We start from the raw sequence: 72,089 nt of genomic DNA on the forward strand, positions 1-72,089 counted from the left end.
CTGCAGTAGATAGGGACACACAGTTCTACTTCTTGCTGAACCATGAAATAAGATTGTTTCCCAAATAGAAACATCCACCAGAAGTGCTTTTTCTGTCATCTGCACTTCCATCCCAATCAGCATCACAATATCCAACCAGCATTGAATCTGAACAATGACAGTACATAATCCCATAGTCACTGGTGCCATTTACATATTTCAGAATTCTCTTTACTTGATTCAAGTGACTTATCTTGGGATTGGCTTGATATCTTGCACAAACACCTACTGCAAAGGTGATGTCAGGTCTGCTTGCTGTTAGATATAGTAAGCTCCCAATCATGCTTGTGTACAGACTTTGATCAACACTGGTGCCAGCTTCATCCTTTGACAGCTTCAAGTGAGTAGGTGCAGGTGTTCTTTTATGGCTGGCATTTTCCATCCCAAACTTCTTGACAATGTTCTTTGCATACTTGCTTTGTGATAGGAATATGGAGTCTTCCATCTGCTTCACTTGGAGTCCCAGAAAATAAGTCAGCTCTCCAACAAGACTCATCTCAAATTCAGATTGCATCTGTTGGACAAAATGTCGAAGCATCTCATCCGACATCCCTCCAAACACAATGTCATCAACATATATCTGTGCTATCATCAAGTTTTCAGCATCTTTTTTAACAAAGAGAGTCTTGTCAATACCTCCCTTCCTATACCCTTGCTGAGTAAGGAACTTTGTTAGCCTTTCATACCAAGCTCTTGGAGCTTGCTTCAATCCATAGAGAGCCTTCTTGAGCCTGTATACATGATATGGATGAGTTGGATCTACAAATCCCTTTGGCTGCTCCACATAGACTTCTTCATTCAGGTATCCATTCAGAAATGCGCTCTTCACATCCATCTGGTACAGCTTGAATTTGAGGATGCAAGCTACACCAAGTAATAGTCTGATGGACTCAAGTCTAGCAACAGGGGCGAAAGTTTCATCAAAGTCTACACCTTCAATCTGAGTGTAGCCTTGAGCAACAAGTCTGGCCTTGTTTCTGGTTATAACACCTTCTTCATTGGTTTTGTTCTTGAAGATCCACTTGGTGCCAATCACATTAGTTCCCTCGGGTCTAGGAACTAGCTCCCAAACTTCATTCCTTTTGAATTGCTCCAATTCTTCTTGCATAGCATTGATCCAGAACTCATCAGTCAGTGCCTCTTTCACATTCTTTGGCTCAGTTTTGGAGACAAAGCATGAATTGGAGACAATCTCAAACTCCCTTGATCTTGTAGTGACTCCTCTGTTTGGATCTCCTATAATCAGCTCCTTGGGGTGCATCTTCTGGATTCTAATGGAAGGACTCTTGTCAGGTTGATTGATGTTTGGTTCATCTGTAGCAGAATCAGAGTTTTCTGCATTTTCTGCATTTTCTGCACTTTTAGCTGTATCTGCTACATTGTCTCCCGATGTTCTGACATCGTCTTCGACATCCTTCTTTCTTGCTGGAGTTAGATCATCAACAACCACATTGATGGATTCCATCACAGTTCTGGTTCTGGAATTGAATACTCTATATGCTCTGCTGTTTGTAGAGTATCCCCAGAATATTCCTGCATCACTCTTGGGATCCATCTTTCTCCTTTGCTCTCTATCTCCCAAAATGTAACATGGACTTCCAAAGATGTGGAAGTGCTTGACAGTTGGCTTCCTTCCTTTCCAGATTTCATACAGTGTGGTTGGAGTCCCTCTTCTAAGTGTGACTCTGTTGTGGATATAGCATGCTGTGTTCATGGCTTCAGCCCAGAGATTATAGGGAAGTTCTTTGGCATGAAGCATAACCCTAGCAGCTTCTTGCAAAGTCCTGTTTTTCCTTTCAACTATGCCATTTTGTTGTGGTGTGATGGCTGCAAAGAACTCATGAGTGATGCCTTCAGATGTGCAGAATTCAGTAAACTTGCTGTTTTCAAACTCTCTGCCATGGTCACTCCTAATTCTCTTGATGACACAGTCTTTTTCTCTTTGAAGTCTTAGACTCAACTCTTTGAATACTTCAAAGGTGTCTGATTTCTCTCTGATAAAGTTGACCCAGGTAAATCTGGAGAAATCATCCACAACAACATAGGCATACCTCTTTCCTCCAAGGCTTTCAACTTGCATAGGCCCCATCAAGTCCATGTGAAGTAGTTCCAGCACCCTGGAAGTGGTCTGATGTTGAAGCTTCTGGTGGGACATCTTGACTTGCTTTCCAATCTGACATTCACCACAGATTCTGCCTTCTTCTATTTTCAGATTGGGAATGCCTCTAACAGCACCTTTGTCAATGATTTTCTTCATGCCTCTTAAGTGCAGATGTCCAAATCTTTGATGCCATATTTTGACTTCATCTTCTTTGGAGGATGGACATGTGAAGGAGTAACTGGTTTCTTGAGGTGTCCATAGGTAACAGTTGTCCTTTGATCTGCTGCCCTTCATTAGAACTTCACTCTTCTCATTTGTCACCAAGCATTCTGACTTTGTGAAGTTTACATTGAATCCTTCATCACACAACTGACTGATGCTGATCAAGTTTGCAGTCAGTCCCTTCACCAGCAGTACTTTGTTCAGACTAGGAAGTCCATCATGGACTAGCTTTCCCATTCCAGTGATCTTTCCTTTAGAGCCATCTCCAAATGTCACATAGCTAGTGGAGCAAGGTTCAATGTTCACCAGGAATTCTTTAACTCCTGTCATGTGTCTGGAACAGCCGCTATCTAGGTACCAATCTTCCTTAGCTGATGCTCTAAGTGAAGTATGAACAACAAGACTAACAATCTTGTGTTTTGGAACCCACATCATCTTCCTTCCGCTGCTGCTACTTAGAGTTCCATGATGTGGATGGCCATGTAGATGATAGCAAAAGGGCTTTATGTGACCATACTTGCCACAGTAGTGACACCTCCACTTCTTTCTTTTGCTCTTTTTCTGCTGCGTTCCATGATGTCGAGATCGATGTTGTGACATCGTGGCTCCAGTGCTGTTTTTGGCAGGAACAAATTCTGTCATGGTTGTTCTGCCAGCAGATTTATGATTAAATCCAAGTCCTCTCTGGTTTCCAACATTCTTCCCAAGCTGTAGCACCTCATCAAGCATATCTGAGCCTTTATTCAGCATCTTTATTGATTTTGTCATGTTTTCCAGTTTAGAGTTCAGAAAACCAATTTCTCCTTTAAGCTCAGAGATCTCCTCTTCATGTGCCTCCTTCTCAGCCTCCAGATTTGCAATGATCTTCTTCAGTTGTGCTTCTTGCTGAAGAATCTTCTCACTTTTGATGCATAGTTCTCTATAGGATATAGCAAGCTCATCAAAAGTGATTTCAACATCAATATCACTTGAATCTTCATCAGATTCAAATATCCCAGTGAGTGCATTCACATCTCTGTCAGAATCACTTTCTTGTTCACTCTCTGTATCATCAGACCGACATACAGAAAGTCCTTTCCTCTGCTTCTTGAGATGGGTGGGACATTCAGCTTTGATGTGTCCATAGCCTTCACACCCATGGCATTGAATTCCTTTGCTGTGACTGGGCTTTTCATCTGACTTCTTCTGGTATTCACTACCTTTCCTGATGTCGAAAGGGATGTTCCGGACATGTGGTTTCTGCCTCCTGTCCATTCTTTTCAGCACTTTGTTGAACTGTTTTCCAAGGAGCACAACTGCGTTAGTCAGACCTTCATCAGTATCCAGGTCATACTCATCTTCTTCTCCTTCATCATTGGACACGAACGCCAGGTTCTTGCTCTTCTTTTCAGTCCTATCCGAGAGTCCTAGCTCAAAGGTTTGAAGGGAACCAATGAGTTCATCTACTCTCATGTTGCAAATGTCTTGGGCCTCCTCTATTGCAGTGACTTTCATGTCAAATCTCTTAGGCAAAGATCTGAGGATCTTTCTCACCAGCTTTTCATCTGTCATCCTTTCTCCCAAGGCAGTGCAAGCATTGGCAATTTCAAGAATGTTCATGTGGAAGTCATGAATGCATTCTTCCTCCTTCATCTTCAGATTTTCGAATTTTGTAGCCAATAGTTGCAATCTGGACATCTTCACTTTGGAGGTTCCTTCATGAGTGGTTTTCAGAATCTCCCATGCATCCTTGGCAACTGTGCATGTGTTGATCAATCTGAAGATATTCTTGTCAACTCCATTGAATAGGGCATTCAAGGCTTTGGAGTTTCCAAGTGCCAATTCGTCTTCTTCTTTTGTCCAGTCTTCTTCTGGCTTCAATTCATCAGTGGGCTTTCCTTCTGTGTCCAGCATCTTGGGATGTTCCCAGCCTTTGATGACAGCTTTCCAGGTTCTGCTATCCAGTGATTTGAGGAAGGCCACCATCCTTGCTTTCCAGTATTCATAGTTGGTTCCATCCAGAATTGGTGGTCTGTTCACTGGTCCTCCTTCTTTCTCCATGTTCATCAGAATTTATCTCCCTAGATCTCACTCAGTGATTTAGAGTGCCCGCTCTGATACCAATTGAAATTCTGATACTGAGGACAGATGTCATACAGGATGTCACGACATCGCGCTTCAGAACATGCAGATTGTATATGACAGTATGAACAGATTAAACAAATAAATAACACAAGAGGATTGTTAACCCAGTTCGGTGCAACGTCACCTACATCTGGGGGCTACCAAGCCAGGGAGGAAGTCCACTAAAATAGTATTAGTTCGAAGATCTAACAGCCACTGTATACAACCTTCTCACCTAACCACTACCCATGCAACTTCTACCTAAGAGCCACTCTTAGATATGAGAACCCCTCTCACTCCCTCTCAATCACTCACCCGTGTTTACAAACAAATCAGGAACACACCAGAGATTGCTCTCTGAACAATAGAGATCAACTCTACACACTCAGGTCCAACACTTGATGTTAGGGTAGCATCAAGGTGGCTCACAAAAACACTCAAGTCATAAAGCTCACAAAATAACTCTTCAATCTCGGACTTGGTGGAAAACTCGTGCAGCCTTCATGTTTATATAGCAGTGTGCGTATCTGGGCTGCAACAACTTGCGCTGGATAAGATCTATCATTCTCCTGAAAAATCTGCACTTAAAGATCTAAAAGATAAAGTTTGATCTTTTAGTTTTTATCTTTAATCTTTAATCCCTGAACGAACTATTCAAGTTTGTAATTCGAACTTTAATTATCTTTTAATTCGTTCCTAAAGATAGATCGCCTAATCTGTTGCTGACTGCACATTAATCTGTTAAAGGTATAACAGATTTATGTGTCCAGTATTTTCGGGCAGGATGTCCTGGACATTGTATCCGACATCGTGGATCCTGCAGCTTCAATTCTTCATTTGACATTTTATCTTGCCTTGTGCATTGTGCAGCCCGATCTGATTCCTTGTCATAATGTTAGACATCATGTGCAGCAACTCCAGCTTTCCTTCATTGTCTAAGTGCTTATGTTTTAACAAAATTTTAGCCAATCTTTTAAAACTCAGTAAAGCTAAGCACTAACAGTACACAACAAAACACTAACTGAATCAGTCGCTAAAAACAGTCACTAAATAGGGAACGCGACTGAAATGCAAAACAGAATGCTACACAAAACAAAACAACACACACTCACAACTTAAACGACAGAGCTACACACAAAACAACTAAACACTATTATGAACCTTTGGTCCACTGCTCCCCGACAACGGCACCAAATTTGATCGAGGCCGTACCTGAATCAAATAAACATTAAAAATGTAGTATCTAGGAAGTGATCCTAGGTTGTCTCCCAACGAGCAATGGTCAACCAACGTTCATAATAGATAGTGATAAAACAGTAACAAATTGGGGGGTGTTTGTTTTTGTAATTTAAACAACAAGCAAATTTTAATTAGAAAATAACAAAATTAAAACATGTTGTTTCCCCTTGATTCACAAGCAAGTCTCTTATCCTAGGTTATGAGGATTTATCCCTAACCAGTTCAACTACTTAATCCAACCCTAAATTAAATTACTAAGCAAAATTTAACATAAGGCTGTCATTATGTGATTAAGTAACACATACACCAATTAATCATGAACGAAACTGATCATAAAGCATGAACGTAAATTAAGTGCAGAGACAATTAATCAAGCACTAAGCATGCATGGATTAATAGCAACAAATACAGAGCAATTGGTGAAGAGGAAAAATTGATCAGAATTCAATAGTAATAACAAAACCTCAAAGAGAGCTATGCTTGCTCCTCAGAGAAAACAATGTTGGAGACTTAGCCTTCCATTAATCAGCAGAAAATGAAATTGCAATTGGAAGCAGAAAACGAAATTGTAGATTGAAGCAGAAACGAAATTGCAGAAAATAAATTTTATTGCTACGTGAACAGTGTGCATGAAAGACAATAAAAACTGGAATTGCAAAACCCTAAAATTATTCTCCTCTCCAAAAAACTCCTAAAACTAAAACCCTGGTGTTGATATATAGGTCCTCAGCCCCAAAGCTTACAAATCTATTTTAAGTCCAAGCCCATAAACGAAATAAAATAAAATATGGACAAGATAAGATAAGATTGGATGAAATAAAATCTAGACGAAATAAAATCTAGATGAAATAAAATCTGGATAAGATAAGATTTGATAAAATAAAATTGTCTGCTCTCTTCAAGTTCAAGCCCAATTCCGGATTCAAGTCTAATTGTTTATAATTCTCCTGAAATTAAATTAAAAACACAAAATTAGTCAAGTAGGCCCAAATGATAAAACTACATAATTAATTTGACAATTAAGGCTAATCAGTAATTAAAATGGTGACAAAAAGGGTTAAGAAATAGGAGAAAATAATGACACATCACCAGGTAAACATATTTAATTAATACATTCTGTTTTGCATCCATGTTGAACCTGTGAACACTAACACATCAATAAGTTATAGGTACTCATTAATAGCTCAAGTTTATGATGAATCTGAAGCTGCGTGGTTAAAATTACCAAATTTTGATGTTCAAAAGTTGGTCAATGAGGAATGGCATAAACTTATTTTGACAACTGAGGTAGTTACAAATTTGTCATGGGCATGTGATGGTTTTAATAGTATAACCAATGTTTCCTAAAGTTGCTTTGCTGACTTATAAATGCAGGATCCTGATACTAGAGTGTATTCACCTAAGGTAATGTCGCTTATCGGCAAACATCTTCTATTTTTAATAGAAAGAGAAAGTGTTGAAGGTAGATGTCTTCGAGATGTTGTTAACTATCCTAATGCATATACGGTACATCTAATCTGTCATGACAAGCAAGTGTTAAGGATGTTTCATTCCAAGGAGTTCTTAATTGTGGCACAGAAGGTATGTGAAATATTGAATGTTATTATAGTCTAGTGGTTAGAAAACTATTTTTTTAATGATAATTAAACGATTTCGTATTGCCAGTTAGGTGCAAAGATAGTTGCACATAGATCATCAATTGAAAATGCTAAGATGATTATTACATAGCCTGTTCCACCTGCAATGTTAATTGAATGGATTAAAAAGCAAAAGGAGGACCTCAAGTGTCAAGGTTATCGCGGAAGCAGGAATGATGCACCCCAGGATACACAAATTTTGAATGATGAATCAGCATCTTCTTAACTATTGCAAATTGGTTCATGACTGTAACATATAATTGTTGTGATCAAATTTTATGTTTAGAACAGTGCATTTTGGGATATTATTTTGATTTTTGTTCTCCTTTAATGTAAGCCATTGCTCATAAATAATATAAGAAGGAAATTCAAAATACATGGCAATTTCTTATGTCCAAAATATGATCATTGTCAATTGTATAACCATAATTAACTAAAACTTTTCTAAAATAGAAACAAAAATCACATTTTAGGCTCTATATGAAGTTTAGTGTTAGTAGCAGTACGCTATTATATCATTGTTTACAAATCACAACAAACTAGATCAGTGAACCAAAAATGTCATGGAAGAGGTGTTAGGTGTCCTGGGAGCCTATTATCAAAAGCAATTTTTAACTAAAGTTGTTGTAAAATACAAACAAAAATGACATTTTAACCACGCAACAAGTTTATTGTTAGTAGAAATAAACTATTAAAATCAAATGGAGGGTCATTTTGACAAAGGATTAGAAATCCAATTCAATCTAAACTTAATGCGCTTAAACCAATGACAGCAAAGCAAATCAGTGCCCAAGAAATATCACCAAGTAGGTGTTAGGTGTCATGAGAACTTATTATCAAAAGCAAATAGAGGTTTGTTTTGCATGTGTGCCGTTAGCCTATTACCAATTGAATGGGATAGCTCTATAATTTTATAGCCTGTTATTAGCCTATTTTATCATCAATAAGAAAGTAGAGTCAGTATGTGGTAAGTGTTGGCTAAAAGATGGCTATAAGTCTACTAAGTCTACCATCTAACATAAAACTGGTGTGACCAATGAAAGCTATCAAACAAGTGTACTAAGAGTTCCAATAAGTCACCTTTTGTCTTCTAACCATGTTACCATGTAAAACCATGATTAAAAGCACAAGATTATCGATATGATAGACTTGGTATATGATTTTTCAAGGCTAAAAACTCATGCAAGAACTGTGTCATAGGTGGTAGGTGAATTACGATTGATGCAACAATGTGGTTCACATCCACACAACCATATATGTTCACAAAAATAACATGAATCTTCAAAGTCTCATTAAGAAATTTGTTGAGTCATATTTTGCTAAGATGTCTTCAGTTCTTAATTATACCAAGTAACAGTTTGAGGTAATGAACCATGGAAGAAGTGGGATCTAACAAAACAATTTCTACAAGTCTGCAAGATTAAAAAGAAAACTGATATTGCAAGGAAAGTGTTTAAGAACAAGTCAACCTGATAGTACAAAAAAGACACATATATACAATGAAAATATATGTCTTGTATCTATATACTAATATTGTGAAGTTGTCTTGTTGTTAAAAGGTGTATTGCTACATATGTTGTGAATACTGAAATTCTGTTATGAAAATCATAAGAATTGTTAAAGCACCTGGAAGAAGTGGCAGCCAAAGAAGCTTTCAAATGTCATTATGATATGTCACTAATACTCAACCAAATAGCCATCACCTCCAAACTAGACAGAGGAAAACTATCAATAACATGTGTAGGCTTCATAATAATTTGTATAATGAATTTGAAGCCGTATCTTCAACTTCTACTGTACTACTAGATAGTGAAATGCATGATCATTCCTTTGTACATGAACAAGCAAATGATCCACTTCAACAGACATATGAAGGCTTTTCAGATGACAATACTGAAAATATAGGTGACAATAATTTGAAATACTATATCAAACAAATTACACCTCAAAGTAATAATCATACTTGTGTTACTGTTGGTTGTAATGCATAAACTACTAACAGTTTAATAGATGATGAGAATGAGTTATCTGATGGTGTTCATGAATCTGCTCATGACATTAGCACATGTTTAAGTCTCACATTGTAGAGGCTTTACCTTTAGCAATATGTTGTTAATGCCAAATTAAGTAACATGTATTTTCTAGGATATGTTGATCTAGGAGATCCTTCTGAAACATGTGCAAATTGCCAAGCTGTTATGTGGTATTAAGAAAGAACAAGAAAAAATAGAAACCAAGCTATTGCCAAATATAGTCTTTGTTATAGCATAGGAAGGATACAACTTCTTTTTCTCAAGAATCCTCCAATGCTTTTGCAACAACCACTATGTGATCAAGAATCACGCGAAAGTAGAAATTACCAACATAATATCAGGGCTTATAATATGATGTTTGCTTTTAGCTCTCCTGGAGACAAGATAGATAAAAGTGTGCTCAAAGGAAAAGGTCCAACAATTTATAAAATTCATGGACAATCATGTCATTTGATTGGAAGCCTATTACTAATGCCTGGGAAACCTCCAAATTTTTTTTGACTTGGTTTGCATTAAATGGCTATGTGTCTATTTTTATTCGGTTGTGATATCGTTAAATGGATGGCTATATGCATGACATTTTTAAAACTTGTGCAAGGCAAAATATATTAGATTCACTACTGGTGACCAAGTTAAAAGAAATGCTTGATGAACACAATGTGTTTGCTAAGTCCTTTAGGATGGCCAAAGATAGGTATGATTACTTTCAGATAGAGAATCTTAACCTGCTATTGATAACAGACGGAAAAAAGGATGGAATAATCTATAATTTGCCCATAGTTTTAGAGGTGGCTGCAGTTATTGTTGGTGATGCAAATCAATCTATCAATCGAGACATTATACTTGAAAGACAAAGTGGACATTTACAAAGAATCAATGAGCTTCATCCAAGTTATCTTGGATTGCAATATCCTTTCTTGTTTCCTTATGGTGAAGATGGAACTACAGTGATATCAAACATAGAGATATAGGTGATTCTCATCAGAGAAAGAGAAACAGATTAATTATCAGAGAGTTTTTGTCTTTTAAGCTGCAGTCCAGAAAAGATGAAGCACAAACTTTATTGAGGTCTAGAAGGTTATTTCAACAATTTATTGTTGATGGTTACACAATGATGGAAGCAAAACAATTATTGTTCATCAGAACTCATCAAAAGCAATTGCATTGTGTTCAACATAACACTTTAAAAAACCCACATCAGCCAATTGAAAATCAGAATGCCAGTTGTGGAAAACGTATTATTTTGCCTTCATCTTTTGTTGCTAGTTAGAGGTATATGGATCAATTGTACTTTGATGGAATGACCATATGTAGCATTGTTGGATTTCCAGATTTGTTTTTGACTTTTACTTGCAATCCATATTGGCCAGAGATTCAACGGTCTTTTTTAGGTCTTAATTTAACTGCACAAGATTGGTTAGATATTGTCACAAGAGTTTTTAAACTCAAGCTACAACAACTTATGTCTGACTTGAAAGGAAAAAAATTAGGCAATGTGCTTGCATGTAAGTTGCGCGTTCATAATGGAGTTAGTACTCAATTGACTATTGTGTGTATATTTGTCATTAAAATAACCATATTACAATTGTAGATATCTACACAATAGAATTCCAGAGAAGAGGTTTGCCGCATGCTTATATCTTGCTGTTTTTGGATGTTGGCAGCAAGTATCCATCTCTTGCAGATATTGATCGCATCATATCAGCTGAGATACCAGATTCTATTGAACAACCACAACTATATGATTGTGTCAATAAACATATGATGCATGGTTCATGTGGTCATGCAAACAGAATGTCTCCATGCATGAAAGATGAAAAATGTTCTAGATATTTTTCCTAAAAAATGGCAACCTAAAACTGTTGTTGACCAAGAGGGCTATCCCGTTTACAAAAGGCATAATGATGGTAAATATATTGACAAAAATAGGATAACACTAGATAATAGATATTTGGTACCATATAATCCAAATATGTTGTTGAAATATAAGGCACACCTCAACATAGAATGTTGCAATCAATCAACATCCATCAAATATTTATTCAAGTACATTAATAAAGGTTATGATCGCATAATCGCGACTCTCGTACCTGTCCAAAATAACGATGGAACTACTGGACATATTGTTGATGAGATTAAGCATTATCTTGATGGTAGGTATATTTCTCCTTGTGAATCTTGCTGGAGAATATTTTCATTCCAAATTCATAAGAGATCACCTGCTATTGAAAGGTTGTACTTTCATTTGCCTGGTGAAAATTTAGTAATATTTTTCCAGGAAGGAAAAAATCTAGCGTACTTGCAATTCGTTTCAAAGTTTACATACATTGCCAAGTATAGATGTTGGAGGCCACGCAAAGGTGGAAATACAATTGGCAGGTTTAACTGGGTACCTCTAAGTAAAGGAGAATAATTACCTTTGGATGATGTTGGTTGTGGTTAGAGGACCAACCACCTATGAACAAATTCGTATAATTAATGGGCAACTATATTCTTCATTTGGAGAAGCTTGCTTTGCTATTGGCTTCTTGCTTGACAACAAGGAATATATTGAGGCTTTAAGAGAAGCATACCATTAAGGTTATGACCAATTCCTAAGAAGATTGTTTATAACAATGCTCATATTGAATAGCATTGAGAGACCAAATCAAGTGTGGGATGAAACATGGGAGTGTCTAATTGATGGTATTCTTCATCAACAGAGAAGGATAAGAAACATGTCAGGTAATGTAAAGTAAACCTTGTATTCTTTTATTGAATGCAATTTTTGTTTAAAACTTAAAAATTCAATTGTTTATTTCTATCCAAAGATTTAGATATTGAAACAAGAGTTACAGAATTTGGCATTGATTAAAATTGAAGAGATATTACAATTGAACAAAAAATTGTTAAAGGATTATCCAACCATGCCTTTTCCAAGAAATATGTTCCAGTCATGTTTTGGTAATAGATATATATATATGCTTAACAGAATTATGACAAGGCTCAATTACAACATGATTTCCAAACATACTTTGCTTCTCTAGCAGGTTAGGAAAAGCTAGTGTTCTTTTTATTCTAATATCACTACAATAGCAACAATGATGACTCAATCATGTCAATCTAATTACATTTTTTGTAATAAACAAACAAATGAACAGAGACATATCTTTAATTTAATCATCAATGTTGTCAATAGACAGGCTGGTGGAATGTTTTTCCTGTATGGATATGGAGGTACGGGGAAAACCTTTATGTGAAAGACATTAACTTTTGCATTACATTGAAAAGGTGATATTGTTTTGACAGTTGTCTCAAGTGCTATAGCCTCATTGTTATTACTCAATGGCAGAACTGCACATTCAAAATTTTCTATTCCTGTGCCTACATTAGACAACTCCACATGTAATATCCACCTAGGTACAGAACAAGCTGAACTATTAAAGGCAACCAAATTGATTATATGGGATGAGGCTCGTATGACTCATAAGTATTGTTTGAAGCATTAGATAAAACATTAAATTCCATCATGTGCATGTCTAATTTCGACAGTGGTCCATTTAGTGGAAAAGTTGTTGTGTTTAGAGGTGGTTTCAGGAAAATTCTTCTCGTCATCCAAAGAAGAAGTAGATCTAACATAGTGCACTCTACTATAAATGCTTCATATATGTGGGACTACTGCACATTTTTAAAGTTGACAACAAACATGTGTTTGTACTCCAACCTAACAATCACAAATGCACAAGAAATTAAGAGCTTTTCTCAGTGGCTGATAGATGTTGGTGATGGGAAACTAGGAAAAGGTGATGATGGGCTATACGACGTAGAAATTTCATCATAATTGTTGATTACAAACTTCATCGATCCTATTGAAGCAATTGTCAGCCATACTTACCTAGACAAATCCATAGCTATTCTAGCTTCAACGAATGAGGTTGTAAACCAAATAAATGACTACATATTAAACATCATCCCAGGTGAAGAGAAAGAATATTTTAGCTATAATTCAATTGACATGAGAGATGTTGCAGCAAGTGAATGTTATGAAGTTGTTACACCTGAATTTCTACATTCATTGAAGACATCATGAATACCTATTCATAAGATAAGGCTAAAAACAGGCACACCTATTATGTTGATTTGGAATTTAGACAAGCAGAAGGTCTTTGCAACGGAACAAGGCTAATTGTCTCTAGAATGGCCAATCATGTTATTGAAACACAGATAATTTCGGGAAAAAGCATAGGAAGTTTGGTGTATATTCCATGAATGTATTTATCCCCATATCAATCTCCATGGCCTTTCAAGATGACTAGAAGACAATTTCCATTTATATTTCATATGCCATGACAATAATAAATCGCAAGGACAATCTCTTCAAAGTGTAGGATTATATCTTCCTAAACCAGTTTTCAGTCATGCCCAGCTTTATGTGGCATTCTCTAGAGTTCAGAGCAAAAGTGGATTGAAAATTGTTATTCATGATAAAGAAACAAAACCACTAAACATAACAACCAATGTGGTGTTCAAGGAAGTTCTTCAAAATCTGTAGTATGTTCTAAAACTAGCTAAATAATTACTGATGACATTGAAACCTATTGATATTGATCATGAACCTTTTCCATGCAAGGTTGTTTATTGCGGTGTATGTTGTAACACCTTCATCACATGAAGTTTTTGTAGAATTTGTTTGATCACATCAACATCTTGCTGAATTTGATACAAGCCAAATTGTTGTAACACTTTTTGAAATTGTTTAACACAACTAACATTATCTGCAAGAAAAGCACTTGAAATACACTTCTTTGTGTTTTTCAATTCTCTGAATATGAGACCTTAATTACCTATGTTCCTTCTAAGATTGTAACATGTGTTTGTAGTGAATGGTTTATTGACTTGGACTCATTTTAAGATTACATGTTTTTGTAATTCTAGGATAAGGTATTATATTGTATTTATAGTGTAATGGTTTGGTCTTACTCATTGAATAAAAACACCATTCTTGTATGGACCATCAGGTTTCAGTTCAAGGCTGAATGCATGTATACTTAATGCAATGTTTAACATTGTTGTTTGTAGCAGGTGTCATGTAAGCCAAGACTCTACATTAACAACATTTGTCATATGGTACCCTGTTGTGGATAAATTGTATCACATTGTAATGGTGCAACGTTTATTTTTGAATCATAAGTATCACTTTCTAAGAGTTTAAGTTGCAAGGTATCATGATTGGAAAAATATTTATCATAAGCAGTTCCTCCATGTTTCTCAATACACTAGAGCTAAAATTGACCTCACTTATCATCTGCATTTTGATGTAACATAATGAATTAACATTAAGACATACCTGTATTGCGTATATGATGACCATTCCTACTAATATCAATTGATTTCAAAGGAAATCAGAATTAAAGAATTTGTTAATTTATAAAGAAAGAACTAAGACAAGAACTATAATTTTCATCCTCTCATGCTACCTTGAGACATATTTTTTCGATAACCACTTCAAATAAATTGTAATTTATCTTTTTAAACATCAAATTTTTATATAAACCAATTGTTGAAATAGTCAAAAATAGATTCATGCACCTATCAAACTTGACTGTTATAATAATGTCTACAAACCCACATTTTCTTCATGCACCTATCAATAGTTACTAACAGATCTAATAGGCCTTAATTATTTGTTTGTCCATATTATACAATACCATGAAAATGATTTTTAATTAATTCAAACTTAATTTTAAATTTTCATATTAATGTAATTCATTGGTTGAAAACTTAATTTTAAATAAATTTGCAAAAATTATTTTTATACACACTCAAAATAGTAGCAATAAACAAATAATCGCTAATGACCCATACGAATAACAAATCTGTAATGACTTTATGGATTCGTAATACGTATCAGATTCACCAAAGGATAATTTTTTTAGTTATCTGAAATGGCATGGGTGTGCAAGTATATTGGTGGGTGCAAGAAGCAAAGGTGGCACTGCTAAAACGTTGTTCATTTTTAAAACCGCAAACACAGTTTCATTTCATGCTTTGCATTTCCAAAGCTTGCTTTGTCTTCTTCACTGACCAATGGAAACAACATCGAGTTTCTCCTAAAAATGAAGATGAAGTTCGTCCATCTAACCTGCAACGGTAGTGCCTTCCTGCACCAATGTCGCTGCCTACCACTATCAACTGGACACCTAACACGCGTCGAAGCACCGCGCCTGGTAAGATATTTCGAATACACTCTGTTTAGGGTTTTCTATTGTCTCTCATGCAGCCAACATCATATTAGCCTTTCTGAAATTGAGTTAATCCATAAATGAATTGTTTTATACAATGTGGAATACGAAAAGATAGACTTGAGCATTTAGTTCTAATTTATCAAACTGCATTATGAGTGGCCAACAATAGATTATGTTAGGCATGTTAATTGAATGGGCTTAACAATTATTACATTATACGTTAAGATGTTCAAGAATCAACAAATTTCATGAACTTTCTTAATAACTGATCATTTTGGGCCAAACTGTTAGAAAATATTTCTATTTTACCAATTTCATTTATATGAACACTGTATTCATAGCTTTGGCAATTGTCAACATAGAATTATACATTAAAAAAAATCATATGCATCATGTAGTGTTACGACATTGGTTTGTTTTTGTACTTCTTTGAGTATCATTGATATACCATGTAGTCTATTATGAAAGAGTAATTTTGAATTTGTTATTTCAGCTTTGTTCTATTGCATTTCGAAATTAGCTCTCTAGCAATTTATGAGTGATGCAGTTTTATCAATGTCATTACACTTATGTATTGGTTGGTTGTTCTGTTTCAATTCATAATATGCATAATCTGAATGTACATGATATGTAATTTATTAGTGCTACAGTTTTATCAATTCATAATATGTGTGAGATGTACATCTTTATGTGAAGCATTGTACAAACTGGCTTTCATCGTGACACAAGATTAGTGTCAATTTTGTTATAGGATTGTATAATAATCCGCTTAAATGGTTATTTATGTGTCAACATTTAATCATTCCAACTTTTTAACTCTATATGACCTTCAAAATTGATGAACAAAGACCATAGAAAGTGCTATGAAATGGCCAACATCATGTTGCAGATCACAAGAACATTAGAAGAGATTTTAAACACCGTTCATGCCAAAGAGCAAGTCAACCATTTATTATGATGTTGTTGTCATTTTCATTTTTATTTAACATATCATTTTTTCAATTATTTTGTACAATTGACCAATGAATTATTCTTATTCTAATGTTACATCCATTTCAAATGTAGACTTACGATGAAGTTAGTAGGTTGTTTGCCATGAGATGGAAGGACGTGCTTGAACGTTACTGACATTTGATTAACAAAAACGGGAATATGCATACTGTTGTGTACAATCAAGATTTGCACAACCCAACCATTGTCTCATGGTGGACAGCACTAAGGGATTTCTATCAGCTGATCGGAGATCATCAAGTGATGTTAACCCATTATCGCCAGAGTGTATTCTTGCTGACCATATTCAAAACCAACAATCATCCAAAATCATTCCCAAAATGACACTCATTATACCATTAAGTGACGAATTCGGTGACTTTCATGGTGCTTCTGAATCAATACAAAATTACTTGCAACAACTTGGTAAGTTATTTAACACGAAACTCAATCACTCAGTTAACCTTTATCTGCCAAATTTTTAATTTCTTCCATTTCTCACATAAAGTTGTTGTTAATATCAGGATGTTCTGAGCAGTATGTATTATTTCATTAAAGCAAAGGATTCAATTATTTGAATTTGGAAGACATTGTGGAATGCCGCATTATTTACAATGACCGGAGAAAGACAGCTAAAATTGGAGCAAAATGGAAAGTATTTTGTCAAACATAGTCTTTCGAACTTGGCATGCAAATTGTCTTTGAATTTCCCGATCCAACCGTTAACTATGTTTTATTTTGGCCATGTTTATAAATTAAGTACAATGTTATTATGAATTTTATAAATCCTTGTAAATCGACAATGTCATTCTCTTAACATTATGACTTTGTTATTTCCATTTTCGTATATAATATCAGTTTTCCTTTTGCTTCATATTCAAATTAGTTTTATACGTAGTCATGATTCATTTTTAACTTATATTAATTTTTTCCTCATTAATTTGATTTCAAATTTAATAAATAACAATATTGTACAATATTATAATTGTATAATCGACACCTGTATTGTAATTTTTATTTTTCTGCTTACGCGTGCAGACACACAATAAGAACTACACAATTGAATGATTTATAAAGAAAATAAGAAAGACAATTACTATAACTTTCATCCTTTCATGCTACCATGAGCCATATTGTTTTCTATAACCACTTCAAATAATTTTTAATTTATCTTTTTAAATACCAGACTCTTTTATTAACCAGTTATTGAAATAGTCAAAAATTGATTAATTACATTTTCAAAAAATGAATTTGACTATTTTTAATTTAACAAATCTATGTCTAATGTCTACAAACCTTCATTTTCAGCCTTAATTATCACATTTTCCATAATATATGATCCAATGCCAGTGCTTTTTAATTAATTCAAAACTTAATTTTCAAGTGTCATATTAATGTCGTGCATTGGCTGAAAATTAATTTTATATACTACAGTAGCACAAATTATTTTTATACACTCAAATTAGTAGCAATAAACAAAAAATTGTTATTAACGCATACAAATTACAAATCTGCAATAGTTTTATGGATTCATAATACGTAACAGATTCACCAAAGGAAAATTTTTCAATTGTTCGAAATGGTCTGGGTGTGCAAGTATATTGGTGGGTGCAGGAAGAAAAAGTGGCAGAAACGTTGTTCTTTTTTAAAACCACAAACATGATTTCATTTCATGTTTTGCATTTCCAAACCTTGTTGTGCCTTCTTCACTGACCAGTGGAAAAAGCATCGATATTCTGCCAAAAATGAAGAAATAGCCTAGCTTGGAAGATGAAGCTAGTCTAACTCACGCACAATGACAGTGCCATCCTCCACCAGCGTCGCTGCTTACCACTGTCAACCAGACACCTAACACGTGTCGAAGCACCGTGCCTGGTAAGATTATTGGTACAAATACACTATATTCAGACTTTTCTATTGTCTCTCACAGAGCTAACATCATCTTACCCTTACGATTCTTTGCATTTCCTTTCTTTCGTTAACAGAGTATATTCATTTTTGGATAATCATAACACTGTGGAACACAAAACACAGACCTAGACATTTAGTTTTAATTAATCAAAGTGTATTACGAGTGGAAAAAAAGAAAATGATAGTGTTATGCATGTCATAGAACACAGAGTATTGTGTGTTAAACCTCATTTTCTCTACTTCATTTTTGTTCTTCAAAATACATGAGTATTAAGTCATTCTATAATTTGGTATCAAAATTTATATTACAACTGTCAGAAAATCATTTCTATTTTACCAATTTCATTTATATCAATAGTCTAAATATAGCTCTGCCTCTTGTCAACACTAAATGATTTATTAAAAGAAAACCATATCAATCATGTGGTGTTACAACATTGGTTTGTTCATGTACTTCATTCCGTCTCATTTATATACATGTACTCTATTATGAAAGAGTACCTGTCAATTTAATATGTCAGTTTTGTTCTATTACCTCTTGAAATTGGCTTTCCTACAAATTATGTGTGTTGTAGTTTTATTATTGTGATTACACTTGTGTATTCATTAGTTCTTCTATTTCAATTCTTAATATACATAATGGTGGGCACATTGCACATGGAAAATAGATGTGTCATCTGCATTTTTATGTTAGGCTAAGAAGGAACTACTCATTTATGTATAGAATTATATAATAGTATTAGTTACAACATTAATGTCAATTCTGTTATAGCATTGTATGATAGTATTAGCTACATATTAATCTGCTTAAATGGTTATTTTTGTATTAAGATTTAATGATGCCAAGTTTTTAACTACATAAGGAGTTCAGAATTGATGATCAATATAATTTCACTATAAGAATTATTATTCATTCCTTATTTTTTCCAACCTGTCAACATTATTTCTTGCGTTTTCCAATTGATGCCCAATGCTTTTCCAAGATTTCTTATGCCAGTCCACACTTCTCCTAGACCTTTCCTTGTGTCAAAGGTCATTCTCAACTTCTCTAACATATCAGAATTATTAAACAAGTTTTTTAGCTTTTCTAGCCTGTCTATGCTCTTCCTTGGCTTTCCTCTATGATCAGTGCTTTTTGTACTTCGAAAATATTTGTACTCTTTTAAGACTGCTCAAACTAGTATGTGCTTTGTCGGAAGCTATATCGTTGCCATGGAGACTTCTCAATTGTTGTTATGAACTTCTTGAAATGCCTGATGTACTCAGGAAATAGTTCCAAATAGTGGTTACCTCCTTTGAGCTACAGTGGTTCATACTTCTCTTTATACAGTTGTTAGTCGTCATTTACAACTAACTTTAGTAATGAAAAGCATTATGAAACTTATGCCTTTTCCCCAATTTATAGTTCTTTTTGTAGGTTTGTACATATTTTTTGGTTTAGTTTAATTTTGCTCAGTAGAAATACCCATTATTGTGATTTAATGTGCTTTCAACTTCAGTTTCAGGTGAAAAGATGAAGAATAAGAAGGTTGCAGCAATTGGTGTCTCGCTAAGTGTAACAACCCACCTCGTCGCTACGATATCACCATTCTAAATCGCGATTATTTCAATTTTTAAATGAGAACTCCGTTAATTTGCTTATGAAAAATGAAAGTAATTTTTGTCTCGACATACATTCACCAAATAACACACCATTACTTAAGTGAATACATATAAATATAGGAATAGTAACTCAGTACACGTCATACACATAATGGAAAGTACATTTGTTCATACATATAATTAAATTTATGATTTACATCTTTAGTTCAACAAAAGAATCATGAACCGGCTATGGAGGAGTTGATTAACAAAACATAACTCTCTCCCAAAATAATCCCAATGTCATCACATCGGCTCGATGGCTCCTCAACAGAATCTCACTTCCTGCACCCTACTGCTATCATTTTGCTCCCACGAACAAGATTCGCGATCATCACAGGTATCAACTACACGATTCAAAATCGCAAGGGTGAGTTCATTATAAAAAGAATTAACACAAAAACCAAACAATCACAATTAGAAGAAACACATTATCAAATTATCATAAGAATACACAAACATTCATTGATCCACACACACTCAAGAATCAGTCATTATCCATCCCATTAATCAGTATGATGCATGCACCTGACCTTAACTCTCAGATGTAATGTGGTACCGTACCATCCCCAAGGAAATAGCCTAAGCGTGTCCCCACGACTACACAAACATTCATTGATCCACACACACTCAAGAATCAGTCATTATCCATCCCATTAATCAGTATGATGCATGCACCTGACCTTAACTCTCAGATGCAATGTGGTACCGTACCATCCCCAAGGAAATAGGCTAAGCGTGTCCCCACGACACCTCACTTAGGGAAACTATGCAGTAAGTGTCGAGGCCACCCTGTCGTGCACCGTAACTCCCCCCCCCCCCCCCCATGGTGATCAGCCTGAGCCACAAGGGAGTTCCCCCTAGTACAAGTAGTCCTCCTCACAAGGAACTACAAGTACATACTGCCATAGTTTATACTATTTCCCATGTCATATAAGGCATGAAACATGGGAACCATCAACTGCATAGACCATGGATGAATTAAAGATCCTAAACATCCCCTCAAAGATGTTTAAACTCTTTAACCACTCTATTTTCCCCCACCAGGGACATCCGACAAGGTCAATGCACCCTCCTTCTTTCTCCATGTTCATCAGAATTTATCTCCCTAGATCTCACTCAGTGATTTCGAGTGCCTGCTCTGATACCAATTGAAATTCTGATACTGGGGACAGATGTCGTACAGGATGTCACGACATCACGCTTCAGAACATGCAGATTATATTTGACAGTGTGTACAGTTTAAACAAGTAAATAACACAAGAGAATTGTTAACCCAGTTCGGTGCAACCTCACCTACATCTGGGGGCTACCAAGCCAGGGAGGAAATCCACTAAAATAGTGTTAGTTCAAGGTCTAACAGCCACTGTTTACAACCTTCTCACCTAACCACTACCCGTGCAATCTCTACCTAAGAGCCACTCTTAGATATGAGAACCCCGCTCACTCCCTCTCAATCACACTCCCGTGTTTACAATCAAATCAAAAACACACCAGAGATTACTCTCTGAACAAAAGAGATCAACTCTACACACTAGAGATCAACTCTACACACTAGAGATCAACTCTACACACTCAGGTCTAACACTTGATGTTAGGGTACCATCAAGGTGGCTCACAAAACACTCAAGTCTCAAAACTCACAAAATAACTCTTCAATCCCGGACTTGGTACAGAACTCGTGCAGCCTTCGTGTTTATATAGCAGTGAGCGTTTCTGGGCTGCAACAGCTTGTGCTGGATGAGATCTATCATTCTTCCTGAAAATCTGCACTTAAAGATCTAAAAGATACAGTTTGATCTTTTAGTTTTTATCTTTAATCTTTAATCCCTGAACGAACTCTTCTAGTTTGTAATTCGAACTTTAATTATCTTTTAATTCGTTCCTAAAGATAGATCTTCTTATCTCTTGCTAACTGCACAATAATCTGTTAAAGATATAACAGATTCATATGTCCAGTATTATCGGGCCGGATGTCAGGACATCGTATCCGACATCGTGGATCCTGCAGTTTCACTTCTTCACTTGACTTTTATCTTGCATTGTACATTGTACAGCACCTCCAGTGTTTTCGGGCAGGATGTCCTGGACATTGTATCCGACATCGTGGATCCTGCAGCTTCAATGCTTTTAGCAATTCCAGTATTTTCGAGCAGGATGTCCTGGACATTGTATCCGACATCGTGAATCCTGCAGCTTCAATTCTTCATTTGACATTTCATCTTGCCTTGTGCATTGTGTAGCCCGATCTTATTCTTTGACATAACGTTGGACATCATGTGCAGCAACTCCAGCTTTCCTTCATTGTCTAAGTGCTTATGTTTTAACAAAATCTTAGCCAATCTTTTAAAACTCAGTAGAACTAAGCACTAACAATCTCCCCCTTTGGCAAATTTTGTCTAAAACATACTTAGACACTTCCTGAGCAGGTACGAGCAGTTATGCAAGTGGGATCAGCAACTTTCATTATCAGAGTAATCAAGCACAGCGGAATTTGTAAGCAAGTTGCAAATCTACAAGTCTTCTCCAGGATGTCAAGACATCTCACGTGACATCAGCTTTCTGCTCCCCCTGTCTCAATGCTCTTTCACTGCAGCATCTTCTATCAGCTACTAGTCTTTTCAGGATGTCAAGACATCTCATGTGACATCACCATTCTGCTCCCCCTGTCTTCATGCTCTTACTGCAGCATCTTCTATCAGCTACCATCTTCTATCAGCTACTAGTTTACACCAATCATCATCAGCAGCAGCAGTCTCTCCCTCAAAATCATATTCATACAGCTCCCCCTCAAAATCATGAATCATGCATACATCGTATCCTACTGCCATACATCGTATCATAACACTATCGTATCCTACTGCCATACATCGTATCAATCATGCATAATACATAACACTACTCCCCCTTTTTAGACAGAATTTGACAAAAGTAGAATGCATGAGCTTAAGGTGCAAATATTACAGACCAATAGTAATCAATTGTTCAAAGGGACATGTCCCTTTAGCTAATAAAAGTAAAAAGCAAAAGTAAAGGTCTGATGGTCATGGGGTGGCTTCAGAATCATCATCTGATTCAGTATCCTCTGCTGCATCTTCCTCTTCCTCAGCAGCTTCTTCTTCTTCCTCGGCTGCTTCTACCTCTTCCTCAGCTGCTTCATCTTCTTGCTCAGCTGCTTCTCCATCATCAATGCCGCTTTCTGAGAGCCTTTTGATCAGCCGTTCCAGCTCCATCTTCTTCTCTGTGGTGGCTTTGATGGTTGCTTCCAGCACCTTGCATGTGTCCTTGAGTTCAGCAATCAGAGCATCCTTGGACACAGCACCTGAAGCAGCAGCTTTCCCTGATGTCGAGACAATGTCTGGGACATGTGTCCCCTCAAACAATTTGTAATGCAGGGATAGAGGAGATTCTCTCTTCATTACAGAGTCAGTGTAGTTTAAAATATTGGGATGTTGACTCAACATAATGCCACACAATACAGTTGGGAAGGCAATGGGTAATTTGACAGCAAATGATTCTGAATGCTTAACAGTTTGATCAAAAATATAGTTTCCAAAATTAAATTTGGACTTGGTTCCAACAGCATACAGAAATTTACCCAAACCTGTGGCAACAGTGGAAGTATGATTGGTGGGTACCCAGTTTGCAGCTCCAATCCTGTGCAGGATTGCATATTTCACACTTAGCTTCCCTGCAGACAGCTTCCCTTTCTTTGGCCAATGCTGGACCTGTTTGGCAGTGATTTCCTTGGCAATTTGATGCTCAGAAACAGTAATATCCACCACTCCATCTGTTGGTCTGCCCAGGTATTTGTTGATTACAGCAGGGGAGAATCTAACACATTTTCCTCTGACAAATACTTTTTGATACTCATCTCTCTTTCTGTTTGTTATGTCAGAGGGAATGTTGACAATAAATTCCCTGACTAGACTTTCATAGCAATCTCCCAACTTGGTGACAGTCTTCAGCAGTCCAGCAGCCGTGATGAGGTCCATGATCTCCTTGCAATCCAAGGCATCTCTACCCAGTTCTCTTTCAACCGCAAGTCTGCGTTGATACACATATTTCCACTTTTCAACATTGCCAATGGAGTGGAAAGAGATGTTGTCCAATGGTGCATCAGGAACATTTCCAGGCACCTTTCTCCCAGATTTCTTGGCCCTCTTTGATGTCGAGACATCTAGTTCGACATCATCATCAGAATCAGATGAGGAAATTTCTTTCCTCTTCTTGGAAGGGATTGCAACTTTGCTCCGTCTGGATGTGGTAGGAGTGATTGGTGTGCTCTTCTTCTGTGCCATAGTCTTGATTCGTCCAGACCTCTTAATGGGGGTTTTCCCTTTTCTGCTTTGTAACCTTTCTGCAATGCCAGGTGCCATCCTGTTGGCAATGGGTTCCTCATCAGATTCTACTTCTTCAAGGTCAATGAGGTCACCTGGAGCAGGTTCTGGTGCCCGTGGTGCAGGGGTCTCTTCTGAGGCTTGATCCTCTTCTTCTGTTGATTCCTCTTCACTGGGTGAAGGGAGGACTTCAGTATTTGGGGTGGAAGATGTTGGAACATCTTTCTCAGCATCAGGAACAGAGGCGTCTTTCAAAATGCTACTCACAATACTGCGGATCTTCTTATCCATCTCCGGGTCTACTTCCCTAGGACTTGTTGCAATGCTAGGGTTTTCAGAAATCTTCACTCCCTGTTGTCGTTTGGGAACCAGTTCTTCAGGAACAGGGGCTTGACCAGGAATCATCTGTATGGGCTGGATATTGAATTCAGGTCGTTCCTGGTGCGGAGATGATGGTACAGAGGGTGAACCAGGAGCTGCAGTATCTTTTGGTGAGGTAGCCATGGAGAAGCAGAGCGTTTGGAATGATTTCGTAAATCTCAGAGAGCTGTTAGGGAATGCTGAAAACGAGATTACCACGAAAATATAAGTTTGAATGAGGAATGTAGAGGGGCGTGTGAAGCAACGGTCGAATTTGTTTTGGCTTAGTAGTGAACGTGCTATTAATGTTACGTGAGACGTTTGAGCACGTTCAGATAGCAGTAGCTGCTATAATTCCTCTAGCAGACAAATGCCCAGCTTGCCCCTCAGTTTTTCAAACTGATTTGCATCCAATGCCTTTGTGAAAATATCTGCTATTTGTTCCTCAGTGTCAACATGCTCCAGTGTGATAACTTTATCATCAACAAGCTCTCTGATATAGTGATGTCTAATGTCAATGTGCTTGGTTCTGCTGTGTTGAACAGGATTTTTAGAAATATTAATAGCACTCAAGTTGTCACAGTATAATGTCATGACATCTTGTTCGACATTGTACTCCTTGAGCATCTGCTTCATCCAAACTAGTTGTGAACAGCTGCTTCCTGCTGCAATATACTCGGCTTCTGCAGTAGATAGGGACACACAGTTCTGCTTCTTGCTGAACCATGAAATAAGATTGTTGCCCAGATAGAAGCATCCACCAGAAGTGCTTTTTCTGTCATCCGCACTACCAGCCCAATCAGCATCACAATACCCAACCAGCATTGAATCTGAACAATGACAGTACATCATCCCATAGTCACTGGTGCCATTTACATATTTCAGAATTCTCTTTACTTGAGTCAAGTGACTTATCTTAGGATTGGCTTGATATCTTGCACAAACACCTACTGCATAGGTGATGTCGGGTCTGCTGGCTGTTAAATATAGTAAGCTCCCAATCATGCTTCTGTACAGACTTTGATCAACACTGGTCCCAGCTTCATCTTTTGACAGCTTCAAGTGGGTAGGTGCAGGTGTTCTTTTATGGCTGGCATTCTCCATCCCAAACTTCTTGACAATGTTCTTTGCATACTTGCTTTGTGAGAGGAATATGGAGTCTTCCATCTGCTTCACTTGGAGTCCCAGAAAATAAGTCAGCTCTCCAACAAGACTCATCTCAAATTCAGATTGCATCTGTTGAACAAAATGTCGAAGCATCTCATTCGACATCTCTCCAAACACAATGTCATCAACATATATCTGTGCTATCATCAAGTTTTCAGCATCTTGCTTGACAAAGAGAGTCTTGTCAATTCCTCCCTTCCTATACCCTTGCTGAGTAAGGAACTCTGTTAGCCTTTCATACCAAGCTCTTGGAGCTTGCTTCAATCCATAGAGAGCCTTCTTGAGCCTGTATACATGATCTGGATGAGTTGGATCTACAAATCCCTTTGGCTGCTCCACATAGACTTCTTCATTCAGGTATCCATTCAGAAACGCGCTCTTCACATCCATCTGGTATAGCTTGAATTTGAGGATGCAAGCTACACCAAGTAACAATCTAATGGATTCAAGTCTAGCAACAGGAGCGAACGTTTCATCAAAGTCTACACCTTCAATCTGAGTGTAGCCTTGAGCAACAAGTCTGGCCTTGTTCCTGGTTATAACACCTTCTTCATTGGTTTTGTTCTTGAAGATCCACTTGGTGCCAATCACATTAGTTCCCTCGGGTCTCGGAACTAGCTCCCAGACTTTATTCCTTTTGAATTGCTCCAATTCTTCTTGCATAGCATTGATCCAGAACTCATCACCAGTGCCTCTTTCACATTCTTGGGCTCAATTTTGGAGACAAAACATGAGTTGGAGACAATCTCAATCTCCCTTGATCTTGTAGTGACTCCTCTGCTTGGATCTCCTATAATCAGCTCCTTGGGGTGCATCTTCTGGATTCTAATGGAGGGTCTCTTGTCAGGTTGGTTGATGTTTGATTCATCTGTAGCAGAATCAGAGTTTTCTGCATTTTCTACACTTTTAGCTGTATCTGCTACATTGTCTCCCGATGTTCTGACATCTTCTTCGACATCCTTCTTTCTTGCTGGAGTTAGATCATCAACAACCACATTGATGGATTCCATCACAGTTCTGGTTCTGGAATTGAATACTCTATATGCTCTGCTATTTGTAGAGTATCCCAGGAATATTCCTGCATCACTCTTGGGATCCATCTTTCTCCTTTGCTCTCTATCTGCCAAAATGTAACATGGGCTTCCAAAGATGTGAAAGTGCTTGACCGTTGGCTTCCTCCCTTTCCAGATTTCATACAGTGTGGTTGGAGTCCCTCTTCTAAGTGTGACTCTGTTGTGGATGTAGCATGCTGTGTTCATGGCTTCAGCCCAGAGATTATAGGGAAGTTCTTTGGCATGAAGCATGACCCTAGCAGCCTCTTGCAAAGTCCTGTTTTTCCTTTCAACTATGCCATTCTGTTGTGGTGTAATGGCTGCAGAGAACTCATGAGTGATGCCTTCAGATGTGCAGAATTCAGTGAACCTGCTGTTTTCAAACTCTCTACCATGGTCACTCCTGATTCTCTTGATGACACAGTCCTTTTCTCTTTGAAGTCTTAGACTCAACTCCTTGAATACTTCAAAGGTGTCTGATTTCTCTCTGATAAAGTTGATCCAGGTAAATCTGGAGAAATCATCCACAACAACATAGGCATACCTCTTTCCTCCAAGGCTTTCAACTTGCATAGGCCCCATCAAGTCCATGTGAAGTAATTCCAGCACCCTGGAAGTGGTCTGATGTTGAAGCTTCTGGTGGGACATCTTGACTTGCTTTCCAATCTGACATTCACCACAGATTCTGCCTTCTTCTATTTTCAGATTGGGAATGCCTCTAACAGCACCTTTGTCAATGATTTTCTTCATACCTCTTAAGTGCAGATGTCCAAATCTTTGATGCCATATTTTGACTTCATCTTCTTTGGAGAATAGACATGTGGAGGAGTAACTGGTTTCTTGAGGTGTCCATAGGTAACAGTTGTCCTTTGATCTGCTGCCCTTCATTAGAACTTCACTCTTCTCATTTGTCACCAAGCATTCTGACTTTGTGAAGTTTACATTGAATCCTTCATCACACAACTGACTGATGCTGATCAGGTTTGCAGTCAGTCCCTTCACCAGCAGTACTTTGTTCAGACTAGGAAGTCCATCATGAACTAGCTTTCCCATTCCAATGATCTTTCCTTTAGAGCCATCTCCAAATGTCACATAGCTAGTGGAGCAGGGCTCAATGTTCAGCAGGAATTCTTTGACTCCTGTCATGTGTCTGGAACAGCCGCTATCTAGGTACCAATCTTCCTTAGCTGATGCTCTAAGTGAAGTATGAACAACAAGACTGACAATCTTGTGTTTTGGAACCCACATCATCTTCTTTCTGCTGTTGCTACTTTGAGTTCCATGATGTGGATGGCCATGTAGATGATAGCAAAAGGGCTTTATGTGACCATACTTGCCACAGTAGTGACACCTCCACTTCTTTCTTTTACTTCTTTTACTCCTTTTCTGCTGCGTTCCATGATGTCGAGACCGATGTTGTGACATCGTGGCTCCAGTGCTGTTTTTGGCAGGAACAAATTCTGTCATGGTTATTCTGCCAGCAGATTTAAACCCAAGTCCTCTCTGGTTTCCAACATTCTTCCCAAGCTGTAGCACTTCATCAAGCATATCTGAGCCTTTATTCAGCATCTTTATTGATTTTGTCATGTTTTCCAGTTTAGAGTTCAGAAAACCAACTTCTCCTTTAAGCTCAGAGATCTCCTCTTCATGTGCCTCCTTCTCAGCCTCCAGATCTGCAATGACCTTCTTCAGTTGTGCTTCTTGCTGAAGGATCTTCTCACTTTTGATGCATAGTTTTCTATAGGATATAGCAAGCTCATCAAAAGTGATTTCACTATCTGTATCACTTGAATCTTCAGCAGATTCAAATCTCCCAGTGAGTGCATTTACATCTCTGTCAGAATTGCTTTCTTGTTCACTCTCTGTATCATCAGACCGACATACAGAAAGTCCTTTCCTCTGCTTCTTGAGATGAGTGGGACATTCAGCTATGATGTGTCCATAGCCTTCACACCCATGGCATCGAATTCCTTTGCTGTGACTGGGCTTTTCATCTGACCTTTTCTGGTATTTACTACCTTTCCTGATGTCGAAAGGGATGTTCTGGACATGTGGTTTCTGCCTCATGTCCATTCTGTTCAGCACTTTGTTGAACTGCTTTCCAAGGAGCACAACTGCCTTAGTCAGACCTTCATCAGTATCCAGGTCATACTCATCTTCTTCTCCTTCATCATTGGACACGAACGCCAAGTTCTTGCTCTTCTTTTCAGCCCTATCCGAGAGTCCTAGCTCAAAGGTTTGAAGGGAACCAATGAGTTCGTCTACTCTCATGTTGCAGATGTCTTGGGCCTCCTCTATAGCAGTGACTTTCATGTCAAATCTCTTAGGCAAGGATCTGAGGATCTTTCTCACCAGCTTTTCATCTGTCATTCTTTCTCCCAAGGCAGTGCAAGCATTGGCAATTTCAAGAATGTTCATGTGGAAGTCATGAATACACTCTTCCTCCTTCATCTTCAGATTTTCGAATTTTGTAGCCAATAGTTGCAATCTGGACATCTTCACTTTGGAGGTTCCTTCATGAGTGGTTTTCAGGATCTCCCATGCATCCTTGGCCACTGTGCATGTGTTAATCAGTCTGAAGATATTCTTGTCAACTCCATTGAATAGAGCATTCAAGGCTTTGGAGTTTCCAAGTGCCAATTCGTCTTCTTCTTTTGTCCAGTCTTCTTCTGGCTTCAATTCATCAGTGGGCTTTCCTTCTGTGTCCAGCATCTTGGGATGTTCCCAGCCTTTGATGACAGCTTTCTAGGTTCTGCTATCCAGTGATTTGAGGAAGGCCACCATTCTTGCTTTCCAGTATTCATAGTTGGTTCCATCAAGAATTGGTGGTCTGTTCACTGGTCCTCCTTCTTTCTCCATGTTCATCAGAATTTATCTCCCTAGATCTCACTCAGTGATTTCGAGTGCCTGCTCTGATACCAATTGAAATTCTGATACTGGGGACAGATGTCGTACAGGATGTCACGACATCACGCTTCAGAACATGCAGATTATATTTGACAGTGTGTACAGTTTAAACAAGTAAATAACACAAGAGAATTGTTAACCCAGTTCGGTGCAACCTCACCTACATCTGGGGGCTACCAAGCCAGGGAGGAAATCCACTAAAATAGTGTTAGTTCAAGGTCTAACAGCCACTGTTTACAACCTTCTCACCTAACCACTACCCGTGCAATCTCTACCTAAGAGCCACTCTTAGATATGAGAACCCCGCTCACTCCCTCTCAATCACACTCCCGTGTTTACAATCAAATCAAAAACACACCAGAGATTACTCTCTGAACAAAAGAGATCAACTCTACACACTAGAGATCAACTCTACACACTAGAGATCAACTCTACACACTCAGGTCCAACACTTGATGTTAGGGTACCATCAAGGTGGCTCACAAAACACTCAAGTCCCAAAACTCACAAAATAACTCTTCAATCCCGGACTTGGTACAGAACTCGTGCAGCCTTCGTGTTTATATAGCAGTGAGCGTTTCTGGGCTGCAACAGCTTGTGCTGGATGAGATCTATCATTCTTCCTGAAAATCTGCACTTAAAGATCTAAAAGATACAGTTTGATCTTTTAGTTTTTATCTTTAATCTTTAATCCCTGAACGAACTCTTCTAGTTTGTAATTCGAACTTTAATTATCTTTTAATTCGTTCCTAAAGATAGATCTTCTTATCTCTTGCTAACTGCACAATAATCTGTTAAAGATATAACAGATTCATATGTCCAGTATTATCGGGCCGGATGTCAGGACATCGTATCCGACATCGTGGATCCTGCAGTTTCACTTCTTCACTTGACTTTTATCTTGCATTGTACATTGTACAGCACCTCCAGTGTTTTCGGGCAGGATGTCCTGGACATTGTATCCGACATCGTGGATCCTGCAGCTTCAATGCTTTTAGCAATTCCAGTATTTTCGAGCAGGATGTCCTGGACATTGTATCCGACATCGTGAATCCTGCAGCTTCAATTCTTCATTTGACATTTCATCTTGCCTTGTGCATTGTGCAGCCCGATCTTATTCTTTGACATAACGTTGGACATCATGTGCAGCAACTCCAGCTTTCCTTCATTGTCTAAGTGCTTATGTTTTAACAAAATCTTAGCCAATCTTTTAAAACTCAGTAGAACTAAGCACTAACATTCTTTACTATTTATTTGAAAGTTGTTTTGATGTGTTTATCGCTTCTATCTGCATTTAATTTTTGCAAGCTTTTGGTCTGATCACCCATTTGTGTGTAAAGTTAGGATTTTTAGCATTGAGAAATGTTTTGAATCCTTAGAACTGGATAGAGCAGGGCTAGATAACTGTATTGTCTGGACACGGAGTGCAGGGACTTTAGTTTTCAATATGTTGTGATCTTAATGTTGTTCAGTTAGGCTAAGTTCGACGAGGGATCCGAGAACGAAGTTTAATCAGAATTAGCCCATTCATGCGAGACATCGGTGTTTGGGATAATTGTCCTCAGCATAGAACACAGAAACAACATTAAATAGAGAAAAACCCTTAATTGCATCAAGTTACTTAGTAGAAGGACCCAACATTTTAATCATTTGTTTATTTCTCGCATTTACATAGTTAATTTTGTAGTTATCTTCAGAATTGCAACTATATCCTATGCTTATTTCCATTTCATGATTTTATACAAATGTCTACTTATTGAATGAACGTTTTTCCGAATGAAACAAACTCCCTGTGATTTGATACTCAGTTCTTACCGCTTTATATTACTTGTGACTCAGTGCACTTGCTGATAAATTTCGGAGTTGTAATAGAGGCGAAACAATAGTCCCCATAGTTAATTGCCATGAGAGCAATCTATAAGTCGTTGTCGGGGAGTTTCTTTCCATTTAGGAAAGTTTAGTTCAGTTTATAGGCATCGATTCTTTATTCTTTTATTAATTTTTGTCTGAATAGTTAGTTAGTTTGGAATTTATTTTTCTCTTGGATTGGTTAACCACTGCTCTTGCTAGTGCTTTGTATGCGAGGTAAATCTTCTACAGGTGATTTAATTCCATTGGATTTGGAAATTGGAGCCACTTGTAGAAGGAACAACGTTGAATGAAGAAGAAAAATACTGCAGGACAGGACAACATCACCAATTCTTGAGGAACCTCTATCATCTGAGTTGTCTTCTATCTTTCCACAAACAAGGGAATCTGAAATAGGGGCACTTGAGGCTAACATAATGGTTGAAGGTCAACCTAGGAGAGTGACCCTTGAAGACTACTTTAGTTCTGTTGTGCCGCAATTCTTCACCAATATAGCGTGGCCTGAGGTTCAAGCACATAATATTACTTATCCTCATTCTTTGATTCAGCTAATACAGGGAAATTTATTTCATGGCCTACTGAATGAAGACCTGTATGCACACCTAGCGACTTACATTGAAATCTGCAATATAGTCAATATTGCAGGTGTGCCGGAAGATGCTGTAAGACTGAGTTTGTTCTCATTTTCACTGTCTGGAGAAGCGAAAAGATGGTTACATTCGTTTAAAGGGAATAGTCTTAAGACTTAGGATGAAGTGGTTGAAAAATTTCTGAAGAAGTATTTCCCCGAGTCTAAGACTGCAGAAGGAAAGGCATCCATCTCCTCATTTCACAAATTCCCAAATGAATCCTTGAGTGAAGCTCTAGAAAGATTTTGTGGCTTGCTACAGAAAACTCCGACTCATGGATTTTCAGAGCCAATTCAGCTGAACATATTTATTGATGGGTTAAGGCTACAATCCAAGCAGCTACTTGATGCTTCTGCAGGGGGAAAGATTAAATTGAAGACCCCAGAAGAAGCCATGGAACTAATTGAAAATAAGGTTGCAAGTAATCATGCAATCTTGCGTGATTGGACACACATTCCCACCAAAAGAAGCCTGTTGGAGCTCTCATCTCAGGATGCATTATTGGCACAAAACAAGTTGCTATCCAAGCAACTTGAAACATTGACCAAAACATTGAGTAAGTTGCCAAATCAATTTCATGTTAGTCAACAATCACATTCAACTATTTTGCAGGTTGGAGGTTGCAGCATATATGGGGGAGCCCATGAGTCCGGATGCTGTATTCCCATAGATGACACAACCAAGAGGTAAATTACATGAGGAATCAGCCTAGACCCAATTTTCATGCAGGAGGATATTCAGGTTTTTAGCATGGTTCGAATTATAATCAGCAACAAGGGCCTAGCCTATACGACAGAACCACTAAGCTGGAGGAGACCCTTGCTCAGTTTATGCAGGTCACAATGTCTAACCACAAGAGCACGGAGTCTGCAATCAAAAACCTAGAAATCCAAGTGGGGCAGCTGGCCAAACAGTTAGCAGAAAACTCTTCTAGCACTTTTGGAGCAAACACCGAGAAGAATCCTAAAGAAGAGTACAAAGCAGTTATGACCAGAGGTAGAAAGGTCATCTTGATTGAGGATGAGGAGAGGACAATTAAGAACAACCAAGAACTAGTTGTTGAAGAGGAAGAAGAAAAGAAGGAAACAGAAGAAAACTATATGAGGGAGAAGTCAATAACTGAGAATGAGAAAGAAATAAATGGAGAAGGAAAAGAAAAAGAAAAAGAAAAAATGAGAAAAATGAGAGAAAAGAAGGAGTCAAGAAGACTAAGAGTAAGCTTGCTCGTGAAAAGAAGAAGGAGACAGTTCCATATATAGGGAAAGAGGTTCCATATCCTTTGGTACCCTCAAAGAAAGACAAGGAGTGGCACTTAGCTCGATTCCTTGATATTTTCAAGAAATTGGAGATAACAATTCCCTTTCGGGAAACTCTACAGTAGATGCCACTCTATTCAAAAATTTTGAAAGATCTGTTAACCAAGAAGAGCAAGTACATTCATAGTGACAATATAGTTATGGAAGGAAATTGCAGTGCAGTGATTCAAAGAATCCTTTCACCGAAGCACAAAGATCCTGGGAGTGTCACAATTCCCTGCTCTATTGGTTTTGTGTCTGTTGGAAAAGCTCTCATTGATTTGGGAGCCAGTATAAACTTGATGTCACTCTCCATGTGTAGGAGGATAAAAGAATTGGAAATTATCCCAACGAGGATGACACTACAGTTAGCAGATAGTTTTATTACCAGACCCTATGGCATAATTGAAGATGCTCTGGTTCGAGTGAAGCATTTTACTTTCCCCGCTAATTTTTTAGTGATGGATATTGAAGAGGACACTGAAATTCCCTTGATCTTGGGACGTCCCTTCATGTTAACTACCAGTTGCGTGGTAGGTATGGGAAAAAAATGGAAATGGGCATCGCTGATCAGAAGATCAGTTTTGATTTGTTTGATGAAGGAAAGCATTTGCTCGACCAGAATGTTTGTTCAAAGGTAGATGAAGGATGGAAGGAGATGGTTTTGAATGTTGGAACCAAATTTGATCCAGATCCATGAAGTATGATGTGTCAAGCTAATGATGTTAAACGAGCGCTTACTGGGAGGCAACCCAACTCTTTTTAATTTTTATTCATCACTGCATATAGTTAGGATTACTTGTTTGTGATTGCTTGAATGATCAGCATGTTTTGCACTTCATTTGGGGTTGATTAAGCTTCTTTGAAGCTGTGGATGGAGAAAGAACTTAGAAAATTTTTCAGTCATCCACTCATTCAGCGCACCTCATGAACTAAGAGAATCATTGTTCATGCACTGAGTGAGTCATCTCTCACGCTAAGCCCATTAACCCTTATTTATTGGCTGAAAGGGCCTCGCTGAGCGAGCCCTGTGTGCTAAGCCCAAAAACTTCTCTGGAATTTCATCTTTTGGAATTGGGCTAAGCAAGTCATCTCGCTAAGCGCACAGCTTCAACTCACTAAGCGCCCCAGTGCGCTAAGCGCAATTTCCCCTCTGTCTGGACCTTAATGTGAATTGGGCCCAACGAGTCAGTTCGTTAAGCCCAAATCTCTCTCAGGTTTGCAATTGCGCTAAGCGAGCCCCACTATTGCATCGGGAAGCATTTTATTCGCTAAGCCGGCCCCTGGCCCACTAAGCGAGAGTTGCAGACCAATCAGAGCTGCAAAACTCGCTCAGCGTGTACCCTTTGCGTTAAGCCCAAATCATTCTTGAGTTTTCTAATTTTTGAATTGGGTTGAGCGACTTTGCCCGCTAAGCGTGTGAGTTTGAATTTTGAAAACTCAAACCTCATTGAGTGCTCGCTTAGCAAGTGACCCGCGCTAAGCGAGGCAATCGAAACTGCCAAAAAGAAGGCTTAACTGCCTTAGGCAGTTACTGTTGCGCATTTTATACGCTTTACTCTCAGCATCTCTGTGCACTTTTCTACATTGTGCTTTCACTTGTGCCAGTCTGCTTCTCTGCTTTCCTATTTGCTTCTCCACTCTGCAATCCAAGTAAGTTTCTCTAACTTGGCATTTTAACTTTTGTTTTGAAACTTAGGTTAGAAGACTTACTGCAGCTATTTTAAAGTTTCGATTTTGTGATTTGTAATGTTGCTGTTAGGTTAGTTATTAGATGCTACGTTGTTAGGGGTTTAATTCCGCATTCAATGTATGTTCTTTTGTGTGGATTTGATTAGGTTTTGAGGCCTAATAGGGGCCTGTGGTAGGGGGCTGAAAAGCCCCAAGTTTTCAGGAAAATTCAATGTGCTTGCTAAGCGCGCCTGTGTGCTAAGCGAGTTCATCAATTTTTTGTTGAATTTTTGGGTTCTCAGATGAACTCGCTAAGCTGACCTTGTCCTGCTAAGCGTGTTCATCATTTTTGTTTGAATATATGAGTTTCTGTATGAGCTCGCTAAGCTACTGCACTTTGGCTTAGCGAGAGTTTAAATTTCCAATTTTGTTTAAATGTTCATATGAACTCGCTTAGCTGGCATGCCACGCTTAGCGAGTTGTGTTTCTTGGGTCAGAATCTAAGAGACTTTTGGTCTTCTATTAGTGGCTAAGCGAGTCAGACTCGCTAAGCCACCCAGCCTCTTTTAGTGAATAAGCCTGGGCTAAGCGAGTCAGTCTCGCTAAGCCCAAAGCAATTTAGTTTTCTGAGTTTTTGTTCTTGCGCTAAGCGAGTCAGTCTCACTAAGCGCAATTTCTTCTCTATTTTGTTTTATTTTGGGCTAGTCAGTCTCCCCATAGTTACTTGCCATGGGAGCAATCTACAACTTCATCTGAAGTACCATACACAATAACATAAGGAACTAAATGACATGCATTGGGTCATTATTATAGTAAAATTTTAAAAGGATTTGTCATTATGTATTCATTTGGACTAATTTTGAATTTTAAATGCTCTAACCACCCTAACTCACATCAATAAATTCCAAAATCTTACACTTGAATTAGTGAATTGACCTCATCAAATCCATTAAGGGTGAGAGTCTAAAGGTATTTCATCTAAAAAACTTATGAAATGTGGTAATAAAGGAAAGGTGAAGAGTCTCAAGGTATTTCATTCACACAAGGAATTATGAAATGGTCTGAAATATATCCAATATTCTAATCATGAGAATTGAGAAATCATATATACAAGAAGATATCCTGAAAGGATGACACTGCCTGTATGACAATCATAGAGACAATCTCACTAATATCTAATGGAGCACCCTTATAAATCATAGAGAAGTAAATATGTATATCAAGGTCCAAAGAAGAGTGCAAAATCATGGCATTTTGACTACAATCTTGGTTTTAAAATTCAAAGTCATGTTTTAATAAATAAAAAAAACAAAATAATGGCTCAATGCATGAGGCAACCACTACAAGTTTTTTTTTTTTGGCACAACCTATGATTTGCTAATTGTGACTTGTGATGTTGTATTAGCGACAAGAACCTGAGACCAGTAGGTTGCAAGGTAGTAGTCTTACATGATATAGATTGGATTGTCAGTTTATTTTCACTAAAAAGGAGTTTATTTATAGGTTCCAAGACAGTTTATTTATCAGGGGAGTAACCTGCCAAGAGAAACACTCTTAGATAGTTCCATGTCATTGTCCTTGTTACATAGCTTACCCTCTCGGATTAAACTCTTGGCTTGAATAAATTTATCTATCTAGAGGAGTTTGGTGACATGTTGATCATGAAGTTCATGGCCTGGAGAGCTAATCATAGGAGAAGACTTACAAAATATCAATCATTCAATAATTAAGTGCATTCTCCGTATAGAAGTAAATTATAACCGCATTATCCTTCTTTCACATTTCTCAACAAGATAAAAAAAGGTGATTGAGATACACATTATTTTTCTAAACATTAAAATGAAAAATGTTTTAAATATCCAAAGTCTAGAACTATTAAAAAAATCAATATAAGGAAAAATAGACTAAAAGTGTAAAGAAAAAATAAAAACAGATAAAAGAAAGATTCCACTGAGGTATCCTAGATAAAAAATAATGAAAAATATATCAGAAGAATGCAACTAATCTTGAAGCTAAGCCTATACAACTAAATTAAATATACCTCTACATCTTGTCAACACTGAAGGGTACATTAAAAAAAATCATATCCATCTGTAGAAGCAAAGCTTCATGGTGAATCAAGAATGATTCAAAGATGTTTTGATGATAACAAAGATGATAACAAAAGATGATGACAAAGGTGATGACAAAAAGCTCAAAGGTCAATCAAAGGATGAGTTCAAGATGTTCAAGAAGGAATCAAGAACAATTCAAGACTCAAGAGGAAAAGTTGAAGAACACTTCAAGATTCAAGAAGAAGGATGAATTCAAGAATCAAGATTCAAGGATCAAGCTTCAAGAATCAAGATCAAGATTCAAGATTGAAGACTCAAGAATCAAGAGAAGACTTAATCAAGATAAGTATGAAAAGGATTTTTCAAAAACTGAGTAGCACATGAATTTTTCACAAAACATGTTTACCAAAGAGTTTTTACTCTCTGGTAATCGATTACCAGATTGTTGTAATCGATTACCAGTAGCAAAATTGTTTTGAAAAAGTTTTCAAATTGAATTTACAACGTTCCAATTAATTTCAAAAAGTTGTAATCAATTACAATGTTTTGTTAATTGATTGTCAGTGTCTTTGAACGTTGAAATTCAAATTCAAATGTGAAGAGTCACATCCTTTCACATAAAAGCCTTGTGTAATCTATTACACTGATTTGGTAATCGATTACCAGTGATTGTTTCTGAATAAATCAAAACATGTAACTCTTCAAAAGGTTTTTGACTTTTTTCAAATTGGTTTTAAGTTTTTCTAAAAATTATAACTCTTCTAAATGGTCCTCTTGGCCAGACATGAAGAGTCTATAAAAGCAAGGCTTTGATTTGCTTTTCGATATACTTTTTCAATCAATCTATTACAATTCTTTACAAGCCTTGAATCTCTTTGAACTTCTTCTTCTTCCTCTTCTTTGTGCCAAAAGCTTTCCAAAGTTTTTCTGGTTTTCTAAACCTTGAAAACTTGTGCTATTCATCTTTTCATTCCCTTCTCCCTTTGCCAAAAAGAATTCGCCAATGACTAACCGCCTGAATTCTTTTTGTGTCTCTCTTCTCCCTTTTCCAAAAGAACAAAGGACTAACCACCTGAATTCTTTTGTGTCTCCCTTCTCCCTTGTCAAAGAATTCAAAACGATACAGTCTGAGAATTCTTTTAATTCTTCCCTTTCCCTAATACAAAAGTGTTCAAAGGACTAACCGCCTGAGAACTCTTTTGTATCCCCATTCACAAAGTATCAAAGGTTTAACCGCCTGAGATCTTTGTCTTAACACATTGGAGGGTACATCCTTTGTGGTACAAGTAGAGGGTACATCTACTTGGGTTTGACTGAGAACAAGAGAGGGTACATCTCTTGTGGATCAGTTCTAGTGGAGGGTACATCCACTAGGTTCAAAGAGAACAAGGGAGGGTACATCCCTTGTGGATCTTTGCTTGTAAAAGGATTTTTACAAGGTTGAAAGAAATCTCAAGGACCGCAGGTCGCTTGGGGATTGGATGTAGGCACGGGTTATTGCCGAACCAGTATAAAAACTCTTGTGTGTTTGTCTCATTCTTCCCTACTCTTTTAAATTCCGCTGTACATTTAATTTCTGCTTTTACTTTCTGTTAAGTTTCTTTTCTACTCCTCATTCTCTTAACAATTTAGTAAAAACATTAGAAGAGTAATTTTTAATTAGTAAAGGTTTAAAAATAATTAATTCAACCCCTCCTTCTTAATTATTTTGAGGCCACTCGATCCAACACCATCATGCAGTGTTACAACATTGATTTGTTTATGTACTTCATTTAGTATCATTTATATATATGTAGTCTATTTTGAAAGACTAGTTCTCAATTTAATATGTTAGCTTTGTTTTGTTACCTCTTGAAATTGGCTTTTCTGGAAATTATGTGTGCTGCAGTTTTATTAATGTGATTACACTTGTGTATTGATTAGTTCTTCTGTTTCAATTCTTAATATACATAATGGTGGGCATATTGCACATGAAAAATAGTTGTGTCATCTGAATTTTTATGTGAGGCTAAGAAGGAACTGCTGATTTATGTATAGCATTGTATAATAGTATTAGGTACAACATTAATATCAAATTTGTTATAGCATTATATACTAGTATTAGATACATATTAGTCTGCTTAAAAGGTTATTTTTGTAACAAGATTTAATGATGCCAACTTTTTAACTCCATATGGAGTTCATAATTGATGAATGATATGCAGGCAAAGTATTATGAATTGGCAAAAATAATGATGCAGATCACAAGAACTGAAGAGATGTTCAACACCATTATTGCAAAGGATCAGGTCAACCATTTATTATGATATGACTATCATCTCTAGTTACCATATCATTTTTTGAATCATTTTGCTACACCTAACCAACCAATTAGTCTTATTCTAATGATACACCTATTTCAAATGTAGACTTACGGTGAAGTCAGTAGGCCGTTTGTTGTTAGATGGAAGGACCAGCTAGAACGTCACTAGCATTTGGTAGACAAACATGGCAATATGCATGATGTTGTCTACAACAAAGATTTGGTCAGCCCAACCATTTTCCATGGATGGATAACACTAAGGACTTTCTATGGACTCAAGAAAGATCACCAAGTGACATTAACCCATTATGGTCAATGTTTCTTCTTGTTGACCATATTCAAAACTAGTAGTGATGCAAAAAAATTTCCAAAATGACACTCATTATACCATCAAGTGCCGAATTCAGTCACTTTCAAGGTGCTTCTGAATGAATTCAAGGTCACGTGCAGTAGCTTGGTAAGTTACTTAGCTATATACTTAATTAATTCAAAAGCACTTTCATCTGTCAATTTTTTTTATTACCTGATTTCTCACATTAAGTTATTGTTTATGTCAGGATGTTCCAAGTAGTATGTATTACTTTATGAAAGACAAAAGGTTCACCCATTTGATTATAGAAGACTGTGTTGAATGCCGCATTGTTTACAATGATTGACGAAAGACAACAAAAATTAGATTCGGGTGGAGAGCTTTTTTCAAAGCTCAAAGCTTCAAGCCTGACATGGAAATAGTCTTTGAATTTCCTGATGCAAATGTGAACTATGATTCATTTTTTAGCTTATATTAATTTTTACCTCATTTACTTGCTTTTAAATTTAATAAATAACAATATTGTATAGTATTATAACTGTATAGTCCACATGTATTGTAATTTTTATTTTTCAATTTACTCATGCGAACGCTCAGGTACTGAACTAGTTAGTCTCTAAATTTGGGGTATGTTTTTTTTAGTCCCTGAAATTTAAAAATATTTTTTTTAGTTCCTGAATTTTGGTAAATTACATTTTTAGTTCATGACATAATAAATTGGTATTTTATGGCAGAATTTTTTTAACACTTTGTGACATTTTTAAAATACAAGTTCAAGAGACTAAAAGTGTCAATTTATTAAGTCAAAAACTAAAATGAATAATTTGTCAAAATTCAAAGATAAAAATAATTTTAAATTTTAGAGACTAAAGAAAGCACTCATCTCAAATTCAAGGACTAAAAGAGTAGTTAATTCATTAGATAATTATTGTTTTTAAAGAACTAACATCTATCTAGTTCTTAAAAAATAAATTGTTTCAAAATCACATTTTTAGTTTAAACAAATTGGTCCATAATATATAAATTTTAATTATGCTGGATAAAACTGATAATAATCTTTGTCTGGTTATGCTTGGATTTTTTTTCTTTTTGAGTTGAAAATAGAAAAAAAAATCTGAAAGAAAATGAAATTAAATTTAAAAGAGATAATTTATTTGATATTTGTCAAATACTTTTTTGCATTCAATATTTTAAATAATTTAACTCTTTTAATTTCTCCCCTCAACACAAATAAATTTTTTTAACCTAATTTGTTAACCTAATTTTTTTAACCTAACTCTTTTTTGCATTCAATATTTTAAATAATTTAACTCTTTTATCCTCTGTTTTGAAGGGTGAGCTTGTATGATGAATGTCTTTTATCTCTCTGGATAATAATTATGGTAGTGCAAAAAGAAAATCAAAGATTTAATAAAGGTTTACCAAAACGAAAATTAAAGTTTTACCAGGTGTGCCAGGTGCTCACTTCATTCACCTTGACTTATTTATCTTGGTGGGACCAGGATCGTTTACAATAGCTAATGGATAAAAAAAGAAAAGCAAATTTATTTTTTTAACAGGCTGGATCATTGGAGAGTTGACAGGTGTCCTTCAAAAGGTTTTTAAGTTTATAGAGTGAAGTGTTCGCATTATCGCACAAGTGACAAAATTCCAAAAATAAAAGAGCGAACGAGAGAGTATTTGGCAACGTGGTTAACTTCATCTTTCTAGCTCACTCTTGTAATCACGACATCCCGGGTCAAATTTGATTTGTATTAAAATATGAAAAATGCATCCGAATTTGTTCCTTTCACACTTTGAGTGTGGTTCCAGCAAGGCACTATGTATGCTGTAATTCCACAAAAGAAAGGATTAAATATTGCAAAATTATTATTTATTAGATAACGATATCCCTGAAATCAAAAATCAAAAAGACTAAGTTGAACGACCAAGAAGCATAACAAAGATAGATCTCAAATCCAACATGAGCATTGACACCATCTTTGGTAAACCTTCCACGTTTCATTTCTTGGCAAACAAGTAATGCACAAGTATAAATACCACAAACCCACAAAGATCTAAACCATATATCTCAACAATCTCATTCTCAAATTAAAATTAATTTAAGCAAGCCAAACACTATATCAAGGGGAAAATGGCAGAGGCTAATGTAGTGCTGTTGGATTTCTGGCCAAGCTCTTATGGAATGAGAGTGAAAATCGCTTTGGCAGAGAAGGGAATCTCATATGAGTGCAAGCAAGAAGACTTGGAAGCTAGAAGCTCTCTGCTTTTAGAGATGAACCCGGTTCACAAAATGATACCAGTTTTGATTCATAATGGAAAACCCATCTGCGAATCACTCAACATTGTTCAGTACATTGATGAGACATGGAACCACAAACCTTCTTCTCTCCTTCCATCTGATCCTTACAAACGATCCCAAGCCAGGTTTTGGGGCGATTACATTGACAAAAATGTAAGTTATATACATTACTTTTACATTACAGCAATTCAATTTGACCACATACAACTATATAACTTAGTTTATTCAGTTTCACTATGGTGAAAGTTGTTTCCACTAATATAAGGTTGTTTCCACTTAATTACATTGTTTTGATCATATCACTAGTAAATATGAAATTTACATTAATACCCTCTGAGGTTGAAGATTGAATATTTGTAGGTGGTCCAATAATGTCCCAATAACAGCAACCTAATGAGTTGAACAACAATCATTATAATAAACTTTGATGTTATATTAGAATTTGGGTTTTGGAAAACTCCACTCTCAAACTTTAAGATGATATCATAGTATAAATTATCTATATACAGCTGCTTGGTTAGTTATTTTTATGAAAATAGTGTTATTTAGTATGGTTGCATACACATTAACTACTGATAATATTAAGGACATGATAAGGGGATAGATGTTTAATGCCTAGTTGATTGTAGTTCTGCTTCTTAATTTGTTTTTCAAATTGTCATAAAGTTGATTTTAAGAAGAGTAAAAAAATTTAAGTGATTGTGTTTGATGTAGGTATACAATGCTGTGAAGAGGGTATGGACAGGGAAGGGTAAAGAACAAGAAGAGTTCAAGAAACAATTTATACAATGCTTGAAGACCTTGGAATATGAACTTGGAGACAAGCCATATTTTGGTGGTGAGGACTTTGGGTATGTGGATGTGGCTCTTGTTCCCTTCACTAGCTGGTTTTACACGGTTGAGACTTGTGGGAAACTAAGCATTGAGAAAGAGTGTCCCAAACTCATGGCTTGGGCCAAGAGGTGCATGGAAAAAGAGAGTGTGGCCACGTCACTCCCTCACCCTCACCAGATCTATGCCTTTGCAATGCAATATAAACAGAGACATGGACTTGAGTAGATATAGATGTTGCTGCTGAATGCATGAGAACTCGTGTGGGGAAACAAATTCTGTCTTTAGGGAATAATAATGCATGAAATTAAAGTAATAAGTAATAATATAAGTGTTTGTGTGTATATTTTTTTTTTCCAAGATGTAACATCGTGAATAAACATGCTTCGAAATCAAATAATAAATCTTTCTTGTTCTTTGTTGATTCAACTGCAAAAAGATAAGACTCAACTACCACCCCATTTTGGACTGAATTTTGGGTGATAGGAACACATAAATACGAAGAAATAAAAATAAAAGAGAGAAAATAATAGATGTAATAAATAATGTAATAAAAAGAATTAAAAAATGAAATAGAAAGTAAAATACGTGTATATTTAAAATAACCCTTAAAACATCCTCTCTTGTTACTCCAGATTGAATGTGGATTTTTTAATTTAAGATTTACTTCTTCTGTTTTTTACTTTTTTAAGATTTACTATGGTACGTATGTAATGTTATAATATGAAACTAAACTATTTTTAATGTTTTCATTACTCACATAGCAATCTTTAAAATTATAAAATGTGTATCACACCTATAATATAATTTAATTTGATTAGATTTCAGTCATCAATGTTGATTTTATTCTTCATAAGTTTTAAAAAAATTTAAAATACTTTTTAGGCTTAAATGTAATTTTGGTCCATCTATTTTTTAAAATTCGTAATTTTGATCTCAAATAAAAACATTTAATCCCCTATTTTTTAAAATCCGTAATTTTAGTCTCTTTTTTAAAATAAAGACATTTAGTCTCATACTTTTGTAAAATCTACAATATTGATCTTTCCTTCACTAAAATAAAGCATAGAATGTTATATTAAGAGATTAACATTGACTAGATTAAACAAATTATCTTATGTCACATCATTAAATTTGGGTCACATCAAATTAATTTATTATCAATCAACATTTTTTGAATTTGATGGAAGAAGCAAAATGGTGGATTTTACAAAACTGAAGGACTAAATATCTCTATTTTAAAATTTAGGGACTAAAATTATGGAATTTAAAAAATGGAAGGATGAAATGTCTATATTTTAAAATAGAGAACTAAAATTGTATATTTTTTAAAATAGAGGACCAAAATTGTATGTTTTAAAAAATAGGGGACCAAAATTACATTTATGCCTAATTTTTTATTACAATATCACATCATACATAACCTTCAAATGATTACTAACATGATACGATTAAAATCACAATATATTCTTTTTTTATTTGTAAGAATTGAATACGGTATAAGAAGATTTACAACACTCACATAAACTGCTTAACGAACCTAGTTAGACTCCATTTGTAAAAGCATGATATATTACTACCGAATAGTAATATAAATTATTTTTTAAAATTATAAAAAGTAAAATTAACAAAAAACATTTTAAATAATTAAAATTAATTGAAATTATATTAATAAAAAATATCTCTTAAAAAACTAAAATTTAAGATAATAAAATACACTTAAATCAGCTTAATTACTTTTTGTGTTTTTTTTTTCAAAAATATGTTTTTTAATTTATTAATATATTAAATTTTTTAATAGTAAATATTTTTTATTTATAAAAAGTATACAAATTAAATAATTTGTATGAGTTATATCAAAATTAATTGTCATAAAATTTATTATTTAAATTTACATGTGCATTAAATATACATTAGAAAGTTTAGTGTTATGTATAACAACATTATTTATTTTATAACATAAGACTATTAGCTTAGTTGGTTAGAGTGTTGTGCTGATAACATGAAAGTCATAGGTGTAATTCTTGCTTGAGCCTATTAGCTCATACGGATCAGCTGATCCGTGGACTTCATACAGATCAGCTGATCCGTTTCCGTATGAGGTTTATGGATCAATTGATCCGTATGTTTATACAAAAGGGCAAAATGGGAAATTTGCAAAATTTCTGGGTGTACCATTAATTTTGCTGGGTGTGCATAGCAGTGTCCAAACACGCATTACACAGAATAAGCCCATGAGATACGGTGCAAGTAAAAAACCCTAAAAAGCTCCCTCCTTTTATAAATAGCGTCTCAATCTAGTCATAAACCTCGTCGCTCGGGTTAGCATCATAGTAGCCTCAGGGTTAGGATCGTTTCATCTACGATGTTTGTTCTCCTAGGGTTATCGTGTTTGTTTCCCATAGCAGCTCCAATTTCTTAGTTTTGTGAATTAGCGTCTTTCTCTTTTCCGTGGTTAATTCATCAATGTTATTTGTCATGTATTCAATTGAATCCGTGCACAATAAGCCGATGCTCTGGATAACATAATGAAGGCAGCATGGTTGTGTGCTCGGAAATTGAAATATTAGGTCAATATGTCTGCTCTCTTTGATGAACTTAATGATAAGAGGGCCTGGTTGCGACCTACATTTTTTCCTTGTTTCCTTTCAAATTTTCTTTAATCCCTGTTTTTTCAAAGTGATGGAGATCTGGTTTCATCGGTGTCTGAAATTTCTGTTCAATTTGTTTCGATATTTTTTTGCCATTCACGAGACATTGAAATGGGAAGCAGATGCAAAATCGCTGACTTGTTTATCCACATTCATATATAATAATATCTGAGGAAATAATTTTGTATCTATGTTAAATTTCAGTTTTGTTTTAATTAATCTCTAAATTACCTTTGTAAATAAATACGCTTAACTGTACTTTTAATTTCTTGAGTGTAGAAATTGTGCAATTTTGGTTTCCTGATTCAAATTTGTAAGTAGGATGTTTAATTATTATAATTGTGTAATTTTGGTCGCTTCCCAAGTCTATTTTAAATATTTAAAAACGTTTTTTAATTATGACATTGAACTAGAGATGATGATGTTGCTGCTAATGCTGACATTCAAAAAAAATTTTAAGTCTATTATCATGTCATTATTTAGTTCACACAAACAAATTTTGTTAACAGAAGACTGACGGAATGGTGAAAGTCATTTGTGCAAAAGAAATATGGGACCAAAATCATCAAAACTAAAAGTAATTAAGCCAAACAATTATTTTAAACATTATTTTTATAGTTATTTGTAAGGGTGTTAAAATGAGTCACTTTGGTCCGCAATGATTCAAATATTAATCCTATTTCAATAATTATATAATTGAAAATAAAAAAGTCAATGGATTTTTAATTTTATCAATCATGATAAATTTTTTTTATCAACTATCAACAAATGTTAATCTTATATAGATTGTCTTGATAATTTGGTATTTTATAAAAAAAATGTTATTATTAATATAATACATGAATGTAATATACAATATTTTATTTAAATTGCAAACGAACTTTGTTGGTCAAGAGAAATAAGCATGACACTGAAAAAATATAATATTTTTTACACATGTCACTTCCTCAACCATCTAACACAAAAACACCAATTACAATCCATACTGGTTCTGGGGAAATCGTTGTGGTAACCAAAGGAGACCAAAAAACCGGTTCATTTGCAATTGGGGAAACCAAAAGAGAAAATAGCAGAACATAACCTGTAGGAACACAAGATTTCTCATTTCTCTGTTTTCAGATGAATCTGTTCACTATTCCTGAGTCCCTGGGTGGCGTTTTGAAAATACAAGTCGATTAACATGTTTTTGCTTACAATCTTCTTTATGATTAACATGTTTTTGCTTACAATCTTCTTTATGTTTCCCATGTTTGACAAGTGTTTATTGTCAGTTGCTATGAGGGAGTTTCACATGCGAGCAAATAATGGTAATCTTGTATGTAATATGTTTCAGATTTCTATGTTACTTTGTCTAGGAGTGGGATTTTTTTTTTTGAATGCTTCTCCTTCTTATTATTTATCTTTCCCCTAAACAAGCTCTAACCCTAAACTTCCTAGAATGAATTCGTCCATTGTTCCCAAGTCCTTGAGTGGCATTTTGAAAATAAAAATTGATTAACATGTTTTTGCTTACGATCCTTTTTATGTTTCCTTCAAAACACACAATGAAATAAAAATGATCTATTTTACATTTAAAATATATAAAATGATAAATGAAGAAAAATAGATTTATGTATCCGAATGCATGTTATTGAAACATAAAAAATTTCTTTGATAATGTGAAGATTACACATGTATCCACACTAATATCTATTTGACAACGTTGATAGGTGGAACAATAATCAATAATTGATGTTACGAGAGAATGAGGAGAGAATAAATGTGTAATAATATCTTCATAGAGGGAGAAAATCAAAAGGATATATAATATTACATATTATTAATTTTTATCATAACAATCAAAATTTTGGTACAATCCTATAAATTATATGCTACAATATATCTCTATATATTGTAATTATATAATATAATAATAATCATGAAAATAAATCATCAATCAAAATTGAAACATATCAATACCAACAATGAACTATAAATCAATTTAAATATCTCCCTAAATATTTAATAAATATTCACGAAAAAGAAACGTGGGATATTAATTTTAGAATTTCTGAACATTTAAACAAATATATCACAATGTATAAACATATACTTTGTGAACAACTTCACAATATGTTACATTTAATAAAGATTACTTTAACATCTTATAATTCACATATTTAATCTATGTTTGTATAACCTTGAATATGTGAAAAAAAATGAGTCTACTATTATATATCCATTATATAATAAAGAAATATATATCTCAATACATCACATGTACACCAAATTCAATATCACATGGTGATCAAGTTATATTATTTTTACTTTCATTGCAATCACCATATATTATACAAGATATAATATGATAATGATAATCTAAAGTATATATTAGAATCTTGATTCACATGTTAAATATACAAAATTCATTAAGCATAATCCAACAATTGAATATAGGTTTTAAACTTAATAAATCAAGTTAAAGATATTTCAGCAAACTTATATCACAATATATGCATTTATGATTTCAATTTCAGAAAACAATTCTGCAACAATTGTTGTACAATTTAATAAAACACATTTTTGATTATTCACAATGAAGTCAATGAAAGGTTTTGTAACAAAGAAAGAGCAGACAAGACACACAGTGCTTTATTTTTGGATCAAATTGTCTCCCTAAAAACAAGAGATATCACATATCTATTAATCTAATATGGTGATTATGTATCTCAGCATGTTTAGATTCAATAAAACACATATTTTTCACAACTATTGCAATATGTTTGATGACACCGATCAAAAACATGTTTACTTTTAAAAGAAAAACACATTTCATAATATAATTTTAAACACAAAGGAACATGGCTCTAATACCAATTGAAAGAAAAAAAAAGTGTTTAAAACACATGATGGAATAAAAAGGATCTATTTTGCAGCCTAGGGTTGTGTTTATAGCATGCCGAACAAACTAGATTTGTGATAAAATAGAATCCACTATCTTATCTTTTAAGTCATTTAAAATATTGTTTCTTGTTATTTTCTTGTTGTTAACCATTTAACAACTTGAAATTAGAAATAATAATTGACCAAGTCCGACTTTTTGTAACAACTTTTCAAACCAAATTCCAAACATAATCCTCTAATTTTCTTTCACCAAATATTTCAAATTATTTATATTATTTATATTTTCAGTGCTAGCAAAAAATATAATAATATTCCACTTAGGAAATTAATTAATCATTTGGTCATATTAAATTCTCTAATTTAATTGAACATCAAATATTAAAATAATTTCCTTAACAGAGATTAGAACACTCGTGTGTGACCCTGTAGGTTCAATACTAAATCGGTAATATATTAATCAAATTAATATATTAATCAAGATAGACATCTAACAACACTCCTTAACATTCATATAGCACGAAATAGTGTTTTACTTTCAAGAATCGTCAAAAGAATAGTATAATAATTTACTTCATCTGTACAAGTGTTCTAAAGCATTAGATGTCCGAAAAACATAACAAATAACCTGTTAATTACTATGATAATCTCATGTTAAAGAAAACTATTAAACCTCTTGAAAATTTTCTATTGACAGTTTATGATAAATTTAACCATTAGAAAATTTCAATTGAGTTAGTTCAATGATCACATTCACATGTGACTCATCTATATATATAAAATTAATAAATGATATCTACTAATATTTATCCAATAAATACTATCACATATATATTAATCTATCCAAATTATTGATGTCCTATTTACAAGAATTCTATGATCAAGAACAATTTAGATTAAAATTATAAATGACTTGTTTCTCATTATCGTAATCTCTATAATGATAACAAATCTCTAATTTTAATTGAGGACTTGTCAAATTAACAATTTAATAAAATAAAGAACAATTATTTACTAAAATTAATAACATGATAGATTGGATTTTGAACATACATATTTATCCTCAACAGTTGTTGCATACGAGAAAGTTTCACATGCGAGAAAATAATGATAATCTTTTATATAATATGTTTCAAATTTCTCTTACTTTATCTTGGAGTAAGAAACAATGTATTTATTTTTTGTTTTGAATAGTTTTGATTTTTCATCTCCATAGTTGGATTTTACTAACTTAAAAGTTTTGGCTGAGTTATCGAACAGGTTTTTTGGCTGTTGCATTTTCCTGTTTTTGTTAATCTTCAACTAGGTATATCTTTCTGGAATTTTTTATCTCTGTACTATAGACTTCTTTATTATATATGTGATTTTTATCTCTGTTAATGATTTTTTGTTGTTGTTGTGGTTTGGTAGGGTAAGGAATTGCATGAGGAGGTTTCATGGCCAAGCAAAGTTAAGTTAGTCTTCGTCAAAATCTATTGAGTTGCTTCATGCTATTTTCTAGCTATCATATTCTGTTGTTATATTTTCCAAGTAAAGTTAAGTTAGTCTTCCTCAAAATCTATTGAGTTGCTTCATGCTATTTTCCGGATATCATATTCTGATGTTATATTTAAAAAACTCATTGATAGGCAAACTTTTGGCTTGCTTCATCATTTCCCCCCATCATATTCTGATGATATTTTCAATTCATCATTCATAATTTGTATATAAATACTCATTGTGAAAATGTCATTGATGCAGGACCTACCATCTAAACTTGCCAAGTTTGTCAGAAGATTTAGAAGAACAACCTTGACTGTTCCTGCCTTATTAAGGGTTAAATGTAAACTGTTGTTTTGGAATGAGACTAAAAGAACCACGAAGAAATGCCAAAGGATGGAAGCAATTTTGTCAATAACATGGCTTTGAGGAGGGTGATGAAATTGCATGTCTTCGAGTTTGAAGATCCTAACAGGAACTATTGTCATGTTTACAACGCACGGAATTAGAGCACTTGAACAACTGCTACAACGTGCAAGTTAGAATCAGTTTGGTTAATTACTTATCCATATATTTCCTAATTTGGTCATTTATGTATACAACATTGATAGAATTTCTTTTGCTGCTACAACGTGCAGGTTAGTAGTCAAACAATATTTTGGATAAAACTTGCAGGAACTTCAGTGCACCTACAAAAGCCCAACAATAGTCACAGGATAAGTTTGTTGCTGTTGTTAAAAAAGGAAAAACCACAAGATTTGGAAATGCTTGAAATAAAGGAGCAAATTCAAATGTCCCCTAAATATTGTTATGAATTCTTTTTATCAAAAGCTATTTGTTTTCGATGGAGTATATGAGCTGCAGCAAGTTCAATTTGAGACTAATTGTAAATACTTAATTATGTTGGAAGAAATGCAAAGTAGTTATTTTCCTATTATTACTATTAAATTGTATGTAGGTATGATTTATCCTCTCTTCATGGGTGACAATTTGTGTACTTAAGCAACAATGAACACTAAATTTAAAATAAAAGTCATGATATTTATTTTACCTGAGATTATTTGTATCTTAAAGTCATAATAGGCTTTGATTAATCTAAGGACACTAAAACCATTTCATGAATCAACCAACTCAGAGTATCTATATTTTTAATATATAAAATTCAAGCTAAAACATAAATTTTAAAGATATTAAATGGTAAGATTACATATTACTTAGATAATTTATACTCTTTTCCATTATATGTGTTAAAACAGAAGAAGCCCAATACCTTCTTGGCTCAATTTGTACCTCATTCTTTAGCATATTCCTGATTCATTTTCCTCTGTTATGTTTGTTGTATATATTAGTAGGTTCTAGAATACATTAGCTGTAATTTTTTGTTGTCCTTGCTGGTGCTTATCCAAAAAGGATTTTATCTTGTATATATTACCCTCGTTAAGATATTCAACACAACAGATAATATTTCATCATATTTTTGTCCTGCATATTTATCTTTTTCTCTTTTATGGTATCAGAGCTCCCACCTGGAGCTCTGCTGATATTCCTTTCTTGCAACCATGACAGACAACCCTGAATCACAGCCCCCTCGCAGTGACCACTGTTCGGTCGCGGCAAGTGCACCAAATCGCACAAGTAGTATAAAACGGTAAGAACCGAGTATCGAACTCTCGGGGAACTTGTGTTACTTGATAAAACTACTTCAGTGAATAGGTGTCTGGTATGAAAAGAGATGTGTTGACTATGAACAGTTATGTAAATTAACTACTAAAAGGAAAATCACGTGAGAAATTATGTGTAAAGACAAGCATACAACACGTTGGTCTTCCTAATAGGTGCCTAATGTTAAAAGGATATTCTCTACCTAACAATGCTCATGTGTTCTATGATATCTCCTGAAATGCTAAACCCCGATTCCTCATGATAGTCTAGCCTAATCCTGATCAAGCATCGTCCGCAAATTCCTCTTGTTGGACTAAACTCGGTCAGGACCGCATTAAGACAAATATATAACAACTAGGTTATCGTACCCCAATCCCTCGTGATAATACGATAAACTTGCCTCGTCCTATCAAGTTCTAAGAATCAAACCAGTTTCCACTGTTGAATGATCCTAACAACACATGCATCTACGTGATCAAGGCAAAAGCATGGTAGAATGAAGTTCTGATAGCACAATGAACACACAAAACATCATTAAATAGATATACAGGTATTTACATCAAGTACCTACAAGGAAGAACCAACAGAGGATTTAGCTTTCCATAACTGGGAAGCTTCCTTTACAACAAAGAGAAGAGAAAGATGAAGGATTAAAGAAATACAAGTAGTGGGGATGTCTCCTCCACCTCTAGGACCTCACAATCACTCACAATCTCATCTCAAGCTCTTAGGACGACTTCCTCTTCAAGCTCCGGTCTCTGCGGATCTTCACACAACAAAATCTCTCAAACTCTCTGGAACTTGGACCTTTCTCTCTAGAAATCTCTAGACATGCAGAAGCTTCAAGAAAAGGCCAAACTCCCTTCCAGAATTTGATTTCAGGCTTAAATGGGTGGCTTTGTTCGTGCTTGCGCGCTTAGCGCAACTCTGAATCACTTAGCGCGCATTAGTGAATTTCGGCTTAGCGCATGCTTTTCTCGCTCAACAGATGGACTGAAGCGGTGCCTTAGTGGGATGACCCTTTGCTCAGCGAGCATGCACATCTCATCCTTCTTTCAGATTCTTCCTCGCGCTTAGCCGAGGAATGTTGCGCTCAGCGGATGGCTCGCTAAGCCAGCAGATTGGCTTAGCGAGAGGGTGAAAATCAACAGTTCACAAACTTGCCTAATTAACCTGAAATTGAGAGAAAATGATTATTAAACACACAAAATGGAAGTACTAAGTATTTATTACCTATCTTTAACAAAAAGTAATTACAACACTACAAAATAACCATAAATTGGAGGAGTTTGATACAATTTACACAAGTTTTATACATAAAAGTTAGTTGTATTCATCGACTAATAACCACGTCTTAAACCCACCTCCTTTTAATCCTTTTAATGATCCTAGCCAAAATCCCTCTAGCCCTCTCTACATACATCCTAATGAGAACCCTTCGTCTATTTTAGTCTCATCTGTCCTTTTTGGTGGTAACTACCACTCTTGGTCTCGTTCATTCCGCATGGCACTCACCTCCAAAAACAAAATCGGGTTCCTCACTGGTGCTATCCCTATTCCTACTCCTAACGATCCCACTTATTCTTCATGGGAGCGTTGCAACACCTTATTAATGTCCTGGCTCATAAATTTCGTTTCACCTTCGATTGCACAAAGTATTATTTATTTGGACTGAGCTATTGATGTTTGGAATGATTTGCGAGAACGCTTTTCTCAAAGCGATCTTCTGTGTATTGCAGAGCTACAGGAGGAGATTTATGTGTTGAAGCAAGGTTCGCTTACCATCATCGATTTCTTCACCAATTTGAAAGTCATCTGGGAAGAGCTCGACAATTTTCGTCCCCGCACACCTTGTAATTGTCAAGCTCGTCTCTACCATCAACAGGATTTTATCATCCATTTTTTGAAGGGCCTCGATGACAGATTTCATGTTGTTCGATCTCAAATCTTGCTAATGGATCCTTTGCCCTCTGAATAGGGTTTTCTCTATGGTCATTCAGATTGAACAACAACATGTTGTTGCTGCTTCACCTCTTGATGCACCAAATGAATTTGCAAATAATATTGATTCCAAGGTTTCTTCTTCAGTTAACGCCATTGGTAAAACTCACGGTGGTGGCCGAGTTCAGCAACCCAAATCTACGAAGGTATGTGTGTATTGTAGAAGAACAGGACATTCTATTGACGTTTGCTATAGCAAGCATGGCTATCCTGTTGGGCACCCACTATACCCAGGCCGCCCGCGTTTTCATAATCCTAATAATGGTTCTTCTTCTGGTTATTCCTCTGTTAACTACACCATCACCACTGATGATCATATTCCTCTGTTATCTGAATTTTACTCAAGCCCAATATCAGCATTTATTGTCTCTACTACAACAAGCATCGGGTACTACCAACAGTAATGATTCTCAACCTCCCACTCGGGCTAACCTCATCCAGCAAGGTCCAAGCAATTTTTCTAGGCCTAATGGTAATATGTCTTTTATTTTTCCTAATGTCACATCACAAACTTCTCATGTCTTCTCTTTAAATTCATTAAATAATTCTTCCTCCTGGATTGTAGATTCAGGAGCCACTGATCATATTAGTTGCTCTCTTAAAAATTTTCAAGTCTTTTCTAAAATAAAACCCATCAGTATTCATTTACCAAATGGAGCTATAGTCACTTCACATTATTCTGGCACTGTCCATTTTGCTCCAGATTTCATTATTTACAATGTGCTTTATGCCCCAGATTTTAGATTCAACCTTTTTTCCATTTCAAAATTTCTTTCAAGTCATAATCATAAATTAACCTTCTCAGGATCTTTATGCCAAATACAGGAGGTGATCACAATGTAGATGGTTGGTTTGGCTAAGTTACAACAAGGTCTCTATCACCTAGTCACTCAAGACAATTCTAGCCCCATTCCCCATCTCTCTTCTATCAACCACATTTCACTTTCTACCATCAATAACAACAACCTTTGGCATTTTTGTTTGGGACACTTGTCAGACAAAAGACTCAATGTTTTACATGAGCAATTCCCTTTTATTTCAAAGTATACTAATGAATCATGTGATGTTTGTCACTTAGCTAAAACAAAGCATTTGTCCTATTCTATTAGTGATAGTAGAGCTTCAAAAATATTTGATCTCATTCACATAGATATTTGGGGCCCATTCTCTAAAGTTTCCATTCATGGCCACAAGTATTTTCTTACAATTGTTGACAGTTTTAGTCGATTTACTTGGGTTGTTTTATTAAAAACAAAAGTGGAAGTTCAAGTTAATGTTCAAAATTTCATTGCCTTAGTTGAAACACAATTTGATTCCAAAGTAAAAATTCTTCGTTCTGATAATGGTCCCGAATTTTCTTTAAAGAATTTTTATGCCTCCAAAGGTATTATTCACCAAACATGTTGTCCTTACACACCTCAACAAAATGGTAGAGTTGAACGTAAACACCAATATATTCTTAATGTTGCTCGTGCCCTTATGATCCAATATGAAGTTCCAAATAATTTTAGGTCCTACGCCATTAAACATGTTGTCTTTCTCATAAACCGAGTACCTTCACCCATTATAAAAAAATAAAACACCATTTGAATTACTATTCAATCAAAAACCTGATTTTTCCATTATTAAGGTTTTTGGATCCCTCTGTTATGCCTCCACCCATCATCCCCGCCAAAAATTTGACCCACGATCCAGATGTGGTATTTTCCTGGGCTTTCAGAATGGAACAAAAAGGTATATTATCTTGGATATAGACTCTAGAGAAGTTTTCTTGTCAAGAAATGTCATCTTTCATGAAACCATCTTGCCTTTCAAGAAGCCCAATTCCTTCTCTCCTAACATCACCTCACATGTTCCTGCAACACCATCCACACCTTTTTCTCAAATAGTTTACCTTCATACAGACCCAATTTCACCTAATCCGTCCACTTCACAGTTCAATCCTCTAGCACCAACCACGCCATCCTCACCTAACACATCAACACCCAATACACATTCCCCCTCGCCCAGTTCGTCCACGACCAGCAATCATAGCCCAATTTGTTCCTCCACTCCATCCGTTCCTCCACCACGACGTTCAACTCAAATTCCTCAACCATCCACTCATCTTCGTGACTTCGTTTGCAGCACCATCAATACTTTGTCAGAACAACCATCTTCCAAGTGTGCTCATCCCATTCAATAGGTAATCTCTTATTCTCACTTACCTCTTTCTGATCATAAATTTGTCATGTCCCTTTTTTTCTGAGATTAAACCTTCCACATACAAAGAGGCTGTTCAAAATCCTTGTTGGATTGAGGCAATGAAAGCTGAAATTGGTGCTCCAATTTAAATCAGACTTGGGACATTGTTGTGACTCCTTCTAATGTTAAACCCATCGGATGCAAATGGGTTTACAAGATCAAGCGTAGAGCTGATGGTAGTATTGAACGCTACAAGCCATGACTTGTTGCAAAAGGGTTTTCTCAAATTGAGGGTATTGATTACATGGAGACCTTCTCCCCTGTGGCTAAGATGACTACAATTCATGTTGTATTGCCTTTAGCTTCAATCAATCAATGGCATTTAGAGTAGCTGGATATTAACAATGCTTTCTTACATGGGGATTTAACAGAAGATGTTTACATGAATATCCCTCTTGGTATTCATGACTATCCCTCTTGGTATTCATGGGCTAAAGCAGGCTAGTCGTTGTTGGTATGAGAAACTCTCTCTTCTTCTTCTGCAGTGTGGATATCAGCAAGCCTAGGCTGATCACAACCTTTTTACCAAAAGCAATGGAACTGAGTTTACAGCCCTGATAGTGTATGTTGATGATACAGTATAGGCTGGTAATTGTTTGCATGAAATTCATACTATTAAGCAGGCTTTGAACTCTAATTTTCACAATAAGGATTTAGGGCCTCTTAAGTATTTCTTGGGTCTGGAAGTCAGCATATCAGATGTTGGGATTTCTATTTGCCAACAGAAGTATTGCTTAGATTTGTTATCCGAATCTGGTATGTTGGGGTGCAAGCCGTCTACTACTCCAATGGATTCCTCACTTCATCTTCATCAAGATTCAAGTGTTGTAATGCCTGATCCTCTTCCCTATAGACGTCTAATTGGTCGTTTATTATACCTCACAAGCACTCGCCAGACATTTCTTTTCCAGTCCAACAATTGAGTCAATTTATGGCCAACCCAACCCAAATTCACTTCCAGGCTGTGATTCATGTTCTTAAATATCTTAAAGGTTGTCCCAGCAAAGGCCTCATTTTTAGGCGTGATTCTCTAGTTCATATTCTAGGTTTTAGTGATGCAGATTGGGCTACCTGCACCAATTCTCATCGATCTGTTATGGGATATTGCCTTTTCATTGGCAGTTATTTGGTCTCTTGGAAAACCAAGAAACAAGATACAGTATCCAGATCTTCTTCTAAAGCTGAATACAGGGCCCTTGCTTCCACTACTTTTGAGTTACAATGGCTCATTTATTTACTCTCTGATCTTCAGATTTCCTGTTCGCAGCAACCTATCCTCTATTGTGATAATCAAAGCGCGCTTCATATTGCTGCTAATCCGGTTTTTCATGAGCATACCAAACATTTGGAAATTGATTGTCATCTTGTCTGAGAGAAAGCCCAAACAGGTCTCATGAGATTGCTACCTGTTTCTTCCTCCAACTAACTTGCTGACATGTTTACAAAAGCTCTCCCTCCTTGCCTATTTACTGTTAATTTATCCAAGCTGAAGTTGCATGACATTCATACACCTTTAGCTTGTGAGGGGGTAAAATAGAAGAAGCCCAATACCTTCTTGGCCCAATTTGTACCTCATTCTTTAGCACATTCCTGATTCATTTTCCTTTGTTATGTTTGTTGTATATATTAGTAGGTTCTAGAATACATTAGCTGTAATTTTCTGTTGTCCTTGCTGGTGCTTATCCAAAAAGGATTTTATCTTGTATATATATTACCCTTGTTGAGATATTCAACACAACAGATAATATTTCATCATATTTTTGTCCTGCATATTTATCTTTTGCTCTTTCATGTGTATCTGCATGTAACTTGGAAAATTATAAAATCTAATTTAAATGTATGAAAATTGTTGTAAAATAATTGGATAGGAGGTACCGCATTGGAGAAACATGTTGAACTTTTGGCCAACGGTAGAAAGATAAAGAATAACAGAGAATGAATGAGAATGAAAATGAGGCACAATGTTATAGCCAAAGACATAGAACACCAACATGCAGAACAAGAATCAAGCAAGAAGCACCAAGAGGCAGAAACAAAGCCAGAATCAGAAGCAATCCAGGTAGAGAAATCAAAGCCAACCACAGGAACAAATGAAGAAGAAACAAGAAGGTCAAAAAGGGAAATCACCAAACCCCACTACTTGAAGGATTTCATGGAATAAGCTGGCAGGTGTGGCATGGAATGCTCAGCACTGCAGCAAGTGGCAATGCAGCAAATGATCCTAAATTCCTTTTGTCAGCTAAGGTGGCACCTTTCTATTAGGAGCAATTTTCGCTTTTCTTTCATAGTTTGTCTTTTCCTCCAAGGCCATATGTCAGAGACCATTAGAGCTTGTTAGTGTTAGAAAACTCTATATATACAAAGGAGCAATGTATCTAATGGCAAGCAATAATACAAGTTCTTTTCTTCTTACCTTGTTCTGGAGACACCTAGGTCTCGAAAGCTAGGATTTTCTATTCTGGTTTATAACAATTCTGGTGCTTTCATTGCCATCCTCCCATGGCAGACCACGACAAGTCCAGTTTGGACCGCATTGGGGATGTCATCAGTAAGCTTGCAGCTGCCCAAATCCATATTACTGAGAAGCTTGAGGATGTCCTCCTTCGTGTAGCTAACCTCGAACACACTAGCAGCCATAACCACTCACCTTCATCTTCCTCAGCTAACCCTACATCCATAAATAATAGTCTCAACCCACACAAAATGAAACTTGACGTTCCACGTTTTAATGGTTCTGATCCATCAGGGTGGATCTTCAAAATCCAACAGTTTTTCGCCTACCACTCTACCCCAAAATCAGAACGCCTCACCATAGCCTCCTTCTACATGGAGGGGCCAACACTGGCCTGGTTCTAGTGGCTTCCGCAAAACCACCAACTGACCACCTGGGCAAGTTTTTTGGAGGCCATTGAAGCTTGCTTTGCTCACTCTCCCTACAAGGACCCCACCGGGATCCTCTTCAAACTCACTCAAAAAGGAACAGTGATGGAATACCTTACCCAGTTTGAAGCTCTAGCCAACCGCATCGTCGGCCTCTCGCCTTCCGTTCTCCTGAGCTGCTTCATTTCAGGTTTGGAGCCCGACATCCGCCGCGAGGTGCAGGCGCTGCAACCCCTCACCATGGTCCATGCCGCGGGTCTCGCCCGCTTCCAAGAAGAAAAGCTCGCCGAAACACGCCCCCCATTTCGTGGCTGCGTCACCCCAAACCCCAACGCAACCCTTCCCCTATCACCACCTTCACCCTTCCTCCCCCCCCCTCCCCCGTCCTCACCCTCTTCACCATCCCCACCCTTGCTACCCTACCCACCTAAACCACCGTTGCCTTTGAAACGCCTCCCCCCGGCCGAGATAGCTAGCCGCCGTGAATGGGGCCTCTATTTCAACTGCGATGAAAAGTTCACGCGGGGGCATCGTTGCACCTCTGTTTCAACTGCCTTTGAAGACCTTCATGTTCTGCCAATTTTTGATGCCGACGTCGTCCTCGGCGTGCACTAGCTGAAATCATTAGGCCCCATCCTTACCGACTATTCCTCCTTAACAATGAAGTTTTTCCATGACGGCAAACTTATTGAGCTTCATGGTGACACCATCCGCGACCTTCATGTCGTCTCCCTACCACAGCTCCACCGTATGCTGCAGACTGATGCTGTTAGCGAATTCTTCCATATTCACGTTGAACCTCCACCACCAACAATCCCCAACCCATCCCTTGAAATTCATTCTCTACTCTCCACAAATTTGCTCCCATCTTCCAACCACCAACTACTCTACCTCCATCCCGCCCAACAGATCACTACATTCACCTTCACCCCATAGTTAGCCCAGTTAACGTCGGGCCCTATAGATACCCATTCTACCAAAAACAGGAAATTGAGGCCTAGGTCACCACCATGCTTCAAAGCGGCATCATTCGGCCGAGCACAAGCCCGTTCTCGTCGTCGGTGCTCTTGGTTAAAAAGCGAGACGACTCTTAGTGTTTTTGCGTAGGCTGTTGGGCCTTAAACGCTCTAACCATTAAAGATTGATTTTCGATACCCACCATAGACTAGCTTTTGGATGAGTTGGGTGGTGCAAGTTGGTTTTCAAAGCTTGACTTAATGTAAGGTTACCACAAGATTCTCATGGTGGATTCTGATATAAGCAAAACAACGTTCAGAACACATCACGGACACTACGAGTTCCTCGTAATGTCCTTCGGGCTATGCAACGCCCCATCCACCTTCCAAGCTACAATGAATGCGATCATTGGCCCATACCTGCGTAAATTCGTCATCATCTTCTTCGATGACATACTGATTTATAGCAAATTTTTCGCGGAGCACCTCCAACATCTGCAAATTGCCTTCAAAGTCTTACACGCCAACCAGCTCTTCGTTAAATCCTCCAAATGCTCATTTGCTACCCCACAGATAGAGTATCTGGGCCACATTGTTTCACATCAGGGAGTTGCGCTGGTGTCGGCCAAGATTGAAGCCGTTCAACACTGGCCCACCCCGCAATCAGCCAGAGCCTTGTGGGGCTTTCTCGGCCTCTCTAGTTTCTACCAGAGATTCATCAAGGGGTACTCCTCCATTGCGGTACCCCTCACTCTCCTTTTGGCAAAGGACTCCTTTCATTGGAATGATGCAACCGACAAAGCTTTTAACCATCTCAAGGACGCACTGTGCCATATGCCGGTTCTCAGCTTGCCGGACTTCTCTCTACTATTCTTCGTGGAAACGGATGCTTCCAGCACCGGGATGGGCGTCATTCTCTCTCAGAAGAATCATCCAATTGCCTTCTTCAGTAAGTTGTTCTGCCCCACTCTTCTTTGCGCATCCACATATGTCAGGGAGTTAGCCGCTATTACCACCGCCGTTAAGAAATGGTGCCAATACCTTCTCGGGCACCCCTTCACAATCCTGATAGACCATCGCTGCCTCAAGGAACTCATGGCCCAAGTCATTTAGACACCGGAGCAGCATAGATACCTGGCACGCCTCCTAGGCTACAATTACACCATTCAATACAGGGCTGGCAGGACAAACACAGCCGCAGACGCTCTGTCCCGGCGGTCAGAAATTCAGGCCACCACACTCTTACTTCTAACAGTCCCCGATTTCCTTTTTTTGTAGGAACTTCAGAAGGAGCTCAATGCTAATCCTTTATTCTTGGAATATCGCTGACGCATTCAAGACAACCCTAGTGAGCATCCAGACTGCACTATTACTCAGAATTTCATCTTGCAGAAGTGTCTCCTATGGCTACCCAAAGACTCACCAATTATCTCCACAATCTTGACCAAATTTCATAGCACTCCCACTGGGGGTCACATGGGCCTAGCCAAAACCCTGGCTCGAGTTGGAGAGAATTTCATTTGGACATCAATGATGAAGGACATCAAGCTCTTCATCGCCACATGTCTCGTGTTCCAACAGACCAAAAATGATCACTGCAAGAGTGTCGGCTTACTCTGCCCATTGCCTGTACGGACAAGACCCTGGGAGGACCTCTCCCTCGATTTCATAGTGGGCCTTCCCCCATACCAGGGCCATTCAACCATCCTGGTAATCTTTGATCGGTTTTCTAAAGGCATGCATCTCGGATTACTGCCAGCCCATTACACTACCTTCGAAGTTGCCAAAGTGTTCATGGAAATCTCCGGTAAGCTCCACAGCACACCGCGGAGCCTCGTCTCTAATAGGGACCCGCTATTCATCAGTCATTTTTGGCAGGAATTATTTAAGCTCAATGGCACGACTCTCAGGATGAGTACCATTCACCATCCACAAATGGATAGGCAGACGGAGGTAATGAATCGAGTGATCGAGCAATACCTCAGAGCTTTCGTTCACGACAAATTGACGATGTGGGACCATTTCCTCATGTGGGTTGAATGGTCTTACAACACTTCCACACACTTAGCCACAGGAATGTCACCTTACGAGATCACATTCGGAAAGAAACCACCAACCCTCCCTCAATACTTGGCGGGGGATTCAAATGTGGACGTAGTGGATACCTGGTTAACCAGTCGCGACACCATGTTCTGAAGCCTAACAAACAAATTGCTGAAAGCCCAACAACGAATGAAGTAGATTATGGACACAAAATGGCGAGAAGTTCAATTCAGTGAAGGGGACTGGGTTCTGGTCAAACTCAGACCACACCAACAATCCACAGCCTCAGGGGGCCAGTACACTAAACTAGCTAAGAGATTCTATGGCCCATTTCAAGTCATTAAGAGGATTGGTCCCGTAGCTTACAAGCTTGCCTTGCCACCCACATCCCGCATCCATCCAGTTTTTCACTATTCGATCCTCCGACCATATCGCCCACCATTGTCATCCACAGAAACCCCCATCTTGCTCCTTAGTTCAGCCGAAGACAATCAACCAATTATTACCCCCCTCACCATACTGGCCACAAAATGGCAAGGCTCTGGAAGTCTTCGACAATTACTGGTGTTAGTCCAATGGTCTGGCCTCCTCCCAGAAGACACTTCGTGGGAGCCATGGTTGACCCTCAAGGAAACTTACATCCTTGAGGACAAGGTTGTTTTCGATGCACACGGGAATGTTATAGCCAAAGACATAGAACACCAACATCCAGAACAAGAATCAAGCAAGAAGCACCAAGAGGCAGAAACAGAGCCAGAATCAGAAGCAATCCAGGTAGAGAAATCAAAGCCAACCACAAGAACAAATGAAGAAGAAACAAGAAGGTCAAAAAGGGAAATCACCAAACCCCACTACTTGAAGGATTTCGTGGAATAAGCTGGCAGGTGTGGCATGGAATGCTCAGCACTGCAGCAAGTGGCAATGCAGCAAATGATCCTGAATTCCTTTTGTCGGCTAAGGTGGCACCTTTCTGTTAGAAGCAACTTTTGCTTTTCTTTCATAGTTTGTCTTTTCCTCCAAGGCCATATGCCAGAGACCATTAGAGCTTGTTAGTGTTAGAAAACTCTATATATACAAAGGAGCAATGTATCTAATGGCAAGCAATAATACAAGTTCTTTTCTTCTTACCTTGTTCTAGAGACACCTAGGTCTCGAAAGCTAGGATTTTCTATTCTGGTTTATAACATACAGAGAACTGAGAAAACGTGATTTACATTTCAAATGTGAAAACCAAAGCCACACACCCGTCATCTCCTGTGATTCCTTCAATGCTGTTGCCATAAAGCTTGAGATGCTGGCATGTGGGAAAACTTTCCCCAATAGTGAGCTCAATTATAATAATTATATATTATAGATTTATAGATTATACATTGCTTTATATTCATGTAAATGATAGAAACAACAACTCAATTCACAATGTTGTTTCAATTTTTCACTTGGGAGTAATTTTTTAATTTCATAAAAGCAAGTAGAAAAATTTTCACTACTTAATACATGGGAATAAATAATTTACTTGAATATTAATATCTAATTATTGAAGTGAAAATATATTTTTAATTTATTGTTATAATAATTTTAATTTGAATAAATTCTTTTATCTCTTTCTCTTTTATGATTAAATAATTTATAACAGGTTTTCCATGCCCTGGAAAAATGTGTTTTATTTTTACGTGGATTAAATTAATATGAAAAATTTTATGAAGATAAAATTAATACATTTCATATTTTAAATGATCCAAAAATATTTTATCCTTTAATAATTAATAAAAAATTTTAATATAATTTATCTATAAAATAACATTGACAAAAGGCTTTATATAACAATCTTTGGCCTAAAGCACACATAGCTTTAACAAATCTCATCGCCTATAAAAATGACTTCTGGTAGGAAACAAAAAGTTGTTTTACATGGGTAAACTAAAAGGGGGTTGCGCATAAGTCATCATTTTACACAAAAGTCTCTCTGAAACCATCTTCTCTAACAATGGAAAACGTGAAGGAAATTCTTCGTCGACCAACCCAATGGACATGGGTAATGCTTCATCAAAAAGATGAGATATTTTTTCAGTGCATTTATAATTTTCGGTTTAATGAATAAAAAATTAACATTTTTCTTGATGACAGGATGGTTTGGTGGATGTTGAATTCGCCATGGAATTTGACGTTGAACTTGGAAGCACATGGAGACTTATTGACGCAAAAGAAAACAAACACCAAGTGTCATACAACAAAAATATTGAAGATCCTAGAATGAACGTCGGTTGGAATGGCTTGAGGAGTTTCTATGGACTTACTGGTGATCATTCTCTGTATCTCAGGTATTTGGGTGAATCCATTTTTGAAGTAACTATTTGGACATGTCCTTGTAGTCGACTCTCTACATCAGGATATGGTAGATCATGAATTCAGTTGAGTTTTAACCATAGTAAAGGAATTTTTACACCAACTTGGATGGCAAAAAGAAATGGCGTAGAAGATTTTGTTGGAAGGTCAACAAAAAGTGTAGGAGATGTTGGGAATTTTCAATAAACCCTATAAAATACAAAATGAGCACCAAAACACATTATGTCAGATTATCAAGAGGTTTTAAGGAATACCTGGATCCATAGAGCTTGATTAACACGCAGCGGAATCTTACAGCGGTCACGAACAATTGGTTTAATGACCTTCCTCAACCAAATCACTTTCTTCCTTATGGGACCTTCGTTTTCTCTTCAGATGGGGAGAGGAGAAACTGTTTATTGATTTGGTGTATTGGGGACCATAACCATGCCTTATGTTTTAAACCTATTAGGGTTTCCATTATCCCCTAATGGGCCAAACTGGTTTCCGCTCATTAAGCCCATATCAATTTTCTGGTAGTCTAATGGGCTCATTTAAATAGATCACTTTATATTGAACTCATTTAAATGTAAATAACTAATATAAATGTTATAATATAATATGCAACCCATATTAATTAATTAGGAATTATAAAATTCCTAACAATCTCCCACTTGGGCTTCATATTAACCTTAGACATTTATATCACAAAATTCTTTAGGCGCACAACCGTATGTTATTTACTTTTAGACTCCTTTTATACAATCTGGTGCATCTCATATAGCAATAGGAAACCACTACAGTTTTCATCACAATTTAGCTTGACTAAGCCACAATGATCACCACTGTTACTCATACTCGATGACATAGATCAAATATGGATAAGCGACATGGAAATTACATACAATGTGATCTTAATCATGTCTATTTCCAACTAGTCCAAACTTTATTCTTTATTGAGATCAATCCAAAATGCAATACAAATATTGCACACAAACAAACTTATAATGAAATGATAAACTTCAACTTTATTTCTGCAGAAAATCTAAATAACAAAATGTTTGCAAACCGTAAGATATAGAACATGAGTAAGACTCCCACTAAACTAAGGTACTATCAGGAATTACACCCATATGAGCAGTGTGCTCGTGAAAAAAAAACATTAGTGTCATACCTTTAGTAAGTGGATCAGCTAGCATGGAATGAGTTCCTATATGTTCTATACAAATCTATATTTTCTGGATTCTTTATTTAAGAACCAAATATTTTATGCCAACAAACTTTTATTTGGTTGAATCCTTAATAAGACTGCTAAGATATTGTCTTAATAAATACCTGATGGCTACTTAATGTTGGCGACAACAGGCAAACCGGTTACAATAATTTAGCAATCATAAATTCTAGTATGATGTCTCATAGCAAAATATTAACTCCACCAACATGGTTAAATGTGGATCCTTATGTAGAGTGTTTGCTATTAAGACATTCTGAAAAATCGAAGTCAGAATACCCAATGATCTCTAAACTTCTAAACTTTCGATATGAAAACATGTAGTTTCTTGTTCTCTTCAATTAACGCATAATGCACTTTACTACTTCTAGTGTTACATACCAAGATTACTCATATATCACCTTAGGACTCCCTTTTCAAACTCTAAATTTTACACATGCAAATTTGGGATTCACATAATATGAGTAATTTAAACCATAGTAGTAACAACAACAACAATTAAAGAAGAGAACAACAAACACGCAATGCACAAATAATCTTTATGGAAAATTTCAAGACCCAAACAAGATACTTAGTGCACCATTAATCCTCAATCTTTGGATTGAAAAAGACTAACTGCAAGTGGTACTCTCAATGCATTGATCAAACATTGGTGATAAGTCCGGTCAAACAAAGGTTGTCTTTGGACACTCCATTGCTCACATGGAAAACTTATATGATGATTATTCCGGTCAAATAGTGATTGTCTTTAAACATTTCATTATTCACATGGAAAATCACACTATTTATAATCACCACATGTTTACCATTGCAAGCATGTAATTATTCTGTCAAATTGTGTCTTCCTTTGGGCCGAGCACAATTCACATGAATAATTTCATGCAACATCCATGTAAATTCAATCAAATAAATTTATGCAACAAAGGTTACTTTGGCAACATGTTGTTTCAATCAATTTAACAAAAAATACAAGACAATTTAATACAATAAATGGGAGGTCTTAAAATTACACAAATTTTCTTAAAATTACACAATTTAACCAAAAGAATCCTTTAAAGATACTAGAGAAAAGGTTTCTTTATAGTCAATGCCTTCCTTCTGAGTAAAGCCTTTAGCAACTAGACGAGCCTTATATCTCTCGATATTACCCTTTGAATCCTTCTTGATTTTAAATATCCATTTACAACCAATAGGTTTCACACCTTCAGGCAATTCGACTAGATTCCAAAATTCATTGTCATTCATAGACTTCATCTCATCCTTCATGGCATCAATCCAATTTTGAGAGTTAGAACTGTGCATAGCTTGACAGAAGTTGATTGGATCATCCTCTGTTAAACCAACACCATCTTTATGTTCTTGGAGAAATATAATATAATCATTTGAGATTGCACTTCTCCTCTCTCTAATGGATCTCCTTAATGACACTTCTTGAGGTTGTTGAGGTTGCTCTAAAGATATTTGAGGGAGAACCTCATTGTTGTCTTATTCTGGAACAATGTAAATAGTTTGAACATTGTCTTCTATTACTGGAGTTGTGTCTTGAACAATAATAGGTATGATGACTTGATCACTATAAATAATAGGTTCTTCCTCAAAGACAACATTCCTTATGTTCTCTTCCTTCCCAAACTCAACTTCCTCAAGAAATCTTGCATTTCCCGTCTCAAAAAAAGATCTTAAGGTGGGATCGTAAAATTTATAGCCCCGAGAGCGTTCAGCATAGCCAACAAAATAACAGCTAATTATTCTTGAGTATAACTTTCTTTCATATGGCCAATAAGGTCGTGCCTCAGCTGGATGACCCCAAATGTGCAAATGTTTAATGCTTGGCCTTTCCAAGAAGTTGTAGGAAAAGGATCACAAATGAAATATTGTTGTCCATTCCAAGAAGTTGTAGGAAAAGGACCACAAATGCCTGTATGCACTAGTTCCAAGACGTCTTTATCTCTTTCGGCACCTAATTTCCTTATGTTTGTTCGTTTTCCCTTTATGCATTCAATACAAACCTCAAAGTCTGATAAATCCAAAGGGTCAAGAATTTCATCCAACACAAGTCTCTCAATTCTTTGTTTAGAGATATGGCCCAAACGCTTATGCCATAAGGTGGCTGAATTCTCATTCAATTTTTCATTTTGTACCATGTGAACTTATTTGCAGTATTTCATTATAGGAACTAACAACATTAAGCATGTAAAGATTATCAATTAAAGAACCAGAACCAACCGTATTTGAATTTTTGTAGAGACTAACTTTATTATTTCCAAATGAACAAGAAAATCCAAATTTGTCCTAACTAGAAATAGAAATCAAATTCCATCTAAAAGACGGTACAACAAAAGTCCCAAACAAATCCAAATAAAATCCAGTTTTTAAATGTAATCTAAAAGTTCCAATAGCTTCCACTGCAACCTTCTTGCCATCACCCACAAAGATGAATCTTTCATCATCACTTGGTGGTCGGCTCCACATGCAACCCTGCATAGTCATACTTATGTGAGCAGTAGCACCAAAATCTACCCACCAAGTATCTTTAGGTACAAAAGCCAAATTAACTTCTGAACAAACTAGAGTAAGAAATTTACCTTTCTTCACACGCCATGCGGCATACTTGGGACACTCTTTCTTCATGTGTTCCGACTTCTTGCAGAAGTAACAGGCAAATTCCTCATCCTTATTTTGTTTCTTTTGCTGAGAAATCCCTTCCACAACACCATTAGTCTTCTTCCTTTTCTTATTCTGAAAGGTCAAAGTCAAGTGAGCAATTTTAGTTCTATCTCTCTGCAGCCTCTCCTCCTTTTGCACACAGTAAGATATAAGCTCATTGAGGGACCATTTGTCCTTCTGAGTGTTATAACTCACTTTGAATTGCCCAAAGTGTGCAGGAAGCAAGATCAAAACCAAGTGCACGAGCAGGTCTTCACCAAGCTCTAACTTAAGTGACTTGAATTTTGATGCGAGATTGGACATCTCCATAATGTACTCCCTTATGTTCCATTTGCCTTTATACTTCATGGAGATGAGTTTAGCCAAAAGGTTACTCATCTCCGCCTTTTCATTTTTGGAAAAGTATTGCTCAATTTCCTCAAGGAATTTCTTTGCACTTTGACCCTCAGAAATAGAGCCCCGAAACGCCTCTGGAATATAGCGCTTCATGATCATAAGGCACATTCGGTTGGACCGATCCCACTTCTCAATTTTTACCTCATTAGAGGTTTCCGGAGTGGAAATGGGTCGTTCTGTCCTCAATGCCAAGTCCAAATCCATACAGCTAAGAACATTTTCTACGGCTTCCTTCCAGACCTTAAAATTTGTCTCATTCAGCATTAGGATAGAATTCACTTAGGCAGTAACATTTGCAGCACTGGTAATATTAACTAAACAGAGAACAAAATTTACATGTTCACAAATAATCAAGCAAGTCATATAAAGTATATATAACAAGACATGCAAATATTTCCCATAATAGATCCATCACAAGATACCTAGCACAACATTAATTCTAGTCTTTGGGCAGAAAAATTAATTTGTAATCAGTACTCTCAACGCAATGATCAAATATTGACAATTAATTCTGACAAATAATAGTCTTTCTTTGGACCGACTATTATTCTCATGAAAAAAAAACTTAATAATTGTCACATATTTATCATCACAGGTATGTTATTATTTGGCCAAATTGTGTCTTTCTTTGGGCCGAGCACAATTCGCATAAATAATTTCATACTAACATCCATGCAATTTAATTAAATCAATTTACACAATAGAGGTTACTTTGGCAACATAATGGTTCAACCAATTTAATTAAAGTTACTGGACACACAATCAAATGGAAAGGATCTGTAATGGTTAAATTTGCACCTAATTGTGATAGCAGTAAATGTTTGAAAAACTACATCATGGTAAACTAATTACGCACCCGAAACAAACATATCATGGCACTATCACAAATTTATACCAACCACATAAATAACATAAATTATCAGCTTATCACGGTTTCATGAAAAAAAAACAGTTGGCCAAAAAAAAATATTCATATAAGACAAAAGACCATTGTCTTATTAGTGATTCATATAAACAAAAAAAAATATATTTATGAAATTGTGTCATGTACTAAATGTCAACACTAGATATGTAGAACCTTTATCCCAAATAGAATAATATGCCAGCAAATGCAACACCAAAAAAAAAATTATACAACCCCGTAAATCAAATGCAGGGGCCTTTTACTAATTCTAAAGAGGAGAAAAACTTTATGGCCATAACACATAAATTTAGGGGTTTTACAATTTTATTGATCAAAATAGTTTCTCCCCAAAATAAAATTAGGGTTCATATAACTAAAAGGATCCAGATATAATACATATCAAACAGAGTTTTAAATCCTAATAATCTAAAAGTAATGGTGGCTCTGATACCACTTGTTGGGAATTTTCAATAAACCTTATAAAATACCAAATGAGCATCAAAACACATTACGTCAGATTATCAAGAGATTTTAAGGAATACCTAGATCCATAGAGCTTGATTAACACGCAGCGAAATCTTGCAGCGGTCACAAACAATTGGTTTAATGGCCTTCCTCAACCAAATCACCTTCTTCCTTATGGGACCTTTGTTTTCTCTTCAGATGGGGAGAGGAGAAACTGTTTATTGATTTGGTGTATTGGAGACCATAATCATGCCTTATGTTTTAAACCTATTAGGGTTCTCATTATCCTCTAATAGGCCAAACTAATTTTCACTCATTAAGCTCATATCAATTTTCTGGCAGTCTAATGAACTCACTTAAATAGATCACTTTATATTGAATCCATTTAAATATAAATAACTAATATAAATATTATAATATAATATAATATGCAATCCATATTAATTAATTAAGAATTATAAAATTCCTAACAGAAGAGGGAGTAGGATTGTCTAAGAAGCTGAGAAAAATAAAAGTAGAATCTGACATCATGCATGAAGCATCTGGTAATCAATTGGTGGACAACAACCATAATAATACATATGGGGGACCACAAGTGAGGATATTCAGAGAGCAATTAACAAAGTACAAAGCATCTGGAAGTCAATTGGTATGTTTCCAATTCTTTTTTTTTTTTCATAAATTGATACATATTGATATCAATTTTGGTTTCATTCACTTTGTAACTATTAAATTATAAAAATGATGTAAGTGATATCAGTTTTGCATGGTTTGTAACTATTTGTTTAAAACAATGAGATAGCCGATATCATGTTTAGATTCATATAGAGTTGGTAACTATAAGATTATAAAAATCATAAAATTGATATAAATTTTGGATTCTCTAAAATATTGTATAAATTGGTAATACTGATATCATATTTTTTTTTCACTCAGTTTGTAATTATTAGATTATAGTGAAAAAATGATATAAGTGATATTAATTGGTATGCTTATAATTCTTCTAATTTTCCCGTCGAATATCGTATAAATTGATAGATACTGATATCAATTTTGGATTCATATAGAGTTGGTAACTATTAGATTATAAAAATGACATAACTGATATCAATGTACGATTTACTGAGAGATTCTAACTATTAGATTAAAAAAAATGACATAAGTGATATCACTTTTGGACTCACACAGAGTTTGTATCTGTTAGATTAGATAAAAAAAAAATGACATAACTGATATCATTTTGGGATTAACAGAGTTTGCCTCCAGGATTTGCTAAATTTTTATGGGAATCTAAATTCCAAACTTTGAGTTTAATAAATGCTGAAGGACTCGAAGAGATTTGTCATCAGCGGATTCACACTAAAGAGACGAAATCAATAAAAACTGGACGATGCTGGAAGAAATTCTGTTCTAAAAGCAGATTCAAACAGGGAGACACAATCAAGTTTGAGTTTGGAGACAAAAATGAAAATGTAGCAAAGGTGACAAAGGAAATAGTTTAACAGTGTATATATATTTGGTCGTGCAACACAATGTTTCAGTGGTAGATAAAAAATATAACTCAATGACTCTCAGTTTATGCAAACTATCTTTTTGGTGTGTAATTAGTTATGTTAATCTTTTTGAACACTAGATAGTACTTAAGGTTTATTTTCTCAACATTTACATATTTGTATCTAATGTTAGTATTATTGCAAAACTCTCTGTTGTCGACCCTTCACTATGGCAGATAATATATGTGAATGTTCTAACTAAAGAATTATCTATTTGTATCTAATGTTAGCGTTATTAGGATTTGTAAGTTAAATTTTGAGTCCCTATAACGAAACAATAATAAATTGTATTCAACGATTGAACATGAGTAATCTGGGAAGAATTATTGGGATTCATTGATCATGCAAGGTTAAATATATTGTATTTTTTATAATCAAAATAAATTCTATTTCAATTGAATGGTAAGATTTTCTTTCATGTCTCTTATTCAAGTAAACAAAAAAAAAACTATTGTTATTGTTAGTCAAAATAAAATCTATTTCAATTGAATGGTTTTTTTTTATTATTAATAGGTAGGAATGTTTT

At 36.1% G+C, this 72,089-nt stretch overlaps 1 protein-coding gene, 1 non-coding gene and 1 pseudogene across 2 annotated transcripts; 2 read left to right on the plus strand and 1 right to left on the minus strand.

The window, feature by feature from the left end:
- Positions 1 to 19,405: 19,405 nt before the first annotated feature.
- LOC114373185 lies at positions 19,406 to 37,003 on the minus strand (annotated as a pseudogene).
- Positions 37,004 to 42,142: 5,139 nt separating this feature from the next.
- Positions 42,143 to 43,653, plus strand: LOC114374838 (probable glutathione S-transferase parA). The gene is made up of 2 exons (XM_028332543.1): positions 42,143 to 42,551; positions 43,113 to 43,653. Exons 1-2 carry the CDS (start codon positions 42,231 to 42,233, stop codon positions 43,455 to 43,457), a joined length of 666 nt encoding a protein of 221 aa, XP_028188344.1. The 5' UTR covers positions 42,143 to 42,230; the 3' UTR covers positions 43,458 to 43,653.
- A 2,102-nt stretch (positions 43,654 to 45,755) lies between these two features.
- Positions 45,756 to 45,862, plus strand: LOC114377742. Its single transcript, XR_003659179.1, has one exon. It is a non-coding gene; the product is annotated as a small nucleolar RNA snoR100 (small nucleolar RNA).
- Positions 45,863 to 72,089: the final 26,227 nt, after the last annotated feature.

Source organism: Glycine soja, chromosome 11, assembly GCF_004193775.1.
Source record: "Glycine soja cultivar W05 chromosome 11, ASM419377v2, whole genome shotgun sequence".
Classification (NCBI taxonomy): Eukaryota; Viridiplantae; Streptophyta; class Magnoliopsida; order Fabales; family Fabaceae; genus Glycine; species Glycine soja.

Excerpts from the sequence above, each read along its gene's own strand:
- LOC114374838 (XM_028332543.1), top strand. The coding sequence starts at position 42,231 with ATGGCAGAGGCTAATGTAGTGCTGTTGGATTTCTGGCCAAGCTCTTAT. Across the intron at positions 42,552-43,112 it reads GCGATTACATTGACAAAAAT|GTATACAATGCTGTGAAGAG; the intron begins GTAAGTTATATA and ends TGTTTGATGTAG.